Here is a 69,954-nt window from a genome sequence, read left to right as displayed (position 1 = left end):
TTCCTCGGTGGAGTTGTGCATGGGGTGTGTTTGGAACATTTTGTCACCAGCTGAGTCCAAAATTCAGCTGTTCACCATCTCAGCCCAGAAAGCAGGTAGAACAAGTTTTGTGGTGCCTTTCAGCTGCCTACCGGGGTAGTGTAAAAACTACCAACAGAACTCGTTTCTGGCACCTTCCTCGGTGGAGGTGTGCATGGGGTGTGTTTGGAACATTTTGTCAGCAGCCGAGTCCAAAATTCAGCTGTTCCCCATCTCAGCCCAGAAAGCAGGTAGAAAAACTTTTGTGGTGCCTTTCTCTTGCCTACTGGGGTAGTGTAAAAACTACCAACAGAACTCGTTTCTGGCACCTTCCCCGGAGGAGTTGTGCATGGGGTGTGTTTGGAACATTTTGTCAGCAGCCGAGTCCAAAATTCAGCCGTTCCTCATCTCAGCCCAGAAAGCAGGTACAACAAGTTTTGTGGTGCCTTTCAGCTGCCTACCGGGGTACTGTAAAAACTACCAACAGAACTCGTTTCTGGCACCTTCCCCGGTGGAGGTGTGCATGGGGTGTGTTTGGAACATTTTGTCACCAGCCGAGTCCAAACTTCAGCTGTTCCCCATCTCAGCCCAGAAAGCAGGTAGAACAAGTTTTGTGGTGCCTTTCAGCTGCCTACCGGGGTAGTGTAAAAACTACCAACAGAACTCGTTTCTGGCACCTTCCCCGGTGGAGGTGTGCATGGGGTGTGTTTGGAACATTTTGTCACCAGCCGAGTCCAAAATTCAGCTGTTCCCCATCTCAGCCCAGAAAGCAGGTAGAACAAGTTTTATGGTGCCTTTCAGCTGCCTACCGGGGTAGTGTAAAAACTACCAACAGAACTCATTTCTGGCACCTTCCCCGGTGGAGTTGTGCATGGGGTGTGTTTGGAACATTTTGTCAGCAGCCGAGTCCAAACTTCAGCTGATCCCCATCTCAGCCCAGAAAGCAGGTAGAACAAGTTTTGTGGTGCCTTTCAGCTGCCTACCGGGGTAGTGTAAAAACTACCAACAGAACTCGTTTCTGGCTCCTTCCCCGGTGGAGCTGTGCATGGGGTGTGTTTGGAACATTTTGTTACCAGCTGAGTCCAAAATACAGCGATTCCCCATCTCAGCCCAGAAAGCAGGTAGAACAAGTTTAGTGGTGCCTTTCAGCTGCCTACCGGGGTACTGTAAAAACTACCAACAGAACTCGTTTCTGGCACCTTCCTCGGTGGAGTTGTGCATGGGGTGTGTTTGGAACATTTTGTCACCAGCCGAGTCCAAACTTCAGCCGTTCCCCATGTCAGCCCAGAAAGCAGGTAGAAAAACTTTTGTGGAGCCTTTCAGCTGCCTACTGGGGTACTGTAAAAACTACCAACAGATCTCGTTTCTGGCACCTTTGCCAGTGGAGGTGTGCATGGGGTGTGTTTGGAACATTTTGTCACCAGCCGAGTCCAAAATTCAGCGATTTCCCATCTCAGCCCAGAAAGCAGGTAGAACAAGTTTTCTGGTGCCTTTCAGCTGCCTACCGGGGTAGTGTAAAAACTACCAACAGAACTCGTTTCTGGCACCTTCCCCGGTGGAGTTGTGCATGGGGTGTGTTTGGAACATTTTGTCACCAGCCGAGTCCAAAATTCAGCGATTCCCCATCTCAGCCCAGAAAGCAGGTAGAACAAGTTTAGTGGTGCCTTTCAGCTGCCTACCGGGGTAGTGTAAGAACTACCAACAGAACTCGTTTCTGGCACCTTCCCCGGTGGAGTTGTGCATGGGGTGTGTTTGGAACATTTTGTCACCAGCCGAGTCCAAAACTCAGCTGTTCCCCATCTCAGCCCAGAAAGCTGGTAGAAAAACTTTTGTGGTGCCTTTCTCTTGCCTACCGGGGTAGTGTAAAAACTACCAACAGAACTCGTTTCTGGCTCCTTCCCCGGAGGAGTTGTGCATGGGGTGTGTTTGGAACATTTTGTCACCAGCCGAGTCCAAAATTCAGCCATTCCTCATCTCAGCCCAGAAAGCAGGTACAACAAGTTTTGTGGTGCCTTTCAGCTGCCTACCGGGGTACTGTAAAAACTACCAACAGAACTCGTTTCTGGCACCTTCCCCGGTGGAGTTGTGCATGGGGTGTGTTTGGAACATTTTGTCAGCAGCCGAGTCCAAAATTCAGCCGTTCCCCATGTCAGCCCAGAAAGCAGGTACAACAAGTTTTGCGGTGCCTTTCAGCTGCCTACCGGGGTACTGTAAAAACTACCAACAGAACTCGTTTCTGGCACCTTCCCCGGTGGAGTTGTGCATGGGGTGTGTTTGGAACATTTTGTCACCAGCCGAGTCCAAAATTCAGCGATTCTCCATCTCAGCCCAGAAAGCAGGTAGAACAAGTTTTGTGGTGCCTTTCTCTTGCCTACCGGGGTAGTGTAAAAACTACCAACAGAACTCGTTTCTGGCACTTTTGCCAGTGAAGGTGTGCATGGGGTGTGTTTGGAACATTTTGTCACCAGCCGAGTCCAAAACTCAGCTCTTCCCCATCTCAGCCCAGAAAGCAGGTAGAAAAACTTTTGTGGTGCCTTTCAGCTGCCTACCGGGGTAGTGTAAAAACTACCAACAGAACTCGTTTCTGGCACCTTCCCCGGTGGAGTTGGCATGGGGTGTGTTTGGAACATTTTGTTACCAGCCGAGTCCAAAATTCAGCTGTTCCTCATCTCAGCCCAGAAAGCAGGTAGAACAAGTTTTCTGGTGCCTTTCTCTTGCCTACCGGGGTAGTGTAAAAACTACCAACAGAACTCGTTTCTGGCACCTTCCCCGGTGGAGTTGTGCATGGGGTGTGTTTGGAACATTTTGTCAGCAGCCGAGTCCAAAATTCAGCCGTTCCCCATGTCAGCCCAGAAAGCAGGTACAACAAGTTTTGCGGTGCCTTTCAGCTGCCTACTGGGGTACTGTAAAAACTACCAACAGAACTCGTTTCTGGCACCTTCCCCGGTGGAGTTGTGCATGGGGTGTGTTTGGAACATTTTGTCACCAGCCGAGTCCAAAATTCAGCGATTCTCCATCTCAGCCCAGAAAGCAGGTAGAACAAGTTTTGTGGTGCCTTTCTCTTGCCTACCGGGGTAGTGTAAAAACTACCAACAGAACTCGTTTCTGGCACTTTTGCCAGTGAAGGTGTGCATGGGGTGTGTTTGGAACATTTTGTCACCAGCCGAGTCCAAAACTCAGCTGTTCCCCATCTCAGCCCAGAAAGCAGGTAGAAAAACTTTTGTGGTGCCTTTCAGCTGCCTACCGGGGTAGTGTAAAAACTACCAACAGAACTCGTTTCTGGCACCTTCCCCGGTGGAGTTGGCATGGGGTGTGTTTGGAACATTTTGTTACCAGCCGAGTCCAAAATTCAGCTGTTCCTCATCTCAGCCCAGAAAGCAGGTAGAACAAGTTTTCTGGTGCCTTTCTCTTGCCTACCGGGGTAGTGTAAAAACTACCAACAGAACTCGTTTCTGGCACCTTCCCCGGTGGAGGTGTGCATGGGGTGTGTTTGGAACATTTTGTCAGCAGCCGAGTCCAAAACTCAGCTGTTCCCCATCTCAGCCCAGAAAGCAGGTAGAAAAACTTTTGTGGTGCCTTTCAGCTGCCTACCGGGGTAGTGTAAAAACTACCAACAGAACTCGTTTCTGGCACCTTCCCCAGTGGAGGTGTGCATGGGGTGTGTTTGGAACATTTTGTTACCAGCCGAGTCCAAAATACAGCCGTTCCCCATCTCAGCCCAGAAAGCAGGTAGAACAAGTTTTGTGGTGCCTTTCAGCTGCCTACTGGGGTAGTGTAAAAACTACCAACAGAACTCGTTTCTGGTACCTTCCCTAGTGGAGTTGTGCATGGGGTGTGTTTGGAACATTTTGTCACCAGCCGTGTCCAAAATTCAGCCGTTCCCCATCTCAGCCCAGAAAGCAGGTACAACAAGTTTTGCAGTGCCTTTCAGCTGCCTACCGGGGTAGTGTATAAACTACCAACAGAACTCGTTTCTGGCACCTTCCCCGGTGGAGTTGTGCATGGGGTGTGTTTGGAACATTTTGTCAGCAGCCGAGTCCAAAATTCAGCTGATCCCCATCTCAGCCCAGAAAGCAGGTAGAAAAACTTTTGTGGTGCCTTTCAGCTGCCTACCGGGGTACTGTAAAAACTACCAACAGAACTCGTTTCTGGCACCTTCCCCGGTGGAGTTGTGCATGGGGTGTGTTTGGAACATTTTGTCAGCAGCCGAGTCCAAAATTCAGCCGTTCCCCATGTCAGCCCAGAAAGCAGGTACAACAAGTTTTGCGGTGCCTTTCAGCTGCCTACCGGGGTACTGTAAAAACTACGAACAGAACTCGTTTCTGGCACCTTCCCCGGTGGAGTTGTGCATGGGGTGTGTTTCGAATATTTTGTCACCAGCCGAGTCCAAAATTCAGCGATTCTCCTTCTCAGCCCAGAAAGCAGGTAGAACAAGTTTTCTGGTGCCTTTCAGCTGCCTACCGGGGTAGTGTAAAAACTACCAACAGAACTCGTTTCTGGCACCTTCCCCGGTGGAGGTGTGCATGGGGTGTGTTTGGAACATTTTTTCACCAGCCGAGTCCAAAATTCAGCTGTTCCCCATCTCAGCCCAGAAAGCAGGTAGAAAAACCTTTGTGGTACCTTTCAGCTGCCTACCGGGGTAGTGTAAAAACTACCAACAGAACTCGTTTCTGGCACCTTCCCCGGTGGAGGTGTGCATGGGGTGTGTTTGGAACATTTTTTCACCAGCCGAGTCCAAAATTCAGCCGTTCCCCATCTCAGCCCAGAAAGCAGGTACAACAAGTTTTGTGGTGCCTTTCAGCTGCCTACCGGGGTAGTGTAAAAACTACCAACAGAACTCGTTTCTGGCACCTTCCCCGGTGGAGTTGTGCATGGGGTGTGTTTGGAACATTTTGTCACCAACCGAGTCCAAAATTCAGCTGTTCCCCATCTCAGCCCAGAAAGCAGGTAGAAAAACTTTTGTGGTGCCTTTCAGCTGCCTACCGGGGTAGTGTAAAAACTACCAACAGAACTCGTTTCTGGCACCTTCCCCGGTGGAGTTGTGCATGGGGTGTGTTTGGAACATTTTGTCAGCAGCCGAGTCCAAAATTCAGCCGTTCCCCATGTCAGCCCAGAAAGCAGGTACAACAAGTTTTGTGGTGCCTTTCAGCTGCCTACCGGGGTACTGTAAAAACTACCAACAGAACTCGTTTCTGGCACCTTCGCCGGTGGAGTTGTGCATGGGGTGTGTTTGGAATATTTTGTCACCAGCCGAGTCCAAAATTCAGCGATTCTCCTTCTCAGCCCAGAAAGCAGGTAGAACAAGTTTTGTGGTGCCTTTCAGCTGCCTACCGGGGTAGTGTAAAAACTACCAACAGAACTCGTTTCTGGCACCTTCCCCGGTGGAGGTGTGCATGGGGTGTGTTTGGAACATTTTTTCACCAGCCGAGTCCAAAATTCAGCTGTTCCCCATCTCAGCCCAGAAAGCAGGTAGAAAAACTTTTGTGGTACCTTTCAGCTGCCTACTGGGGTAGTGTAAAAACTACCAACAGAACTCGTTTCTGGCACCTTCCCCGGTGGAGGTGTGCATGGGGTGTGTTTGGAACATTTTTTCACCAGCCGAGTCCAAAATTCAGCCGTTCCCCATCTCAGCCCAGAAAGCAGGTACAACAAGTTTTGTGGTGCCTTTCAGCTGCCTACCGGGGTAGTGTAAAAACTACCAACAGAACTCGTTTCTGGCACCTTCCTCGGTGGAGTTGTGCATGGGGTGTGTTTGGAACATTTTGTCACCAACCGAGTCCAAAATTCAGCGGTTCCCCATCTCAGCCCAGAAAGCAGGTAGAAAAACTTTTGTGGTGCCTTTCAGCTGCCTACCGGGGTAGTGTAAAAACTACCAACAGAACTCGTTTCTGGCACCTTCCCCGGAGGAGTTGTGCATGGGGTGTGTTTGGAACATTTTGTCACCAGCCGAGGCCAAAATTCAGCCGTTCCCCATGTCAGCCCAGAAAGCAGGTAGAACAAGTTTTGTGGTGCCTTTCAGCTGCCTACCGGGGTAGTGTAAAAACTACCAACAGAACTCATTTCTGGCACCTTTGCCGGTGGAGCTGTGCATGGGGTGTGTTTGGAACATTTTGTCAGCAGCCGAGTCCAAAATTCAGCTATTCCCCATCTCAGCCCAGAAAGCAGGTAGAACAAGTTTTGTGGTGCCTTTCAGCTGCCTACCGGGGTAGTGTAAAAACTACCAACAGAACTCGTTTCTGGCACCTTCCCCGGTGGAGCTGTGCATGGGGTGTGTTTGGAACATTTTGTTACCAGCCGAGTCCAAAATTCAGCCGTTCCCCATCTCAGCCCAGAAAGCAGGTACAACAAGTTTTGCGGTGCCTTTCAGCTGCCTACCGGGGTAGTGTAAAAACTACCAACAGAACTCGTTTCTGGCACCTTCCCCGGTGGAGTTGTGCATGGGGTGTGTTTGGAACATTTTGTCACCAGCCGAGTCCAAAATTCAGCTATTCCCCATCTCAGCCCAGAAAGCAGGTAGAACAAGTTTTGTGGTGCCTTTCAGCTGCCTACCGGGGTAGTGTAAAAACTACCAACAGAACTCGTTTCTGGCACCTTCCCCGGTGGAGCTGTGCATGGGGTGTGTTTGGAACATTTTGTCAGCAGCCGAGTCCAAAATTCAGCCGTTCCCCATGTCAGCCCAGAAAGCAGGTACAACAAGTTTTGCGGTGCCTTTCAGCTGCCTACCGGGGTACTGTAAAAACCACCAACAGAACTCGTTTCTGGCACCTTCCCCGGTGGAGTTGTGCATGGGGTGTGTTTGGAATATTTTGTCACCAGCCGAGTCCAAAATTCAGCGATTCTCCTTCTCAGCCCAGAAAGCAGGTACAACAAGTTTTGTGGTGCCTTTCAGCTGCCTACCGGGGTAGTGTAAAAACTACCAACAGAACTCGTTTCTGGCACCTTCCCCGGTGGAGGTGTGCATGGGGTGTGTTTGGAAAATTTTTTCACCAGCCGAGTCCAAAATTCAGCTGTTCCCCATCTCAGCCCAGAAAGCAGGTAGAAAAACTTTTGTGGTACCTTTCAGCTGCCTACCGGGGTAGTGTAAAAACTACCAACAGAACTCGTTTCTGGCACCTTCCTCGGTGGAGTTGTGCATGGGGTGTGTTTGGAACATTTTGTCACCAGCTGAGTCCAAAATTCAGCCGTTCCCCATCTCAGCCCAGAAAGCAGGTAGAACAAGTTTTGTGGTGCCTTTCAGCTGCCTACCGGGGTAGTGTAAAAACTACCAACAGAACTCGTTTCTGGCACCTTCCTCGGTGGAGTTGTGCATGGGGTGTGTTTGGAACATTTTGTCACCAACCGAGTCCAAAATTCAGCTGTTCCCCATCTCAGCCCAGAAAGCAGGTAGAAAAACTTTTGTGGTGCCTTTCAGCTGCCTACCGGGGTAGTGTAAAAACTACCAACAGAACTCGTTTCTGGCACCTTCCCCGGTGGAGCTGTGCATGGGGTGTGTTTGGAACATTTTGTTACCAGCCGAGTCCAAAATACAGCCGTTCCCCATCTCAGCCCAGAAAGCAGGTAGAACAAGTTTTGTGGTGCCTTTCAGCTGCCTACCGGGGTAGTGTAAAAACTACCAACAGAACTCGTTTCTGGCACCTTCCCCGGTGGAGTTGTGCATGGGGTGTGTTTGGAACATTTTGTCACCAGCCGAGTCCAAAATTCAGCCGTTCCTCATCTCAGCCCAGAAAGCAGGTAGAACAAGTTTAGTGGTGCCTTTCAGCTGCCTACCGGGGTAGTGTAAAAACTACCAACAGAACTCGTTTCTGGCACCTTCCTCGGTGGAGTTGTGCATGGGGTGTGTTTGGAACATTTTGTCACCAGCCGAGTCCAAAACTCAGCTGTTCCCCATCTCAGCCCAGAAAGCAGGTAGAAAAACTTTTGTGGTACCTTTCAGCTGCCTACCGGGGTAGTGTAAAAACTACCAACAGAACTCGTTTCTGGCACCTTCCCCGGTGGAGTTGTGCATGGGGTGTGTTTGGAACATTTTTTCACCAGCCGAGTCCAAAATACAGCCGTTCCCCATATCAGCCCAGAAAGCAGGTAGAACAAGTTTTCTTGTGCCTTTCTCTTGCCTACCGGGGTAGTGTAAAAACTACCAACAGAACTCGTTTCTGGCACCTTCCCCGGTGGAGGTGTGCATGGGGTGTGTTTGGAACATTTTGTCAGCAGCCGAGTCCAAAATTCAGCTGTTCCCCATCTCAGCCCAGAAAGCAGGTAGAAAAACTTTTGTGGTGCCTTTCAGCTGCCTACCGGGGTAGTGTAAAAACTACCAACAGAACTCGTTTCTGGCACCTTCCCCGGAGGAGTTGTGCATGGGGTGTGTTTGGAACATTTTGTCAGCAGCCGCGTCCAAAATTCAGCCGTTCCTCATCTCAGCCCAGAAAGCAGGTACAACAAGTTTTGTGGTGCCTTTCAGCTGCCTACCGGGGTACTGTAAAAACTACCAACAGAACTCGTTTCTGGCACCTTCCCCGGTGGAGTTGTGCATGGGGTGTGTTTGGAACATTTTGTCACCAGCCGAGGCCAAAATTCATCCGTTCCCCATGTCAGCCCAGAAAGCAGGTAGAACAAGTTTTGTGGTGCCTTTCAGCTGCCTACCGGGGTAGTGTAAAAACTACCAACAGAACTCATTTCTGGCACCTTTGCCGGTGGAGCTGTGCATGGGGTGTGTTTGGAACATTTTGTCACCAGCCGAGTCCAAAATTCAGCTGTTCCCCATCTCAGCCCAGAAAGCAGGTAGAAAAACTTTTGTGGTGCCTTTCAGCTGCCTACCGGGGTAGTGTAAAAACTACCAACAGAACTCGTTTCTGGCACCTTCCCCGGTGGAGGTGTGCATGGGGTCTTTTTGGAACATTTTGTTACCAGCCGAGTCCAAAATACAGCCGTTCCCCATCTCAGCCCAGAAAGCAGGTAGAAAAACTTTTGTGGTGCCTTTCAGCTGCCTACCGGGGTACTGTAAAAACTACCAACAGAACTCGTTTCTGGCACCTTCCCCGGTGGAGGTGTGCATGGGGTGTGTTTGGAACATTTTGTCAGCAGCCGAGTCCAAAATTCAGCCGTTCCCCATGTCAGCCCAGAAAGCAGGTACAACAAGTTTTGCGGTGCCTTTCAGCTGCCTACCGGGGTACTGTAAAAACTACCAACAGAACTCGTTTCTGGCACTTTTGCCAGTGAAGGTGTGCATGGGGTGTGTTTGGAACATTTTGTCACCAGCCGAGTCCAAAATTCAGCGATTCGCCATCTCAGCCCAGAAAGCAGGTAGAACAAGTTTTCTGGTGCCTTTCAGCTGCCTACCGGGGTAGTGTAAAAACTACCAACAGAACTCGTTTCTGGCACCTTCCCCGGTGGAGTTGGCATGGGGTGTGTTTGGAACATTTTGTTACCAGCCGAGTCCAAAATTCAGCCGTTCCTCATCTCAGTCCAGAAAGCAGGTAGAACAAGTTTTGTGGTGCCTTTCAGCTGCCTACCGGGGTAGTGTAAAAACTACCAACAGAACTCGTTTCTGGCACCTTCCTCGGTGGAGTTGTGCATGGGGTGTGTTTGGAACATTTTGTCAGCAGCCGAGTCCAAAACTCAGCTGTTCCCCATCTCAGCCCAGAAAGCAGGTAGAAAAACTTTTGTGGTGCCTTTCAGCTGCCTACCGGGGTAGTGTAAAAACTACCAACAGAACTCGTTTCTGGCACCTTCCCCGGTGGAGGTGTGCATGGGGTGTGTTTGGAATTTTTCACCAGCCGAGTCCAAAATTCAGCCGTTCCCCATCTCAGCCCAGAAAGCAGGTAGAACAAGTTTAGTGGTGCCTTTCAGCTGCCTACCGGGGTAGTGTAAAAAACTACCAACAGAACTCGTTTCTGGCACCTTCCCCGGTGGAGTTGTGCATGGGGTGTGTTTGGAACATTTTGTCAGCAGCCGAGTCCAAAATTCAGCTGTTCCCCATCTCAGCCCAGAAAGCAGGTAGAACAAGTTTTCTGGTGCCTTTCAGCTGCCTACCGGGGTAGTGTAAAAACTACCAACAGAACTCGTTTCTGGCACCTTCCCCGGTGGAGCTGTGCATGGGGTGTGTTTGGAACATTTTGTTACCAGCCGAGTCCAAAATACAGCCGTTCCCCATCTCAGCCCAGAAAGCAGGTAGAAAAACTTTTGTGGTGCCTTTCAGCTGCCTACCGGGGTACTGTAAAAACTACCAACAGAACTCGTTTCTGGCACCTTCCCCGGTGGAGTTGTGCATGGGGTGTGTTTGGAACATTTTGTCAGCAGCCGAGTCCAAAATTCAGCCGTTCCCCATCTCAGCCCAGAAAGCAGGTACAACAAGTTTTGCGGTGCCTTTCAGCTGCCTACCGGGGTACTGTAAAAACTACCAACAGAACTCGTTTCTGGCACCTTCCCCGGTGGAGTTGTGCATGGGGTGTGTTTGGAACATTTTGTCAGCAGCCGAGTCCAAAATTCAGCCGTTCCCCATCTCAGCCCAGAAAGCAGGTAGAAAAACTTTTGTGGTGCCTTTCAGCTGCCTACCGGGGTAGTGTAAAAACTACCAACAGAACTCGTTTCTGGCACCTTCCCCGGTGGAGTTGTGCATGGGGTGTGTTTGGAACATTTTTTCACCAGCCGAGTCCAAAATTCAGCCGTTCCCCATCTCAGCCCAGAAAGCAGGTAGAACAAGTTTTGTGGTGCCTTTCAGCTGCCTACCGGGGTAGTGTAAAAACTACCAACAGAACTCGTTTCTGGCACCTTCCCCGGTGGAGTTGTGCATGGGGTGTGTTTGGAACATTTTGTCACCAGCCGAGTCCAAAATTCAGCTGTTCCCCATCTCAGCCCAGATAGCAGGTAGAAAAACTTTTGTGGTACCTTTCAGCTGCCTACCGGGGTAGTGTAAAAACTACCAACAGAACTCGTTTCTGGCACCTTCCCCGGTGGAGCTGTGCATGGGGTGTGTTTGGAACATTTTGTTACCAGCCGAGTCCAAAATACAGCCGTTCCCCATCTCAGCCCAGAAAGCAGGTAGAACAAGTTTTCTGGTGCCTTTCAGCTGCCTACCGGGGTAGTGTAAAAACTACCAAGAGAACTCGTTTCTGGCACCTTCCCCGGTGGAGTTGTGCATGGGGTGTGTTTGGAACATTTTGTCACCAGCCGAGTCCAAAATTCAGCCGTTCCCCATGTCAGCCCAGAAAGCAGGTACAACAAGTTTTGCGGTGCCTTTCAGCTGCCTACCGGGGTACTGTAAAAACTACCAACAGAACTCGTTTCTGGCACCTTCCCCGGTGGAGTTGTGCATGGGGTGTGTTTGGAACATTTTGTCAGCAGCCGAGTCCAAAATTCAGCTGTTCCCCATCTCAGCCCAGAAAGCAGGTAGAAAAACTTTTGTGGTGCCTTTCAGCTGCCTACCGGGGTAGTGTAAAAACTACCAACAGAACTCGTTTCTGGCACCTTTGCCGGTGGAGCTGTGCATGGGGTGTGTTTGGAACATTTTGTCACCAGCCGAGTCCAAAATTCAGCTGTTCCCCATCTCAGCCCAGAAAGCAGGTAGAACAAGTTTTCTGGTGCCTTTCAGCTGCCTACCGGGGTAGTGTAAAAACTACCAACAGAACTCGTTTCTGGCACCTTCCCCGGTGGAGCTGTGCATGGGGTGTGTTTGGAACATTTTGTTACCAGCCGAGTCCAAAATACAGCCGTTCCCCATCTCAGCCCAGAAAGCAGGTAGAAAAACTTTTGTGGTGCCTTTCAGCTGCCTACCGGGGTACTGTAAAAACTACCAACAGAACTCGTTTCTGGCACCTTCCCCGGTGGAGTTGTGCATGGGGTGTGTTTGGAACATTTTGTCAGCAGCCGAGTCCAAAATTCAGCCGTTCCCCATCTCAGCCCAGAAAGCAGGTACAACAAGTTTTGCGGTGCCTTTCAGCTGCCTACCGGGGTACTGTAAAAACTACCAACAGAACTCGTTTCTGGCACCTTCCCCGGTGGAGTTGTGCATGGGGTGTGTTTGGAACATTTTGTCAGCAGCCGAGTCCAAAATTCAGCTGTTCCCCATCTCAGCCCAGAAAGCAGGTAGAAAAACTTTTGTGGTGCCTTTCAGCTGCCTACTGGGGTACTGTAAAAACTACCAACAGAACTCGTTTCTGGCACCTTCCCCGGTGGAGTTGTGCATGGGGTGTGTTTGGAACATTTTGTCACCAGCCGAGTCCAAAATTCAGCGATTCGCCATCTCAGCCCAGAAAGCAGTAGAACAAGTTTTCTGGTGCCTTTCAGCTGCCTACCGGGGTAGTGTAAAAACTACCAACAGAACTCGTTTCTGCCACCTTCCCCGGTGGAGTTGTGCATGGGGTGTGTTTGGAACATTTTGTTACCAGCCGAGTCCAAAATTCAGCCGTTCCTCATCTCAGCCCAGAAAGCAGGTAGAACAAGTTTTGTGGTGCCTTTCAGCTGCCTACCGGGGTAGTGTAAAAACTACCAACAGAACTCGTTTCTGGCACCTTCCTCGGTGGAGTTGTGCATGGGGTGTGTTTGGAACATTTTGTCAGCAGCCGAGTCCAAAACTCAGCTGTTCCCCATCTCAGCCCAGAAAGCAGGTAGAAAAACTTTTGTGGTGCCTTTCAGCTGCCTACCGGGGTAGTGTAAAAACTACCAACAGAACTCGTTTCTGGCACCTTCCCCGGTGGAGTTGTGCATGGGGTGTGTTTGGAACATTTTTTCACCAGCCGAGTCCAAAATTCAGCCGTTCCCCATCTCAGCCCAGAAAGCAGGTAGAACAAGTTTTGTGGTGCCTTTCAGCTGCCTACCGGGGTAGTGTAAAAACTACCAACAGAACTCGTTTCTGGCACCTTCCTCGGTGGAGTTGTGCATGGGGTGTGTTTGGAACATTTTGTCACCAGCCGAGTCCAAAATTCAGCTGTTCCCCATCTCAGCCCAGATAGCAGGTAGAAAAACTTTTGTGGTACCTTTCAGCTGCCTACCGGGGTAGTGTAAAAACTACCAACAGAACTCGTTTCTGGCACCTTCCCCGGTGGAGCTGTGCATGGGGTGTGTTTGGAACATTTTGTTACCAGCCGAGTCCAAAATACAGCCGTTCCCCATCTCAGCCCAGAAAGCAGGTAGAACAAGTTTTCTGGTGCCTTTCAGCTGCCTACCGGGGTAGTGTAAAAACTACCAAGAGAACTCGTTTCTGGCACCTTCCCCGGTGGAGTTGTGCATGGGGTGTGTTTGGAACATTTTGTCACCAGCCGAGTCCAAAATTCAGCCGTTCCCCATGTCAGCCCAGAAAGCAGGTACAACAAGTTTTGCGGTGCCTTTCAGCTGCCTACCGGGGTACTGTAAAAACTACCAACAGAACTCGTTTCTGGCACCTTCCCCGGTGGAGTTGTGCATGGGGTGTGTTTGGAACATTTTGTCAGCAGCCGAGTCCAAAATTCAGCTGTTCCCCATCTCAGCCCAGAAAGCAGGTAGAAAAACTTTTGTGGTGCCTTTCAGCTGCCTACCGGGGTAGTGTAAAAACTACCAACAGAACTCGTTTCTGGCACCTTCCCCGGAGGAGTTGTGCATGGGGTGTGTTTGGAACATTTTGTCACCAGCCGAGGCCAAAATTCAGCCGTTCCCCATGTCAGCCCAGAAAGCAGGTACAACAAGTTTTGTGGTGCCTTTCAGCTGCCTACCGGGGTAGTGTAAAAACTACCAACAGAACTCATTTCTGGCACCTTTGCCGGTGGAGCTGTGCATGGGGTGTGTTTGGAACATTTTGTCAGCAGCCGAGTCCAAAATTCAGCTATTCCCCATCTCAGCCCAGAAAGCAGGTAGAACAAGTTTTGTGGTGCCTTTCAGCTGCCTACCGGGGTAGTGTAAAAACTACCAACAGAACTCGTTTCTGGCACCTTCCCCGGTGGAGCTGTGCATGGGGTGTGTTTGGAACATTTTGTTACCAGCCGAGTCCAAAATTCAGCCGTTCCCCATCTCAGCCCAGAAAGCAGGTACAACAAGTTTTGCGGTGCCTTTCAGCTGCCTACCGGGGTAGTGTAAAAACTACCAACAGAACTCGTTTCTGGCACCTTCCCCGGTGGAGTTGTGCATGGGGTGTGTTTGGAACATTTTGTCAGCAGCCGAGTCCAAAATTCAGCTGATCCCCATCTCAGCCCAGAAAGCAGGTAGAAAAACTTTTGTGGTGCCTTTCAGCTGCCTACTGGGGTACTGTAAAAACTACCAACAGAACTCGTTTCTGGCACCTTCCCCGGTGGAGTTGTGCATGGGGTGTGTTGGAACATTTTGTCACCAGCCGAGTCCAAAACTCAGCCGTTCCCCATCTCAGCCCAGAAAGCAGGTAGAACAAGTTTTGTGGTGCCTTTCAGCTGCCTACCGGGGTAGTGTAAAAACTACCAACAGAACTCGTTTCTGGCACCTTCCCCGGTGGAGTTGTGCATGGGGTGTGTTTGGAACATTTTGTCAGCAGCCGAGTCCAAAATTCAGCCGTTCCCCATCTCAGCCCAGAAAGCAGGTACAACAAGTTTTGTGGTGCCTTTCAGCTGCCTACCGGGGTAGTGTAAAAACTACCAACAGAACTCGTTTCTGGCACCTTCCTCGGTGGAGTTGTGCATGGGGTGTGTTTGGAACATTTTGTCACCAACCGAGTCCAAAATTCAGCTGTTCCCCATCTCAGCCCAGAAAGCAGGTAGAAAAACTTTTGTGGTGCCTTTCAGCTGCCTACCGCGGTAGTGTAAAAACTACCAACAGAACTCGTTTCTGGCACCTTCCCCGAGGAGTTGTGCATGGGGTGTGTTTGGAACATTTTGTCAGCAGCCGAGTCCAAAATTCAGCCGTTCCCCATCTCAGCCCAGAAAGCAGGTACAACAAATTTTGCGGTGCCTTTCAGCTGCCTACCGGGGTACTGTAAAAACTACCAACAGAACTCGTTTCTGGCACCTTCCCCGGTGGAGTTGTGCATGGGGTGTGTTTGGAATATTTTGTCACCAGCCGAGTCCAAAATTCAGCGATTCTCCTTCTCAGCCCAGAAAGCAGGTAGAACAAGTTTTCCGGTGCCTTTCAGCTGCCTACCGGGGTAGTGTAAAAACTACCAACAGAACTCGTTTCTGGCACTTTTGCCAGTGAAGGTGTGCATGGGGTGTGTTTGGAACATTTTGTCAGCAGCCGAGTCCAAAACTCAGCTGTTCCCCATCTCAGCCCAGAAAGCAGGTAGAAAAACTTTTGTGGTGCCTTTCAGCTGCCTACCGGGGTAGTGTAAAAACTACCAACAGAACTCGTTTCTGGCACCTTCCCCGGTGGAGTTGTGCATGGGGTGTGTTTGGAACATTTTTTCACCAGCCGAGTCCAAAATTCAGCCGTTCCCCATCTCAGCCCAGAAAGCAGGTAGAACAAGTTTTGTGGTGCCTTTCAGCTGCCTACCGGGGTAGTGTAAAAACTACCAACAGAACTCGTTTCTGGCACCTTCCTCGGTGGAGTTGTGCATGGGGTGTGTTTGGAACATTTTGTCACCAGCCGAGTCCAAAATTCAGCTGTTCCCCATCTCAGCCCAGATAGCAGGTAGAAAAACTTTTGTGGTACCTTTCAGCTGCCTACCGGGGTAGTGTAAAAACTACCAACAGAACTCGTTTCTGGCACCTTCCCCGGTGGAGCTGTGCATGGGGTGTGTTTGGAACATTTTGTCAGCAGCCGAGTCCAAAATACAGCCGTTCCCCATCTCAGCCCAGAAAGCAGGTAGAACAAGTTTTCTGGTGCCTTTCAGCTGCCTACCGGGGTAGTGTAAAAACTACCAAGAGAACTCGTTTCTGGCACCTTCCCCGGTGGAGTTGTGCATGGGGTGTGTTTGGAACATTTTGTCACCAGCCGAGTCCAAAATTCAGCCGTTCCCCATGTCAGCCCAGAAAGCAGGTACAACAAGTTTTGCGGTGCCTTTCAGCTGCCTACCGGGGTACTGTAAAAACTACCAACAGAACTCGTTTCTGGCACCTTCCCCGGTGGAGTTGTGCATGGGGTGTGTTTGGAACATTTTGTCAGCAGCCGAGTCCAAAATTCAGCTGTTCCCCATCTCAGCCCAGAAAGCAGGTAGAAAAACTTTTGTGGTGCCTTTCAGCTGCCTACCGGGGTAGTGTAAAAACTACCAACAGAACTCGTTTCTGGCACCTTCCCCGGAGGAGTTGTGCATGGGGTGTGTTTGGAACATTTTGTTACCAGCCGAGTCCAAAATTCAGCCGTTCCCCATCTCAGCCCAGAAAGCAGGTACAACAAGTTTTGCGGTGCCTTTCAGCTGCCTACCGGGGTAGTGTAAAAACTACCAACAGAACTCGTTTCTGGCACCTTCCCCGTGGAGTTGTGCATGGGGTGTGTTTGGAACATTTTGTCAGCAGCCGAGTCCAAAATTCAGCTGATCCCCATCTCAGCCCAGAAAGCAGGTAGAAAAACTTTTGTGGTGCCTTTCAGCTGCCTACTGGGGTACTGTAAAAACTACCAACAGAACTCGTTTCTGGCACCTTCCCCGGTGGAGTTGTGCATGGGGTGTGTTTGGAACATTTTGTCACCAGCCGAGTCCAAAACTCAGCCGTTCCCCATCTCAGCCCAGAAAGCAGGTAGAACAAGTTTTGTGGTGCCTTTCAGCTGCCTACCGGGGTAGTGTAAAAACTACCAACAGAACTCGTTTCTGGCACCTTCCCCGGTGGAGGTGTGCATGGGGTGTGTTTGGAAAATTTTTTCACCAGCCGAGTCCAAAATTCAGCTGTTCCCCATCTCAGCCCAGAAAGCAGGTAGAAAAACTTTTGTGGTACCTTTCAGCTGCCTACCGGGGTACTGTAAAAACTACCAACAGAACTCGTTTCTGGCACCTTCCCCGGTGGAGGTGTGCATGGGGGTGTGTTTGGAACATTTTTTCACCAGCCGAGTCCAAAATTCAGCCGTTCCCCCATCTCAGCCCAGAAAGCAGGTAGAAAAACTTTTGTGGTGCCTTTCAGCTGCCTACCGGGGTAGTGTAAAAACTACCAACAGAACTCGTTTCTGGCACCTTCCTCGGTGGAGTTGTGCATGGGGTGTGTTTGGAACATTTTGTCACCAACCGAGTCCAAAATTCAGCTGTTCCCCATCTCAGCCCAGAAAGCAGGTAGAAAAACTTTTGTGGTGCCTTTCAGCTGCCTACCGGGGTAGTGTAAAAACTACCAACAGAACTCGTTTCTGGCACCTTCCTCGGTGGAGTTGTGCATGGGGTGTGTTTGGAACATTTTGTCAGCAGCCGAGTCCAAAACTCAGCTGTTCCCCATCTCAGCCCAGAAAGCAGGTAGAAAAACTTTTGTGGTGCCTTTCAGCTGCCTACCGGGGTACTGTAAAAACTACCAACAGAACTCGTTTCTGGCACCTTCCCCGGTGGAGGTGTGCATGGGGTGTGTTTGGAACATTTTTTCACCAGCCGAGTCCAAAATTCAGCCGTTCCCCATCTCAGCCCAGAAAGCAGGTAGAACAAGTTTTGTGGTGCCTTTCAGCTGCCTACCGGGGTAGTGTAAAAACTACCAACAGAACTCATTTCTGGCACCTATTGGCCGGTGGAGCTGTGCATGGGGTGTGTTTGGAACATTTTGTCACCAGCCGAGTCCAAAATTCAGCTGTTCCCCATCTCAGCCCAGAAAGCAGGTAGAACAAGTTTTCTGGTGCCTTTCAGCTGCCTACCGGGGTAGTGTAAAAACTACCAACAGAACTCGTTTCTGGCACCTTCCCCGGTGGAGCTGTGCATGGGGTGTGTTTGGAACATTTTGTTACCAGCCGAGTCCGAAATACAGCCGTTCCCCATCTCAGCCCAGAAAGCAGGTAGAAAAACTTTTGTGGTGCCTTTCAGCTGCCTACCGGGGTACTGTAAAAACTACCAACAGAACTCGTTTCTGGCACCTTCCCCGGTGGAGTTGTGCATGGGGTGTGTTTGGAACATTTTGTCAGCAGCCGAGTCCAAAATTCAGCCGTTCCCCATCTCAGCCCAGAAAGCAGGTACAACAAGTTTTGCGGTGCCTTTCAGCTGCCTACCGGGGTACTGTAAAAACTACCAACAGAACTCGTTTCTGGCACCTTCCCCGGTGGAGTTGTGCATGGGGTGTGTTTGGAACATTTTGTCACCAGCCGAGTCCAAAATTCAGCCGTTCCCCATCTCAGCCCAGAAAGCAGGTAGAAAAACTTTTGTGGTGCCTTTCAGCTGCCTACTGGGGTACTGTAAAAACTACCAACAGAACTCGTTTCTGGCACCTTCCCCGGTGGAGTTGTGCATGGGGTGTGTTTGGAACATTTTGTCACCAGCCGAGTCCAAAATTCAGCGATTCCCCATCTCAGCCCAGAAAGCAGGTAGAACAAGTTTTCTGGTGCCTTTCAGCTGCCTACCGGTGTAGTGTAAAAACTACCAAGAGAACTCGTTTCTGGCACCTTCCCCGGTGGAGTTGTGCATGGGGTGTGTTTGGAACATTTTGTTACCAGCCGAGTCCAAAATTCAGCCGTTCCTCATCTCAGCCCAGAAAGCAGGTAGAACAAGTTTTCTGGTGCCTTTCAGCTGCCTACCGGGGTAGTGTAAAAACTACCAACAGAACTCGTTTCTGGCACCTTCCTCGGTGGAGTTGTGCATGGGGTGTGTTTGGAACATTTTGTCAGCAGCCGAGTCCAAAACTCAGCTGTTCCCCATCTCAGCCCAGAAAGCAGGTAGAAAAACTTTTGTGGTGCCTTTCAGCTGCCTACCGGGGTAGTGTAAAAACTACCAACAGAACTCGTTTCTGGCACCCTTCCCCGGTGGAGTTGTGCATGGGGTGTGTTTGGAACATTTTTTCACCAGCCGAGGCCAAAATTCAGCCGTTCCCCATCTCAGCCCAGAAAGCAGGTAGAACAAGTTTTGTGGTGCCTTTCAGCTGCCTACCGGGGTAGTGTAAAAACTACCAACAGAACTCGTTTCTGGCACCTTCCTCGGTGGAGTTGTGCATGGGGTGTGTTTGGAACATTTTGTCACCAGCCGAGTCCAAAATTCAGCTGTTCCCCATCTCAGCCCAGATAGCAGGTAGAAAAACTTTTGTGGTACCTTTCAGCTGCCTACCGGGGTAGTGTAAAAACTACCAACAGAACTCGTTTCTGGCACCTTCCCCGGTGGAGCTGTGCATGGGGTGTGTTTGGAACATTTTGTTACCAGCCGAGTCCAAAATACAGCCGTTCCCCATCTCAGCCCAGAAAGCAGGTAGAACAAGTTTTCTGGTGCCTTTCAGCTGCCTACCGGGGTAGTGTAAAAACTACCAAGAGAACTCGTTTCTGGCACCTTCCCCGGTGGAGTTGTGCATGGGGTGTGTTTGGAACATTTTGTCACCAGCCGAGTCCAAAATTCAGCCGTTCCCCATGTCAGCCCAGAAAGCAGGTAGAACAAGTTTTGTGGTGCCTTTCAGCTGCCTACCGGGGTACTGTAAAAACTACCAACAGAACTCGTTTCTGGCACCTTCCCCGGTGGAGTTGTGCATGGGGTGTGTTTGGAACATTTTGTCACCAGCCGAGTCCAAAATTCAGCTGTTCCCCATCTCAGCCCAGAAAGCAGGTAGAAAAACTTTTGTGGTGCCTTTCAGCTGCCTACCGGGGTAGTGTAAAAACTACCAACAGAACTCGTTTCTGGCACCTTCCCCGGTGGAGCTGTGCATGGGGTGTGTTTGGAACATTTTGTTACCAGCCGAGTCCAAAATACAGCCGTTCCCCATCTCAGCCCAGAAAGCAGGTAGAACAAGTTTTGTGGTGCCTTTCAGCTGCCTACCGGGGTAGTGTAAAAACTACCAACAGAACTCGTTTCTGGCACCTTCCCCGGTGGAGTTGTGCATGGGGTGTGTTTGGAACATTTTTTCACCAGCCGAGTCCAAAATACAGCCGTTCCCCATCTCAGCCCAGAAAGCAGGTAGAACAAGTTTTCTTGTGCCTTTCTCCTGCCTACCGGGGTAGTGTAAAAACTACCAACAGAACTCGTTTCTGGCACCTTCCCCGGTGGGAGTGTGCATGGGGTGTGTTTGGAACATTTTGTCAGCAGCCGAGTCCAAAATTCAGCTGTTCCCCATCTCAGCCCAGAAAGCAGGTAGAAAAACTTTTGTGGTGCCTTTCAGCTGCCTACCGGGGTAGTGTAAAAACTACCAACAGAACTCGTTTCTGGCACCTTCCCCGGAGGAGTTGTGCATGGGGTGTGTTTGGAACATTTTGTCACCAGCCGAGGCCAAAATTCAGCCGTTCCCCATGTCAGCCCAGAAAGCAGGTACAACAAGTTTTGTGGTGCCTTTCAGCTGCCTACCGGGGTAGTGTAAAAACTACCAACAGAACTCATTTCTGGCACCTTTGCCGGTGGAGCTGTGCATGGGGTGTGTTTGGAACATTTTGTCAGCAGCCGAGTCCAAAATTCAGCTATTCCCCATCTCAGCCCAGAAAGCAGGTAGAACAAGTTTTGTGGTGCCTTTCAGCTGCCTACCGGGGTAGTGTAAAAACTACCAACAGAACTCGTTTCTGGCACCTTCCCCGGTGGAGCTGTGCATGGGGTGTGTTTGGAACATTTTGTCACCAGCCGAGTCCAAAATTCAGCCGTTCCCCATCTCAGCCCAGAAAGCAGGTACAACAAGTTTTGCGGTGCCTTTCAGCTGCCTACCGGGGTAGTGTAAAAACTACCAACAGAACTCGTTTCTGGCACCTTCCCCGGTGGAGTTGTGCATGGGGTGTGTTTGGAACATTTTGTCAGCAGCCGAGTCCAAAATTCAGCTGATCCCCATCTCAGCCCAGAAAGCAGGTAGAAAAACTTTTGTGGTGCCTTTCAGCTGCCTACTGGGGTACTGTAAAAACTACCAACAGAACTCGTTTCTGGCACCTTCCCCGGTGGAGTTGTGCATGGGGTGTGTTTGGAACATTTTGTCACCAGCCGAGTCCAAAACTCAGCCGTTCCCCATCTCAGCCCAGAAAGCAGGTAGAACAAGTTTTGTGGTGCCTTTCAGCTGCCTACCGGGGTAGTGTAAAAACTACCAACAGAACTCGTTTCTGGCACCTTCCCCGGTGGAGGTGTGCATGGGGTGTGTTTGGAACATTTTTTCACCAGCCGAGTCCAAAATTCAGCCGTTCCACATCTCAGCCCAGAAAGCAGGTACAACAAGTTTTGTGGTGCCTTTCAGCTGCCTACCGGGGTAGTGTAAAAACTACCAACAGAACTCGTTTCTGGCACCTTCCTCGGTGGAGTTGTGCATGGGGTGTGTTTGGAACATTTTGTCACCAACCGAGTCCAAAATTCAGCTGTTCCCCATCTCAGCCCAGAAAGCAGGTAGAAAAACTTTTGTGGTGCCTTTCAGCTGCCTACCGCGGTAGTGTAAAAACTACCAAGAGAACTCGTTTCTGGCACCTTCCCCGGTGGAGTTGTGCATGGGGTGTGTTTGGAACATTTTGTCAGCAGCCGAGTCCAAAATTCAGCCGTTCCCCATGTCAGCCCAGAAAGCAGGTACAACAAGTTTTGCGGTGCCTTTCAGCTGCCTACCGGGGTACTGTAAAAACTACCAACAGAACTCGTTTCTGGCACCTTCCCCGGTGGAGTTGTGCATGGGGTGTGTTTGGAATATTTTGTCACCAGCCGAGTCCAAAATTCAGCGATTCTCCTTCTCAGCCCAGAAAGCAGGTAGAACAAGTTTTCTGGTGCCTTTCAGCTGCCTACCGGGGTAGTGTAAAAACTACCAACAGAACTCGTTTCTGGCACCTTCCCCGGTGGAGGTGTGCATGGGGTGTGTTTGGAAAATTTTTTCACCAGCCGAGTCCAAAATTCAGCTGTTCCCCATCTCAGCCCAGAAAGCAGGTAGAAAAACTTTTGTGGTACCTTTCAGCTGCCTACCGGGGTAGTGTAAAAACTACCAACAGAACTCGTTTCTGGCACCTTCCCCGGTGGAGGTGTGCATGGGGTGTGTTTGGAACATTTTTTCACCAGCCGAGTCCAAAATTCAGCCGTTCCCCATCTCATCCCAGAAAGCAGGTAGAAAAACTTTTGTGGTGCCTTTCAGCTGCCTACCGGGGTAGTGTAAAAACTACCAACAGAACTCGTTTCTGGCACCTTCCCCGGTGGAGCTGTGCATGGGGTGTGTTTGGAACATTCTGTCACCAGCCGAGTCCAAAATTCAGCCGTTCCTCATCTCAGCCCAGAAAGCAGGTAGAACAAGTTTAGTGGTGCCTTTCAGCTGCCTACCGGGGTAGTGTAAAAACTACCAACAGAACTCGTTTCTGGCACCTTCCCCGGTGGAGTTGTGCATGGGGTGTGTTTGGAACATTTTGTCACCAGCCGAGTCCAAAACTCAGCTGTTCCCCATCTCAGCCCAGAAAGCAGGTAGAAAAACTTTTGTGGTACCTTTCAGCTGCCTACCGGGGTAGTGTAAAAACTACCAACAGAACTCGTTTCTGGCACCTTCCCCGGTGGAGTTGTGCATGGGGTGTGTTTGGAACATTTTGTCACCAGCCGAGGCCAAAATTCAGCCGTTCCCCATGTCAGCCCAGAAAGCAGGTACAACAAGTTTTGTGGTGCCTTTCAGCTGCCTACCGGGGTAGTGTAAAAACTACCAACAGAACTCATTTCTGGCACCTTCCCCGGTGGAGGTGTGCATGGGGTGTGTTTGGAACATTTTGTCAGCAGCCGAGTCCAAAATTCAGCTGTTCCCCATCTCAGCCCAGAAAGCAGGTAGAAAAACTTTTGTAGTGCCTTTCAGCTGCCTACCGGGGTAGTGTAAAAACTACCAACAGAACTCGTTTCTGGCACCTTCCCCGGAGGAGTTGTGCATGGGGTGTGTTTGGAACATTTTGTCAGCAGCCGCGTCCAAAATTCAGCCGTTCCTCATCTCAGCCCAGAAAGCAGGTACAACAAGTTTTGTGGTGCCTTTCAGCTGCCTACCGGGGTAGTGTAAAAACTACCAACAGAACTCGTTTCTGGCACCTTCCCCGGTGGAGTTGTGCATGGGGTGTGTTTGGAACATTTTTTCACCAGCCGAGTCCAAAATTCAGCTGTTCCCCATCTCAGCCCAGAAAGCAGGTAGAACAAGTTTTGTGGTGCCTTTCAGCTGCCTACTGGGTAGTGTAAAAACTACCAACAGAACTCGTTCCTGGCACCTTCCTCGGTGGAGTTGTGCATGGGGTGTGTTTGGAACATTTTGTCACCAGCCGAGTCCAAAATTCAGCCGTTCCCCATCTCAGCCCAGAAAGCAGGTAGAAAAACTTTTGTGGTGCCTTTCAGCTGCCTACCGGGGTACTGTAAAAACTACCAACAGAACTCGTTTCTGGCACCTTCCCCGGTGGAGCTGTGCATGGGGTGTGTTTGGAACATTTTGTTACCAGCCGAGTCCAAAATACAGCCGTTCCCCATCTCAGCCCAGAAAGCAGGTAGAACAAGTTTTGTGGTGCCTTTCAGCTGCCTACTGGGGTAGTGTAAAAACTACCAACAGAACTCGTTTCTGGTACCTTCCCTAGTGGAGTTGTGCATGGGGTGTGTTTGGAACATTTTGTCACCAGCCGTGTCCAAAATTCAGCCGTTCCCCATCTCAGCCCAGAAAGCAGGTAGAACAAGTTTTGCAGTGCCTTTCAGCTGCCTACCGGGGTAGTGTAAAAACTACCAACAGAACTCGTTTCTGGCACCTTCCCCGGTGGAGTTGTGCATGGGGTGTGTTTGGAACATTTTGTCACCAGCCGAGTCCAAAACTCAGCTGTTCCCCATCTCAGCCCAGAAAGCAGGTAGAAAAACTTTTGTGGTACCTTTCAGCTGCCTACCGGGGTAGTGTAAAAACTACCAACAGAACTCGTTTCTGGCACCTTCCCCGGTGGAGTTGTGCATGGGGTGTGTTTGGAACATTTTGTCAGCAGCCGAGTCCAAAATTCAGCCGTTCCCCATGTCAGCCCAGAAAGCAGGTACAACAAGTTTTGCGGTGCCTTTCAGCTGCCTACCGGGGTACTGTAAAAACTACGAACAGAACTCGTTTCTGGCACCTTCCCCGGTGGAGTTGTGCATGGGGTGTGTTTCGAATATTTTGTCACCAGCCGAGTCCAAAATTCAGCGATTCTCCTTCTCAGCCCAGAAAGCAGGTAGAACAAGTTTTCTGGTGCCTTTCAGCTGCCTACCGGGGTAGTGTAAAAACTACCAACAGAACTCGTTTCTGGCACCTTCCCCGGTGGAGGTGTGCATGGGGTGTGTTTGGAACATTTTTTCACCAGCCGAGTCCAAAATTCAGCTGTTCCCCATCTCAGCCCAGAAAGCAGGTAGAAAAACTTTTGTGGTACCTTTCAGCTGCCTACCGGGGTAGTGTAAAAACTACCAACAGAACTCGTTTCTGGCACCTTCCCCGGTGGAGGTGTGCATGGGGTGTGTTTGGAACATTTTTTCACCAGCCGAGTCCAAAATTCAGCCGTTCCCCATCTCAGCCCAGAAAGCAGGTACAACAAGTTTTGTGGTGCCTTTCAGCTGCCTACCGGGGTAGTGTAAAAACTACCAACAGAACTCGTTTCTGGCACCTTCCTCGGTGGAGTTGTGCATGGGGTGTGTTTGGAACATTTTGTCACCAACCGAGTCCAAAATTCAGCTGTTCCCCATCTCAGCCCAGAAAGCAGGTAGAAAAACTTTTGTGGTGCCTTTCAGCTGCCTACCGGGGTAGTGTAAAAACTACCAACAGAACTCGTTTCTGGCACCTTCCCCGGTGGAGTTGTGCATGGGGTGTGTTTGGAACATTTTGTCAGCAGCCGAGTCCAAAATTCAGCCGTTCCCCATGTCAGCCCAGAAAGCAGGTACAACAAGTTTTGCGGTGCCTTTCAGCTGCCTACCGGGGTACTGTAAAAACTACCAACAGAACTCGTTTCTGGCACCTTCCCCGGTGGAGTTGTGCATGGGGTGTGTTTGGAATATTTTGTCACCAGCCGAGTCCAAAATTCAGCGATTCTCCTTCTCAGCCCAGAAAGCAGGTAGAACAAGTTTTGTGGTGCCTTTCAGCTGCCTACCGGGGTAGTGTAAAAACTACCAACAGAACTCATTTCTGGCACCTTCCCCGGTGGAGGTGTGCATGGGGTGTGTTTGGAACATTTTTTCACCAGCCGAGTCCAAAATTCAGCTGTTCCCCATCTCAGCCCAGAAAGCAGGTAGAAAAACTTTTGTGGTACCTTTCAGCTGCCTACTGGGGTAGTGTAAAAACTACCAACAGAACTCGTTTCTGGCACCTTCCCCGGTGGAGCTGTGCATGGGGTGTGTTTGGAACATTTTTTCACCAGCCGAGTCCAAAATTCAGCCGTTCCCCATCTCAGCCCAGAAAGCAGGTACAACAAGTTTTGTGGTGCCTTTCAGCTGCCTACCGGGGTAGTGTAAAAACTACCAACAGAACTCGTTTCTGGCACCTTCCTCGGTGGAGTTGTGCATGGGGTGTGTTTGGAACATTTTGTCACCAACCGAGTCCAAAATTCAGCGGTTCCCCATCTCAGCCCAGAAAGCAGGTAGAAAAACTTTTGTGGTGCCTTTCAGCTGCCTACCGGGGTAGTGTAAAAACTACCAACAGAACTCGTTTCTGGCACCTTCCCCGGAGGAGTTGTGCATGGGGTGTGTTTGGAACATTTTGTCAGCAGCCGCGTCCAAAATTCAGCCGTTCCTCATCTCAGCCCAGAAAGCAGGTACAACAAGTTTTGTGGTGCCTTTCAGCTGCCTACCGGGGTACTGTAAAAACTACCAACAGAACTCGTTTCTGGCACCTTCCCCGGTGGAGTTGTGCATGGGGTGTGTTTGGAACATTTTGTCACCAGCCGAGGCCAAAATTCATCCGTTCCCCATGTCAGCCCAGAAAGCAGGTAGAACAAGTTTTGTGGTGCCTTTCAGCTGCCTACCGGGGTAGTGTAAAAACTACCAACAGAACTCATTTCTGGCACCTTTGCCGGTGGAGCTGTGCATGGGGTGTGTTTGGAACATTTTGTCACCAGCCGAGTCCAAAATTCAGCTGTTCCCCATCTCAGCCCAGAAAGCAGGTAGAAAAACTTTTGTGGTGCCTTTCAGCTGCCTACCGGGGTAGTGTAAAAACTACCAACAGAACTCGTTTCTGGCACCTTCCCCGGTGGAGGTGTGCATGGGGTCTTTTTGGAACATTTTGTTACCAGCCGAGTCCAAAATACAGCCGTTCCCCATCTCAGCCCAGAAAGCAGGTAGAAAAACTTTTGTGGTGCCTTTCAGCTGCCTACCGGGGTACTGTAAAAACTACCAACAGAACTCGTTTCTGGCACCTTCCCCGGTGGAGTTGTGCATGGGGTGTGTTTGGAACATTTTGTCACCAGCCGAGGCCAAAATTCAGCCGTTCCCCATGTCAGCCCAGAAAGCAGGTACAACAAGTTTTGCGGTGCCTTTCAGCTGCCTACCGGGGTACTGTAAAAACTACCAACAGAACTCGTTTCTGGCACTTTTGCCAGTGAAGGTGTGCATGGGGTGTGTTTGGAACATTTTGTCACCAGCCGAGTCCAAAATTCAGCGATTCGCCATCTCAGCCCAGAAAGCAGGTAGAACAAGTTTTCTGGTGCCTTTCAGCTGCCTACCGGGGTAGTGTAAAAACTACCAACAGAACTCGTTTCTGGCACCTTCCCCGGTGGAGTTGGCATGGGGTGTGTTTGGAACATTTTGTTACCAGCCGAGTCCAAAATTCAGCCGTTCCTCATCTCAGCCCAGAAAGCAGGTAGAACAAGTTTTGTGGTGCCTTTCAGCTGCCTACCGGGGTAGTGTAAAAACTACCAACAGAACTCGTTTCTGGCACCTTCCTCGGTGGAGTTGTGCATGGGGTGTGTTTGGAACATTTTGTCAGCAGCCGAGTCCAAAACTCAGCTGTTCCCCATCTCAGCCCAGAAAGCAGGTAGAAAAACTTTTGTGGTGCCTTTCAGCTGCCTACCGGGGTAGTGTAAAAACTACCAACAGAACTCGTTTCTGGCACCTTCCCCAGTGGAGGTGTGCATGGGGTGTGTTTGGAACATTTTTTCACCAGCCGAGTCCAAAATTCAGCCGTTCCCCATCTCAGCCCAGAAAGCAGGTAGAACAAGTTTAGTGGTGCCTTTCAGCTGCCTACCGGGGTAGTGTAAAAACTACCAACAGAACTCATTTCTGGCACCTTTGCCGGTGGAGCTGTGCATGGGGTGTGTTTGGAACATTTTGTCAGCAGCCGAGTCCAAAATTCAGCTGTTCCCCATCTCAGCCCAGAAAGCAGGTAGAACAAGTTTTCTGGTGCCTTTCAGCTGCCTACCGGGGTAGTGTAAAAACTACCAACAGAACTCGTTTCTGGCACCTTCCCCGGTGGAGCTGTGCATGGGGTGTGTTTGGAACATTTTGTTACCAGCCGAGTCCAAAATACAGCCGTTCCCCATCTCAGCCCAGAAAGCAGGTAGAAAAACTTTTGTGGTGCCTTTCAGCTGCCTACCGGGGTACTGTAAAAACTACCAACAGAACTCGTTTCTGGCACCTTCCCCGGTGGAGCTGTGCATGGGGTGTGTTTGGAACATTTTTTCACCAGCCGAGTCCAAAATTCAGCCGTTCCCCATCTCAGCCCAGAAAGCAGGTACAACAAGTTTTGTGGTGCCTTTCAGCTGCCTACCGGGGTAGTGTAAAAACTACCAACAGAACTCGTTTCTGGCACCTTCCTCGGTGGAGTTGTGCATGGGGTGTGTTTGGAACATTTTGTCACCAACCGAGTCCAAAATTCAGCTGTTCCCCATCTCAGCCCAGAAAGCAGGTAGAAAAACTTTTGTGGTGCCTTTCAGCTGCCTACCGGGGTAGTGTAAAAACTACCAACAGAACTCGTTTCTGGCACCTTCCCCGGTGGAGTTGTGCATGGGGTGTGTTTGGAATATTTTGTCACCAGCCGAGTCCAAAATTCAGCGATTCTCCTTCTCAGCCCAGAAAGCAGGTAGAACAAGTTTTGTGGTGCCTTTCAGCTGCCTACCGGGGTAGTGTAAAAACTACCAACAGAACTCATTTCTGGCACCTTCCCCGGTGGAGGTGTGCATGGGGTGTGTTTGGAACATTTTTTCACCAGCCGAGTCCAAAATTCAGCTGTTCCCCATCTCAGCCCAGAAAGCAGGTAGAAAAACTTTTGTGGTACCTTTCAGCTGCCTACTGGGGTAGTGTAAAAACTACCAACAGAACTCGTTTCTGGCACCTTTGCCGGTGGAGCTGTGCATGGGGTGTGTTTGGAACATTTTTTCACCAGCCGAGTCCAAAATTCAGCCGTTCCCCATCTCAGCCCAGAAAGCAGGTACAACAAGTTTTGTGGTGCCTTTCAGCTGCCTACCGGGGTAGTGTAAAAACTACCAACAGAACTCGTTTCTGGCACCTTCCTCGGTGGAGTTGTGCATGGGGTGTGTTTGGAACATTTTGTCACCAACCGAGTCCAAAATTCAGCGGTTCCCCATCTCAGCCCAGAAAGCAGGTAGAAAAACTTTTGTGGTGCCTTTCAGCTGCCTACCGGGGTAGTGTAAAAACTACCAACAGAACTCGTTTCTGGCACCTTCCCCGGAGGAGTTGTGCATGGGGTGTGTTTGGAACATTTTGTCAGCAGCCGCGTCCAAAATTCAGCCGTTCCTCATCTCAGCCCAGAAAGCAGGTACAACAAGTTTTGTGGTGCCTTTCAGCTGCCTACCGGGGTACTGTAAAAACTACCAACAGAACTCGTTTCTGGCACCTTCCCCGGTGGAGGTGTGCATGGGGTGTGTTTGGAACATTTTTTCACCAGCCGAGTCCAAAATTCAGCTGTTCCCCATCTCAGCCCAGAAAGCAGGTAGAAAAACTTTTGTGGTGCCTTTCAGCTGCCTACCGGGGTAGTGTAAAAACTACCAACAGAACTCGTTTCTGGCACCTTCCCCGGTGGAGTTGTGCATGGGGTGTGTTTGGAACATTTTTTCACCAGCCGAGTCCAAAATTCAGCCGTTCCCCATCTCAGCCCAGAAAGCAGGTACAACAAGTTTTGTGGTGCCTTTCAGCTGCCTACCGGGGTAGTGTAAAAACTACCAACAGAACTCGTTTCTGGCACCTTCCTCGGTGGAGTTGTGCATGGGGTGTGTTTGGAACATTTTGTCACCAACCGAGTCCAAAATTCAGCGGTTCCCCATCTCAGCCCAGAAAGCAGGTAGAAAAACTTTTGTGGTGCCTTTCAGCTGCCTACCGGGGTAGTGTAAAAACTACCAACAGAACTCGTTTCTGGCACCTTCCCCGGAGGAGTTGTGCATGGGGTGTGTTTGGAACATTTTGTCAGCAGCCGCGTCCAAAATTCAGCCGTTCCTCATCTCAGCCCAGAAAGCAGGTACAACAAGTTTTGTGGTGCCTTTCAGCTGCCTACCGGGGTACTGTAAAAACTACCAACAGAACTCGTTTCTGGCACCTTCCCCGGTGGAGTTGTGCATGGGGTGTGTTTGGAACATTTTGTCACCAGCCGAGGCCAAAATTCATCCGTTCCCCATGTCAGCCCAGAAAGCAGGTAGAACAAGTTTTGTGGTGCCTTTCAGCTGCCTACCGGGGTAGTGTAAAAACTACCAACAGAACTCATTTCTGGCACCTTTGCCGGTGGAGCTGTGCATGGGGTGTGTTTGGAACATTTTGTCACCAGCCGAGTCCAAAATTCAGCTGTTCCCCATCTCAGCCCAGAAAGCAGGTAGAAAAACTTTTGTGGTGCCTTTCAGCTGCCTACCGGGGTAGTGTAAAAACTACCAACAGAACTCGTTTCTGGCACCTTCCCCGGTGGAGGTGTGCATGGGGTCTTTTTGGAACATTTTGTTACCAGCCGAGTCCAAAATACAGCCGTTCCCCATCTCAGCCCAGAAAGCAGGTAGAAAAACTTTTGTGGTGCCTTTCAGCTGCCTACCGGGGTACTGTAAAAACTACCAACAGAACTCGTTTCTGGCACCTTCCCCGGTGGAGTTGTGCATGGGGTGTGTTTGGAACATTTTGTCAGCAGCCGAGTCCAAAATTCAGCCGTTCCCCATGTCAGCCCAGAAAGCAGGTACAACAAGTTTTGCGGTGCCTTTCAGCTGCCTACCGGGGTAGTGTAAAAACTACCAACAGAACTCGTTTCTGGCACCTTCCTCGGTGGAGTTGTGCATGGGGTGTGTTTGGAACATTTTGTCACCAACCGAGTCCAAAATTCAGCTGTTCCCCATCTCAGCCCAGAAAGCAGGTAGAAAAACTTTTGTGGTGCCTTTCAGCTGCCTACCGGGGTACTGTAAAAACTACCAACAGAACTCGTTTCTGGCACCTTCCCCGGTGGAGTTGTGCATGGGGTGTGTTTGGAATATTTTGTCACCAGCCGAGTCCAAAATTCAGCGATTCTCCTTCTCAGCCCAGAAAGCAGGTAGAACAAGTTTTGTGGTGCCTTTCAGCTGCCTACCGGGGTAGTGTAAAAACTACCAACAGAACTCATTTCTGGCACCTTCCCCGGTGGAGGTGTGCATGGGGTGTGTTTGGAACATTTTTTCACCAGCCGAGTCCAAAATTCAGCTGTTCCCCATCTCAGCCCAGAAAGCAGGTAGAAAAACTTTTGTGGTACCTTTCAGCTGCCTACTGGGGTAGTGTAAAAACTACCAACAGAACTCGTTTCTGGCACCTTTGCCGGTGGAGCTGTGCATGGGGTGTGTTTGGAACATTTTTTCACCAGCCGAGTCCAAAATTCAGCCGTTCCCCATCTCAGCCCAGAAAGCAGGTACAACAAGTTTTGTGGTGCCTTTCAGCTGCCTACCGGGGTAGTGTAAAAACTACCAACAGAACTCGTTTCTGGCACCTTCCTCGGTGGAGTTGTGCATGGGGTGTGTTTGGAACATTTTGTCACCAACCGAGTCCAAAATTCAGCGGTTCCCCATCTCAGCCCAGAAAGCAGGTAGAAAAACTTTTGTGGTGCCTTTCAGCTGCCTACCGGGGTAGTGTAAAAACTACCAACAGAACTCGTTTCTGGCACCTTCCCCGGAGGAGTTGTGCATGGGGTGTGTTTGGAACATTTTGTCAGCAGCCGCGTCCAAAATTCAGCCGTTCCTCATCTCAGCCCAGAAAGCAGGTACAACAAGTTTTGTGGTGCCTTTCAGCTGCCTACCGGGGTACTGTAAAAACTACCAACAGAACTCGTTTCTGGCACCTTCCCCGGTGGAGCTGTGCATGGGGTGTGTTTGGAACATTTTTTCACCAGCCGAGTCCAAAATTCAGCCGTTCCCCATCTCAGCCCAGAAAGCAGGTACAACAAGTTTTGTGGTGCCTTTCAGCTGCCTACCGGGGTAGTGTAAAAACTACCAACAGAACTCGTTTCTGGCACCTTCCTCGGTGGAGTTGTGCATGGGGTGTGTTTGGAACATTTTGTCACCAACCGAGTCCAAAATTCAGCTGTTCCCCATCTCAGCCCAGAAAGCAGGTAGAAAAACTTTTGTGGTGCCTTTCAGCTGCCTACCGGGGTAGTGTAAAAACTACCAACAGAACTCGTTTCTGGCACCTTCCCCGGTGGAGTTGTGCATGGGGTGTGTTTGGAATATTTTGTCACCAGCCGAGTCCAAAATTCAGCGATTCTCCTTCTCAGCCCAGAAAGCAGGTAGAACAAGTTTTGTGGTGCCTTTCAGCTGCCTACCGGGGTAGTGTAAAAACTACCAACAGAACTCATTTCTGGCACCTTCCCCGGTGGAGGTGTGCATGGGGTGTGTTTGGAACATTTTTTCACCAGCCGAGTCCAAAATTCAGCTGTTCCCCATCTCAGCCCAGAAAGCAGGTAGAAAAACTTTTGTGGTACCTTTCAGCTGCCTACTGGGGTAGTGTAAAAACTACCAACAGAACTCGTTTCTGGCACCTTTGCCGGTGGAGCTGTGCATGGGGTGTGTTTGGAACATTTTTTCACCAGCCGAGTCCAAAATTCAGCCGTTCCCCATCTCAGCCCAGAAAGCAGGTACAACAAGTTTTGTGGTGCCTTTCAGCTGCCTACCGGGGTAGTGTAAAAACTACCAACAGAACTCGTTTCTGGCACCTTCCTCGGTGGAGTTGTGCATGGGGTGTGTTTGGAACATTTTGTCACCAACCGAGTCCAAAATTCAGCGGTTCCCCATCTCAGCCCAGAAAGCAGGTAGAAAAACTTTTGTGGTGCCTTTCAGCTGCCTACCGGGGTAGTGTAAAAACTACCAACAGAACTCGTTTCTGGCACCTTCCCCGGAGGAGTTGTGCATGGGGTGTGTTTGGAACATTTTGTCAGCAGCCGCGTCCAAAATTCAGCCGTTCCTCATCTCAGCCCAGAAAGCAGGTACAACAAGTTTTGTGGTGCCTTTCAGCTGCCTACCGGGGTACTGTAAAAACTACCAACAGAACTCGTTTCTGGCACCTTCCCCGGTGGAGGTGTGCATGGGGTGTGTTTGGAACATTTTTTCACCAGCCGAGTCCAAAATTCAGCTGTTCCCCATCTCAGCCCAGAAAGCAGGTAGAAAAACTTTTGTGGTGCCTTTCAGCTGCCTACCGGGGTAGTGTAAAAACTACCAACAGAACTCGTTTCTGGCACCTTCCCCGGTGGAGTTGTGCATGGGGTGTGTTTGGAACATTTTTTCACCAGCCGAGTCCAAAATTCAGCCGTTCCCCATGTCAGCCCAGAAAGCAGGTACAACAAGTTTTGTGGTGCCTTTCAGCTGCCTACCGGGGTAGTGTAAAAACTACCAACAGAACTCGTTTCTGGCACCTTCCTCGGTGGAGTTGTGCATGGGGTGTGTTTGGAACATTTTGTCACCAACCGAGTCCAAAATTCAGCTGTTCCCCATCTCAGCCCAGAAAGCAGGTAGAAAAACTTTTGTGGTGCCTTTCAGCTGCCTACCGGGGTACTGTAAAAACTACCAACAGAACTCGTTTCTGGCACCTTCCCCGGTGGAGTTGTGCATGGGGTGTGTTTGGAATATTTTGTCACCAGCCGAGTCCAAAATTCAGCGATTCTCCTTCTCAGCCCAGAAAGCAGGTAGAACAAGTTTTGTGGTGCCTTTCAGCTGCCTACCGGGGTAGTGTAAAAACTACCAACAGAACTCATTTCTGGCACCTTCCCCGGTGGAGGTGTGCATGGGGTGTGTTTGGAACATTTTTTCACCAGCCGAGTCCAAAATTCAGCTGTTCCCCATCTCAGCCCAGAAAGCAGGTAGAAAAACTTTTGTGGTACCTTTCAGCTGCCTACTGGGGTAGTGTAAAAACTACCAACAGAACTCGTTTCTGGCACCTTTGCCGGTGGAGCTGTGCATGGGGTGTGTTTGGAACATTTTTTCACCAGCCGAGTCCAAAATTCAGCCGTTCCCCATCTCAGCCCAGAAAGCAGGTACAACAAGTTTTGTGGTGCCTTTCAGCTGCCTACCGGGGTAGTGTAAAAACTACCAACAGAACTCGTTTCTGGCACCTTCCTCGGTGGAGTTGTGCATGGGGTGTGTTTGGAACATTTTGTCACCAACCGAGTCCAAAATTCAGCGGTTCCCCATCTCAGCCCAGAAAGCAGGTAGAAAAACTTTTGTGGTGCCTTTCAGCTGCCTACCGGGGTAGTGTAAAAACTACCAACAGAACTCGTTTCTGGCACCTTCCCCGGAGGAGTTGTGCATGGGGTGTGTTTGGAACATTTTGTCAGCAGCCGCGTCCAAAATTCAGCCGTTCCTCATCTCAGCCCAGAAAGCAGGTACAACAAGTTTTGTGGTGCCTTTCAGCTGCCTACCGGGGTACTGTAAAAACTACCAACAGAACTCGTTTCTGGCACCTTCCCCGGTGGAGCTGTGCATGGGGTGTGTTTGGAACATTTTTTCACCAGCCGAGTCCAAAATTCAGCCGTTCCCCATCTCAGCCCAGAAAGCAGGTACAACAAGTTTTGTGGTGCCTTTCAGCTGCCTACCGGGGTAGTGTAAAAACTACCAACAGAACTCGTTTCTGGCACCTTCCTCGGTGGAGTTGTGCATGGGGTGTGTTTGGAACATTTTGTCACCAACCGAGTCCAAAATTCAGCTGTTCCCCATCTCAGCCCAGAAAGCAGGTAGAAAAACTTTTGTGGTGCCTTTCAGCTGCCTACCGGGGTAGTGTAAAAACTACCAACAGAACTCGTTTCTGGCACCTTCCCCGGTGGAGTTGTGCATGGGGTGTGTTTGGAATATTTTGTCACCAGCCGAGTCCAAAATTCAGCGATTCTCCTTCTCAGCCCAGAAAGCAGGTAGAACAAGTTTTGTGGTGCCTTTCAGCTGCCTACCGGGGTAGTGTAAAAACTACCAACAGAACTCATTTCTGGCACCTTCCCCGGTGGAGGTGTGCATGGGGTGTGTTTGGAACATTTTTTCACCAGCCGAGTCCAAAATTCAGCTGTTCCCCATCTCAGCCCAGAAAGCAGGTAGAAAAACTTTTGTGGTACCTTTCAGCTGCCTACTGGGGTAGTGTAAAAACTACCAACAGAACTCGTTTCTGGCACCTTTGCCGGTGGAGCTGTGCATGGGGTGTGTTTGGAACATTTTTTCACCAGCCGAGTCCAAAATTCAGCCGTTCCCCATCTCAGCCCAGAAAGCAGGTACAACAAGTTTTGTGGTGCCTTTCAGCTGCCTACCGGGGTAGTGTAAAAACTACCAACAGAACTCGTTTCTGGCACCTTCCTCGGTGGAGTTGTGCATGGGGTGTGTTTGGAACATTTTGTCACCAACCGAGTCCAAAATTCAGCGGTTCCCCATCTCAGCCCAGAAAGCAGGTAGAAAAACTTTTGTGGTGCCTTTCAGCTGCCTACCGGGGTAGTGTAAAAACTACCAACAGAACTCGTTTCTGGCACCTTCCCCGGAGGAGTTGTGCATGGGGTGTGTTTGGAACATTTTGTCAGCAGCCGCGTCCAAAATTCAGCCGTTCCTCATCTCAGCCCAGAAAGCAGGTACAACAAGTTTTGTGGTGCCTTTCAGCTGCCTACCGGGGTACTGTAAAAACTACCAACAGAACTCGTTTCTGGCACCTTCCCCGGTGGAGGTGTGCATGGGGTGTGTTTGGAACATTTTTTCACCAGCCGAGTCCAAAATTCAGCTGTTCCCCATCTCAGCCCAGAAAGCAGGTAGAAAAACTTTTGTGGTGCCTTTCAGCTGCCTACCGGGGTAGTGTAAAAACTACCAACAGAACTCGTTTCTGGCACCTTCCCCGGTGGAGTTGTGCATGGGGTGTGTTTGGAACATTTTTTCACCAGCCGAGTCCAAAATTCAGCCGTTCCCCATCTCAGCCCAGAAAGCAGGTACAACAAGTTTTGTGGTGCCTTTCAGCTGCCTACCGGGGTAGTGTAAAAACTACCAACAGAACTCGTTTCTGGCACCTTCCTCGGTGGAGTTGTGCATGGGGTGTGTTTGGAACATTTTGTCACCAACCGAGTCCAAAATTCAGCGGTTCCCCATCTCAGCCCAGAAAGCAGGTAGAAAAACTTTTGTGGTGCCTTTCAGCTGCCTACCGGGGTAGTGTAAAAACTACCAACAGAACTCGTTTCTGGCACCTTCCCCGGAGGAGTTGTGCATGGGGTGTGTTTGGAACATTTTGTCAGCAGCCGCGTCCAAAATTCAGCCGTTCCTCATCTCAGCCCAGAAAGCAGGTACAACAAGTTTTGTGGTGCCTTTCAGCTGCCTACCGGGGTACTGTAAAAACTACCAACAGAACTCGTTTCTGGCACCTTCCCCGGTGGAGTTGTGCATGGGGTGTGTTTGGAACATTTTGTCACCAGCCGAGGCCAAAATTCATCCGTTCCCCATGTCAGCCCAGAAAGCAGGTAGAACAAGTTTTGTGGTGCCTTTCAGCTGCCTACCGGGGTAGTGTAAAAACTACCAACAGAACTCATTTCTGGCACCTTTGCCGGTGGAGCTGTGCATGGGGTGTGTTTGGAACATTTTGTCACCAGCCGAGTCCAAAATTCAGCTGTTCCCCATCTCAGCCCAGAAAGCAGGTAGAAAAACTTTTGTGGTGCCTTTCAGCTGCCTACCGGGGTAGTGTAAAAACTACCAACAGAACTCGTTTCTGGCACCTTCCCCGGTGGAGGTGTGCATGGGGTCTTTTTGGAACATTTTGTTACCAGCCGAGTCCAAAATACAGCCGTTCCCCATCTCAGCCCAGAAAGCAGGTAGAAAAACTTTTGTGGTGCCTTTCAGCTGCCTACCGGGGTACTGTAAAAACTACCAACAGAACTCGTTTCTGGCACCTTCCCCGGTGGAGTTGTGCATGGGGTGTGTTTGGAACATTTTGTCAGCAGCCGAGTCCAAAATTCAGCCGTTCCCCATGTCAGCCCAGAAAGCAGGTACAACAAGTTTTGCGGTGCCTTTCAGCTGCCTACCGGGGTAGTGTAAAAACTACCAACAGAACTCGTTTCTGGCACCTTCCTCGGTGGAGTTGTGCATGGGGTGTGTTTGGAACATTTTGTCACCAACCGAGTCCAAAATTCAGCTGTTCCCCATCTCAGCCCAGAAAGCAGGTAGAAAAACTTTTGTGGTGCCTTTCAGCTGCCTACCGGGGTACTGTAAAAACTACCAACAGAACTCGTTTCTGGCACCTTCCCCGGTGGAGTTGTGCATGGGGTGTGTTTGGAATATTTTGTCACCAGCCGAGTCCAAAATTCAGCGATTCTCCTTCTCAGCCCAGAAAGCAGGTAGAACAAGTTTTGTGGTGCCTTTCAGCTGCCTACCGGGGTAGTGTAAAAACTACCAACAGAACTCATTTCTGGCACCTTCCCCGGTGGAGGTGTGCATGGGGTGTGTTTGGAACATTTTTTCACCAGCCGAGTCCAAAATTCAGCTGTTCCCCATCTCAGCCCAGAAAGCAGGTAGAAAAACTTTTGTGGTACCTTTCAGCTGCCTACTGGGGTAGTGTAAAAACTACCAACAGAACTCGTTTCTGGCACCTTTGCCGGTGGAGCTGTGCATGGGGTGTGTTTGGAACATTTTTTCACCAGCCGAGTCCAAAATTCAGCCGTTCCCCATCTCAGCCCAGAAAGCAGGTACAACAAGTTTTGTGGTGCCTTTCAGCTGCCTACCGGGGTAGTGTAAAAACTACCAACAGAACTCGTTTCTGGCACCTTCCTCGGTGGAGTTGTGCATGGGGTGTGTTTGGAACATTTTGTCACCAACCGAGTCCAAAATTCAGCGGTTCCCCATCTCAGCCCAGAAAGCAGGTAGAAAAACTTTTGTGGTGCCTTTCAGCTGCCTACCGGGGTAGTGTAAAAACTACCAACAGAACTCGTTTCTGGCACCTTCCCCGGAGGAGTTGTGCATGGGGTGTGTTTGGAACATTTTGTCAGCAGCCGCGTCCAAAATTCAGCCGTTCCTCATCTCAGCCCAGAAAGCAGGTACAACAAGTTTTGTGGTGCCTTTCAGCTGCCTACCGGGGTACTGTAAAAACTACCAACAGAACTCGTTTCTGGCACCTTCCCCGGTGGAGTTGTGCATGGGGTGTGTTTGGAACATTTTGTCACCAGCCGAGGCCAAAATTCATCCGTTCCCCATGTCAGCCCAGAAAGCAGGTAGAACAAGTTTTGTGGTGCCTTTCAGCTGCCTACCGGGGTAGTGTAAAAACTACCAACAGAACTCATTTCTGGCACCTTTGCCGGTGGAGCTGTGCATGGGGTGTGTTTGGAACATTTTGTCACCAGCCGAGTCCAAAATTCAGCTGTTCCCCATCTCAGCCCAGAAAGCAGGTAGAAAAACTTTTGTGGTGCCTTTCAGCTGCCTACCGGGGTAGTGTAAAAACTACCAACAGAACTCGTTTCTGGCACCTTCCCCGGTGGAGGTGTGCATGGGGTCTTTTTGGAACATTTTGTTACCAGCCGAGTCCAAAATACAGCCGTTCCCCATCTCAGCCCAGAAAGCAGGTAGAAAAACTTTTGTGGTGCCTTTCAGCTGCCTACCGGGGTACTGTAAAAACTACCAACAGAACTCGTTTCTGGCACCTTCCCCGGTGGAGTTGTGCATGGGGTGTGTTTGGAACATTTTGTCAGCAGCCGAGTCCAAAATTCAGCCGTTCCCCATGTCAGCCCAGAAAGCAGGTACAACAAGTTTTGCGGTGCCTTTCAGCTGCCTACCGGGGTACTGTAAAAACTACCAACAGAACTCGTTTCTGGCACTTTTGCCAGTGAAGGTGTGCATGGGGTGTGTTTGGAACATTTTGTCACCAGCCGAGTCCAAAATTCAGCGATTCGCCATCTCAGCCCAGAAAGCAGGTAGAACAAGTTTTCTGGTGCCTTTCAGCTGCCTACCGGGGTAGTGTAAAAACTACCAACAGAACTCGTTTCTGGCACCTTCCCCGGTGGAGTTGGCATGGGGTGTGTTTGGAACATTTTGTTACCAGCCGAGTCCAAAATTCAGCCGTTCCTCATCTCAGCCCAGAAAGCAGGTAGAACAAGTTTTGTGGTGCCTTTCAGCTGCCTACCGGGGTAGTGTAAAAACTACCAACAGAACTCGTTTCTGGCACCTTCCTCGGTGGAGTTGTGCATGGGGTGTGTTTGGAACATTTTGTCAGCAGCCGAGTCCAAAACTCAGCTGTTCCCCATCTCAGCCCAGAAAGCAGGTAGAAAAACTTTTGTGGTGCCTTTCAGCTGCCTACCGGGGTAGTGTAAAAACTACCAACAGAACTCGTTTCTGGCACCTTCCCCGGTGGAGGTGTGCATGGGGTGTGTTTGGAACATTTTTTCACCAGCCGAGTCCAAAATTCAGCCGTTCCCCATCTCAGCCCAGAAAGCAGGTAGAACAAGTTTAGTGGTGCCTTTCAGCTGCCTACCGGGGTAGTGTAAAAACTACCAACAGAACTCATTTCTGGCACCTTTGCCGGTGGAGCTGTGCATGGGGTGTGTTTGGAACATTTTGTCACCAGCCGAGTCCAAAATTCAGCTGTTCCCCATCTCAGCCCAGAAAGCAGGTAGAACAAGTTTTCTGGTGCCTTTCAGCTGCCTACCGGGGTAGTGTAAAAACTACCAACAGAACTCGTTTCTGGCACCTTCCCCGGTGGAGCTGTGCATGGGGTGTGTTTGGAACATTTTGTTACCAGCCGAGTCCAAAATACAGCCGTTCCCCATCTCAGCCCAGAAAGCAGGTAGAAAAACTTTTGTGGTGCCTTTCAGCTGCCTACCGGGGTACTGTAAAAACTACCAACAGAACTCGTTTCTGGCACCTTCCCCGGTGGAGTTGTGCATGGGGTGTGTTTGGAACATTTTGTCAGCAGCCGAGTCCAAAATTCAGCCGTTCCCCATCTCAGCCCAGAAAGCAGGTACAACAAGTTTTCTGGTGCCTTTCAGCTGCCTACCGGGGTAGTGTAAAAACTACCAAGAGAACTCGTTTCTGGCACCTTCCCCGGTGGAGTTGTGCATGGGGTGTGTTTGGAACATTTTGTCACCAGCCGAGTCCAAAATTCAGCCGTTCCCCATCTCAGCCCAGAAAGCAGGTACAACAAGTTTTGCGGTGCCTTTCAGCTGCCTACCGGGGTACTGTAAAAACTACCAACAGAACTCGTTTCTGGCACCTTCCCCGGTGGAGTTGTGCATGGGGTGTGTTTGGAACATTTTGTCAGCAGCCGAGTCCAAAATTCAGCTGTTCCCCATCTCAGCCCAGAAAGCAGGTAGAAAAACTTTTGTGGTGCCTTTCAGCTGCCTACCGGGGTAGTGTAAAAACTACCAACAGAACTCGTTTCTGGCACCTTCCCCGGAGGAGTTGTGCATGGGGTGTGTTTGGAACATTTTGTCACCAGCCGAGGCCAAAATTCAGCCGTTCCCCATCTCAGCCCAGAAAGCAGGTACAACAAGTTTTGTGGTGCCTTTCAGCTGCCTACCGGGGTAGTGTAAAAACTACCAACAGAACTCATTTCTGGCACCTTTGCCGGTGGAGCTGTGCATGGGGTGTGTTTGGAACATTTTGTCAGCAGCCGAGTCCAAAATTCAGCTATTCCCCATCTCAGCCCAGAAAGCAGGTAGAACAAGTTTTGTGGTGCCTTTCAGCTGCCTACCGGGGTAGTGTAAAAACTACCAACAGAACTCGTTTCTGGCACCTTCCCCGGTGGAGCTGTGCATGGGGTGTGTTTGGAACATTTTGTCACCAGCCGAGTCCAAAATTCAGCCGTTCCCCATCTCAGCCCAGAAAGCAGGTACAACAAGTTTTGCGGTGCCTTTCAGCTGCCTACCGGGGTAGTGTAAAAACTACCAACAGAACTCGTTTCTGGCACCTTCCCCGGTGGAGGTGTGCATGGGGTGTGTTTGGAACATTTTTTCACCAGCCGAGTCCAAAATTCAGCCGTTCCCCATCTCAGCCCAGAAAGCAGGTAGAAAAACTTTTGTGGTGCCTTTCAGCTACCTACCGGGGTAGTGTAAAAACTACCAACAGAACTCGTTTCTGGCACCTTCCCCGGTGGAGTTGTGCATGGGGTGTGTTTGGAACATTTTGTCACCAGCCGAGTCCAAAACTCAGCTGTTCCCCATCTCAGCCCAGAAAGCAGGTAGAAAAACTTTTGTGGTGCCTTTCAGCTGCCTACCGGGGTAGTGTAAAAACTACCAACAGAACTCGTTTCTGGCACCTTCCCCGGTGGAGGTGTGCATGGGGTGTGTTTGGAACATTTTTTCACCAGCCGAGTCCAAAATTCAGCCGTTCCCCATCTCAGCCCAGAAAGCAGGTAGAACAAGTTTAGTGGTGCCTTTCAGCTGCCTACCGGGGTAGTGTAAAAACTACCAACAGAACTCATTTCTGGCACCTTTGCCGGTGGAGCTGTGCATGGGGTGTGTTTGGAACATTTTGTCACCAGCCGAGTCCAAAATTCAGCTGTTCCCCATCTCAGCCCAGAAAGCAGGTAGAACAAGTTTTCTGGTGCCTTTCAGCTGCCTACCGGGGTAGTGTAAAAACTACCAACAGAACTCGTTTCTGGCACCTTCCCCGGTGGAGCTGTGCATGGGGTGTGTTTGGAACATTTTGTTACCAGCCGAGTCCAAAATACAGCCGTTCCCCATCTCAGCCCAGAAAGCAGGTAGAAAAACTTTTGTGGTGCCTTTCAGCTGCCTACCGGGGTACTGTAAAAACTACCAACAGAACTCGTTTCTGGCACCTTCCCCGGTGGAGTTGTGCATGGGGTGTGTTTGGAACATTTTGTCAGCAGCCGAGTCCAAAATTCAGCCGTTCCCCATCTCAGCCCAGAAAGCAGGTACAACAAGTTTTGCGGTGCCTTTCAGCTGCCTACCGGGGTACTGTAAAAACTACCAACAGAACTCGTTTCTGGCACCTTCCCCGGTGGAGTTGTGCATGGGGTGTGTTTGGAACATTTTGTCAGCAGCCGAGTCCAAAATTCAGCCGTTCCCCATCTCAGCCCAGAAAGCAGGTAGAAAAACTTTTGTGGTGCCTTTCAGCTGCCTACTGGGGTACTGTAAAAACTACCAACAGAACTCGTTTCTGGCACCTTCCCCGGTGGAGTTGTGCATGGGGTGTGTTTGGAACATTTTGTCACCAGCCGAGTCCAAAATTCAGCGATTCGCCATCTCAGCCCAGAAAGCAGGTAGAACAAGTTTTCTGGTGCCTTTCAGCTGCCTACCGGGGTAGTGTAAAAACTACCAACAGAACTCGTTTCTGCCACCTTCCCCGGTGGAGTTGTGCATGGGGTGTGTTTGGAACATTTTTTTACCAGCCGAGTCCAAAATTCAGCCGTTCCTCATCTCAGCCCAGAAAGCAGGTATGAACAAGTTTTGTGGTGCCTTTCAGCTGCCTACCGGGGTAGTGTAAAAACTACCAACAGAACTCGTTTCTGGCACCTTCCTCGGTGGAGTTGTGCATGGGGTGTGTTTGGAACATTTTGTCAGCAGCCGAGTCCAAAACTCAGCTGTTCCCCATCTCAGCCCAGAAAGCAGGTAGAAAAACTTTTGTGGTGCCTTTCAGCTGCCTACCGGGGTAGTGTAAAAACTACCAACAGAACTCGTTTCTGGCACCTTCCCCGGTGGAGTTGTGCATGGGGTGTGTTTGGAACATTTTTTCACCAGCCGAGTCCAAAATTCAGCCGTTCCCCATCTCAGCCCAGAAAGCAGGTAGAACAAGTTTTGTGGTGCCTTTCAGCTGCCTACCGGGGTAGTGTAAAAACTACCAACAGAACTCATTTCTGGCACCTTTGCCGGTGGAGCTGTGCATGGGGTGTGTTTGGAACATTTTGTCACCAGCCGAGTCCAAAATTCAGCTGTTCCCCATCTCAGCCCAGAAAGCAGGTAGAACAAGTTTTCTGGTGCCTTTCAGCTGCCTACCGGGGTAGTGTAAAAACTACCAACAGAACTCGTTTCTGGCACCTTCCCCGGTGGAGCTGTGCATGGGGTGTGTTTGGAACATTTTGTTACCAGCCGAGTCCAAAACTCAGCCGTTCCCCATCTCAGCCCAGAAAGCAGGTAGAAAAACTTTTGTGGTGCCTTTCAGCTGCCTACCGGGGTACTGTAAAAACTACCCACAGAACTCGTTTCTGGCACCTTCCCCGGTGGAGTTGTGCATGGGGTGTGTTTGGAACATTTTGTCAGCAGCCGAGTCCAAAATTCAGCCGTTCCCCATCTCAGCCCAGAAAGCAGGTACAACAAGTTTTGCGGTGCCTTTCAGCTGCCTACCGGGGTACTGTAAAAACTACCAACAGAACTCGTTTCTGGCACCTTCCCCGGTGGAGTTGTGCATGGGGTGTGTTTGGAACATTTTGTCAGCAGCCGAGTCCAAAATTCAGCCGTTCCCCATCTCAGCCCAGAAAGCAGGTAGAAAAACTTTTGTGGTGCCTTTCAGCTGCCTACTGGGGTACTGTAAAAACTACCAACAGAACTCGTTTCTGGCACCTTCCCCGGTGGAGTTGTGCATGGGGTGTGTTTGGAACATTTTGTCACCAGCCGAGTCCAAAATTCAGCGATTCGCCATCTCAGCCCAGAAAGCAGGTAGAACAAGTTTTCTGGTGCCTTTCAGCTGCCTACCGGGGTAGTGTAAAAACTACCAACAGAACTCGTTTCTGCCACCTTCCCCGGTGGAGTTGTGCATGGGGTGTGTTTGGAACATTTTGTTACCAGCCGAGTCCAAAATTCAGCCGTTCCTCATCTCAGCCCAGAAAGCAGGTAGAACAAGTTTTGTGGTGCCTTTCAGCTGCCTACCGGGGTAGTGTAAAAACTACCAACAGAACTCGTTTCTGGCACCTTCCTCGGTGGAGTTGTGCATGGGGTGTGTTTGGAACATTTTGTCAGCAGCCGAGTCCAAAACTCAGCTGTTCCCCATCTCAGCCCAGAAAGCAGGTAGAAAAACTTTTGTGGTGCCTTTCAGCTGCCTACCGGGGTAGTGTAAAAACTACCAACAGAACTCGTTTCTGGCACCTTCCCCGGTGGAGTTGTGCATGGGGTGTGTTTGGAACATTTTTTCACCAGCCGAGTCCAAAATTCAGCCGTTCCCCATCTCAGCCCAGAAAGCAGGTAGAACAAGTTTTGTGGTGCCTTTCAGCTGCCTACCGGGGTAGTGTAAAAACTACCAACAGAACTCGTTTCTGGCACCTTCCTCGGTGGAGTTGTGCATGGGGTGTGTTTGGAACATTTTGTCACCAGCCGAGTCCAAAATTCAGCTGTTCCCCATCTCAGCCCAGATAGCAGGTAGAAAAACTTTTGTGGTACCTTTCAGCTGCCTACCGGGGTAGTGTAAAAACTACCAACAGAACTCGTTTCTGGCACCTTCCCCGGTGGAGCTGTGCATGGGGTGTGTTTGGAACATTTTGTTACCAGCCGAGTCCAAAATACAGCCGTTCCCCATCTCAGCCCAGAAAGCAGGTAGAACAAGTTTTCTGGTGCCTTTCAGCTGCCTACCGGGGTAGTGTAAAAACTACCAAGAGAACTCGTTTCTGGCACCTTCCCCGGTGGAGTTGTGCATGGGGTGTGTTTGGAACATTTTGTCACCAGCCGAGTCCAAAATTCAGCCGTTCCCCATCTCAGCCCAGAAAGCAGGTACAACAAGTTTTGCGGTGCCTTTCAGCTGCCTACCGGGGTACTGTAAAAACTACCAACAGAACTCGTTTCTGGCACCTTCCCCGGTGGAGTTGTGCATGGGGTGTGTTTGGAACATTTTGTCAGCAGCCGAGTCCAAAATTCAGCTGTTCCCCATCTCAGCCCAGAAAGCAGGTAGAAAAACTTTTGTGGTGCCTTTCAGCTGCCTACCGGGGTAGTGTAAAAACTACCAACAGAACTCGTTTCTGGCACCTTCCCCGGAGGAGTTGTGCATGGGGTGTGTTTGGAACATTTTGTCACCAGCCGAGGCCAAAATTCAGCCGTTCCCCATCTCAGCCCAGAAAGCAGGTACAACAAGTTTTGTGGTGCCTTTCAGCTGCCTACCGGGGTAGTGTAAAAACTACCAACAGAACTCATTTCTGGCACCTTTGCCGGTGGAGCTGTGCATGGGGTGTGTTTGGAACATTTTGTCAGCAGCCGAGTCCAAAATTCAGCTATTCCCCATCTCAGCCCAGAAAGCAGGTAGAACAAGTTTTGTGGTGCCTTTCAGCTGCCTACCGGGGTAGTGTAAAAACTACCAACAGAACTCGTTTCTGGCACCTTCCCCGGTGGAGCTGTGCATGGGGTGTGTTTGGAACATTTTGTTACCAGCCGAGTCCAAAATTCAGCCGTTCCCCATCTCAGCCCAGAAAGCAGGTACAACAAGTTTTGCGGTGCCTTTCAGCTGCCTACCGGGGTAGTGTAAAAACTACCAACAGAACTCGTTTCTGGCACCTTCCCCGGTGGAGTTGTGCATGGGGTGTGTTTGGAACATTTTGTCAGCAGCCGAGTCCAAAATTCAGCTGATCCCCATCTCAGCCCAGAAAGCAGGTAGAAAAACTTTTGTGGTGCCTTTCAGCTGCCTACTGGGGTACTGTAAAAACTACCAACAGAACTCGTTTCTGGCACCTTCCCCGGTGGAGTTGTGCATGGGGTGTGTTTGGAACATTTTGTCACCAGCCGAGTCCAAAACTCAGCCGTTCCCCATCTCAGCCCAGAAAGCAGGTAGAACAAGTTTTGTGGTGCCTTTCAGCTGCCTACCGGGGTAGTGTAAAAACTACCAACAGAACTCGTTTCTGGCACCTTCCCCGGTGGAGTTGTGCATGGGGTGTGTTTGGAACATTTTGTCAGCAGCCGAGTCCAAAATTCAGCCGTTCCCCATCTCAGCCCAGAAAGCAGGTACAACAAGTTTTGTGGTGCCTTTCAGCTGCCTACCGGGGTAGTGTAAAAACTACCAACAGAACTCGTTTCTGGCACCTTCCTCGGTGGAGTTGTGCATGGGGTGTGTTTGGAACATTTTGTCACCAACCGAGTCCAAAATTCAGCTGTTCCCCATCTCAGCCCAGAAAGCAGGTAGAAAAACTTTTGTGGTGCCTTTCAGCTGCCTACCGCGGTAGTGTAAAAACTACCAACAGAACTCGTTTCTGGCACCTTCCCCGGTGGAGTTGTGCATGGGGTGTGTTTGGAACATTTTGTCAGCAGCCGAGTCCAAAATTCAGCCGTTCCCCATGTCAGCCCAGAAAGCAGGTACAACAAGTTTTGCGGTGCCTTTCAGCTGCCTACCGGGGTACTGTAAAAACTACCAACAGAACTCGTTTCTGGCACCTTCCCCGGTGGAGTTGTGCATGGGGTGTGTTTGGAATATTTTGTCACCAGCCGAGTCCAAAATTCAGCGATTCTCCTTCTCAGCCCAGAAAGCAGGTAGAACAAGTTTTGTGGTGCCTTTCAGCTGCCTACCGGGGTAGTGTAAAAACTACCAACAGAACTCGTTTCTGGCACTTTTGCCAGTGAAGGTGTGCATGGGGTGTGTTTGGAACATTTTGTCAGCAGCCGAGTCCAAAACTCAGCTGTTCCCCATCTCAGCCCAGAAAGCAGGTAGAAAAACTTTTGTGGTGCCTTTCAGCTGCCTACCGGGGTAGTGTAAAAACTACCAACAGAACTCGTTTCTGGCACCTTCCCCGGTGGAGTTGTGCATGGGGTGTGTTTGGAACATTTTTTCACCAGCCGAGTCCAAAATTCAGCCGTTCCCCATCTCAGCCCAGAAAGCAGGTAGAACAAGTTTTGTGGTGCCTTTCAGCTGCCTACCGGGGTAGTGTAAAAACTACCAACAGAACTCGTTTCTGGCACCTTCCTCGGTGGAGTTGTGCATGGGGTGTGTTTGGAACATTTTGTCACCAGCCGAGTCCAAAATTCAGCTGTTCCCCATCTCAGCCCAGATAGCAGGTAGAAAAACTTTTGTGGTACCTTTCAGCTGCCTACCGGGGTAGTGTAAAAACTACCAACAGAACTCGTTTCTGGCACCTTTGCCAGTGGAGCTGTGCATGGGGTGTGTTTGGAACATTTTGTTACCAGCCGAGTCCAAAATACAGCCGTTCCCCATCTCAGCCCAGAAAGCAGGTAGAACAAGTTTTCTGGTGCCTTTCAGCTGCCTACCGGGGTAGTGTAAAAACTACCAAGAGAACTCGTTTCTGGCACCTTCCCCGGTGGAGTTGTGCATGGGGTGTGTTTGGAACATTTTGTCACCGGCCGACTCCAAAATTCAGCCGTTCCCCATGTCAGCCCAGAAAGCAGGTACAACAAGTTTTGCGGTGCCTTTCAGCTGCCTACCGGGGTACTGTAAAAACTACCAACAGAACTCGTTTCTGGCACCTTCCCCGGTGGAGTTGTGCATGGGGTGTGTTTGGAACATTTTGTCAGCAGCCGAGTCCAAAATTCAGCTGTTCCCCATCTCAGCCCAGAAAGCAGGTAGAAAAACTTTTGTGGTGCCTTTCAGCTGCCTACCGGGGTAGTGTAAAAACTACCAACAGAACTCGTTTCTGGCACCTTCCCCGGAGGAGTTGTGCATGGGGTGTGTTTGGAACATTTTGTCACCAGCCGAGTCCAAAATTCAGCCGTTCCCCATGTCAGCCCAGAAAGCAGGTACAACAAGTTTTGCGGTGCCTTTCAGCTGCCTACCGGGGTAGTGTAAAAACTACCAACAGAACTCATTTCTGGCACCTTTGCCGGTGGAGCTGTGCATGGGGTGTGTTTGGAACATTTTGTCAGCAGCCGAGTCCAAAATTCAGCTATTCCCCATCTCAGCCCAGAAAGCAGGTAGAACAAGTTTTGTGGTGCCTTTCAGCTGCCTACCGGGGTAGTGTAAAAACTACCAACAGAACTCGTTTCTGGCACCTTCCCCGGTGGAGCTGTGCATGGGGTGTGTTTGGAACATTTTGTTACCAGCCGAGTCCAAAATTCAGCCGTTCCCCATCTCAGCCCAGAAAGCAGGTACAACAAGTTTTGCGGTGCCTTTCAGCTGCCTACCGGGGTAGTGTAAAAACTACCAACAGAACTCGTTTCTGGCACCTTCCCCGGTGGAGTTGTGCATGGGGTGTGTTTGGAACATTTTGTCAGCAGCCGAGTCCAAAATTCAGCTGATCCCCATCTCAGCCCAGAAAGCAGGTAGAAAAACTTTTGTGGTGCCTTTCAGCTGCCTACTGGGGTACTGTAAAAACTACCAACAGAACTCGTTTCTGGCACCTTCCCCGGTGGAGTTGTGCATGGGGTGTGTTTGGAACATTTTGTCACCAGCCGAGTCCAAAACTCAGCCGTTCCCCATCTCAGCCCAGAAAGCAGGTAGAACAAGTTTTGTGGTGCCTTTCAGCTGCCTACCGGGGTACTGTAAAAACTACCAACAGAACTCGTTTCTGGCACCTTCCCCGGTGGAGCTGTGCATGGGGTGTGTTTGGAACATTTTGTCAGCAGCCGAGTCCAAAATTCAGCCGTTCCCCATGTCAGCCCAGAAAGCAGGTACAACAAGTTTTGCGGTGCCTTTCAGCTGCCTACCGGGGTACTGTAAAAACTACCAACAGAACTCGTTTCTGGCACCTTCCCCGGTGGAGTTGTGCATGGGGTGTGTTTGGAACATTTTGTCAGCAGCCGAGTCCAAAATTCAGCTGTTCCCCATCTCAGCCCAGAAAGCAGGTAGAAAAACTTTTGTGGTGCCTTTCAGCTGCCTACCGGGGTAGTGTAAAAACTACCAACAGAACTCGTTTCTGGCACCTTCCCCGGAGGAGTTGTGCATGGGGTGTGTTTGGAACATTTTGTTACCAGCCGAGTCCAAAATTCAGCCGTTCCCCATCTCAGCCCAGAAAGCAGGTACAACAAGTTTTGCGGTGCCTTTCAGCTGCCTACCGGGGTAGTGTAAAAACTACCAACAGAACTCGTTTCTGGCACCTTCATCGGTGGAGTTGTGCATGGGGTGTGTTTGGAACATTTTGTCAGCAGCCGAGTCCAAAATTCAGCTGATCCCCATCTCAGCCCAGAAAGCAGGTAGAAAAACTTTTGTGGTGCCTTTCAGCTGCCTACTGGGGTACTGTAAAAACTACCAACAGAACTCGTTTCTGGCACCTTCCCCGGTGGAGTTGTGCATGGGGTGTGTTTGGAACATTTTGTCACCAGCCGAGTCCAAAACTCAGCCGTTCCCCATCTCAGCCCAGAAAGCAGGTAGAACAAGTTTTGTGGTGCCTTTCAGCTGCCTACCGGGGTAGTGTAAAAACTACCAACAGAACTCGTTTCTGGCACCTTCCCCGGTGGAGGTGTGCATGGGGTGTGTTTGGAACATTTTGTCAGCAGCCGAGTCCAAAATTCAGCCGTTCCCCATCTCAGCCCAGAAAGCAGGTACAACAAGTTTTGTGGTGCCTTTCAGCTGCCTACCGGGGTAGTGTAAAAACTACCAACAGAACTCGTTTCTGGCACCTTCCTCGGTGGAGTTGTGCATGGGGTGTGTTTGGAACATTTTGTCACCAACCGAGTCCAAAATTCAGCTGTTCCCCATCTCAGCCCAGAAAGCAGGTAGAAAAACTTTTGTGGTGCCTTTCAGCTGCCTACCGCGGTAGTGTAAAAACTACCAACAGAACTCGTTTCTGGCACCTTCCCCGGTGGAGTTGTGCATGGGGTGTGTTTGGAACATTTTGTCAGCAGCCGAGTCCAAAATTCAGCCGTTCCCCATGTCAGCCCAGAAAGCAGGTACAACAAGTTTTGCGGTGCCTTTCAGCTGCCTACCGGGGTACTGTAAAAACTACCAACAGAACTCGTTTCTGGCACCTTCCCCGGTGGAGTTGTGCATGGGGTGTGTTTGGAATATTTTGTCACCAGCCGAGTCCAAAATTCAGCGATTCTCCTTCTCAGCCCAGAAAGCAGGTAGAACAAGTTTTCTGGTGCCTTTCAGCTGCCTACCGGGGTAGTGTAAAAACTACCAACAGAACTCGTTTCTGGCACCTTCCCCGGTGGAGGTGTGCATGGGGTGTGTTTGGAAAATTTTTTCACCAGCCGAGTCCAAAATTCAGCTGTTCCCCATCTCAGCCCAGAAAGCAGGTAGAAAAACTTTTGTGGTACCTTTCAGCTGCCTACCGGGGTAGTGTAAAAACTACCAACAGAACTCGTTTCTGGCACCTTCCCCGGTGGAGGTGTGCATGGGGTGTGTTTGGAACATTTTTTCACCAGCCGAGTCCAAAATTCAGCCGTTCCCCATCTCAGCCCAGAAAGCAGGTAGAAAAACTTTTGTGGTGCCTTTCAGCTGCCTACCGGGGTAGTGTAAAAACTACCAACAGAACTCGTTTCTGGCACCTTCCTCGGTGGAGTTGTGCATGGGGTGTGTTTGGAACATTTTGTCACCAACCGAGTCCAAAATTCAGCTGTTCCCCATCTCAGCCCAGAAAGCAGGTAGAAAAACTTTTGTGGTGCCTTTCAGCTGCCTACCGGGGTAGTGTAAAAACTACCAACAGAACTCGTTTCTGGCACCTTCCTCGGTGGAGTTGTGCATGGGGTGTGTTTGGAACATTTTGTCAGCAGCCGAGTCCAAAACTCAGCTGTTCCCCATCTCAGCCCAGAAAGCAGGTAGAAAAACTTTTGTGGTGCCTTTCAGCTGCCTACCGGGGTACTGTAAAAACTACCAACAGAACTCGTTTCTGGCACCTTCCCCGGTGGAGGTGTGCATGGGGTGTGTTTGGAACATTTTTCACCAGCCGAGTCCAAAATTCAGCCGTTCCCCATCTCAGCCCAGAAAGCAGGTAGAACAAGTTTTGTGGTGCCTTTCAGCTGCCTACCGGGGTAGTGTAAAAACTACCAACAGAACTCATTTCTGGCACCTTTGCCGGTGGAGCTGTGCATGGGGTGTGTTTGGAACATTTTGTCACCAGCCGAGTCCAAAATTCAGCTGTTCCCCATCTCAGCCCAGAAAGCAGGTAGAACAAGTTTTCTGGTGCCTTTCAGCTGCCTACCGGGGTAGTGTAAAAACTACCAACAGAACTCGTTTCTGGCACCTTCCCCGGTGGAGCTGTGCATGGGGTGTGTTTGGAACATTTTGTTACCAGCCGAGTCCGAAATACAGCCGTTCCCCATCTCAGCCCAGAAAGCAGGTAGAAAAACTTTTGTGGTGCCTTTCAGCTGCCTACCGGGGTACTGTAAAAACTACCAACAGAACTCGTTTCTGGCACCTTCCCCGGTGGAGTTGTGCATGGGGTGTGTTTGGAACATTTTGTCACCAGCCGAGTCCAAAATTCAGCCGTTCCCCATCTCAGCCCAGAAAGCAGGTAGAAAAACTTTTGTGGTGCCTTTCAGCTGCCTACTGGGGTACTGTAAAAACTACCAACAGAACTCGTTTCTGGCACCTTCCCCGGTGGAGTTGTGCATGGGGTGTGTTTGGAACATTTTGTCACCAGCCGAGTCCAAAATTCAGCGATTCCCCATCTCAGCCCAGAAAGCAGGTAGAACAAGTTTTCTGGTGCCTTTCAGCTGCCTACCGGTGTAGTGTAAAAACTACCAAGAGAACTCGTTTCTGGCACCTTCCCCGGTGGAGTTGTGCATGGGGTGTGTTTGGAACATTTTGTTACCAGCCGAGTCCAAAATTCAGCCGTTCCTCATCTCAGCCCAGAAAGCAGGTAGAACAAGTTTTCTGGTGCCTTTCAGCTGCCTACCGGGGTAGTGTAAAAACTACCAACAGAACTCGTTTCTGGCACCTTCCTCGGTGGAGTTGTGCATGGGGTGTGTTTGGAACATTTTGTCAGCAGCCGAGTCCAAAACTCAGCTGTTCCCCATCTCAGCCCAGAAAGCAGGTAGAAAAACTTTTGTGGTGCCTTTCAGCTGCCTACCGGGGTAGTGTAAAAACTACCAACAGAACTCGTTTCTGGCACCTTCCCCGGTGGAGTTGTGCATGGGGTGTGTTTGGAACATTTTTTCACCAGCCGAGGCCAAAATTCAGCCGTTCCCCATCTCAGCCCAGAAAGCAGGTAGAACAAGTTTTGTGGTGCCTTTCAGCTGCCTACCGGGGGTAGTGTAAAAACTACCAACAGAACTCGTTTCTGGCACCTTCCTCGGTGGAGTTGTGCATGGGGTGTGTTTGGAACATTTTGTCACCAGCCGAGTCCAAAATTCAGCTGTTCCCCATCTCAGCCCAGATAGCAGGTAGAAAAACTTTTGTGGTACCTTTCAGCTGCCTACCGGGGTAGTGTAAAAACTACCAACAGAACTCGTTTCTGGCACCTTCCCCGGTGGAGCTGTGCATGGGGTGTGTTTGGAACATTTTGTTACCAGCCGAGTCCAAAATACAGCCGTTCCCCATCTCAGCCCAGAAAGCAGGTAGAACAAGTTTTCTGGTGCCTTTCAGCTGCCTACCGGGGTAGTGTAAAAACTACCAAGAGAACTCGTTTCTGGCACCTTCCCCGGTGGAGTTGTGCATGGGGTGTGTTTGGAACATTTTGTCACCAGCCGAGTCCAAAATTCAGCCGTTCCCCATGTCAGCCCAGAAAGCAGGTAGAACAAGTTTTGTGGTGCCTTTCAGCTGCCTACCGGGGTACTGTAAAAACTACCAACAGAACTCGTTTCTGGCACCTTCCCCGGTGGAGTTGTGCATGGGGTGTGTTTGGAACATTTTGTCACCAGCCGAGTCCAAAATTCAGCTGTTCCCCATCTCAGCCCAGAAAGCAGGTAGAAAAACTTTTGTGGTGCCTTTCAGCTGCCTACCGGGGTAGTGTAAAAACTACCAACAGAACTCGTTTCTGGCACCTTCCCCGGTGGAGCTGTGCATGGGGTGTGTTTGGAACATTTTGTTACCAGCCGAGTCCAAAATACAGCCGTTCCCCATCTCAGCCCAGAAAGCAGGTAGAACAAGTTTTGTGGTGCCTTTCAGCTGCCTACCGGGGTAGTGTAAAAACTACCAACAGAACTCGTTTCTGGCACCTTCCCCGGTGGAGTTGTGCATGGGGTGTGTTTGGAACATTTTTTCACCAGCCGAGTCCAAAATACAGCCGTTCCCCATCTCAGCCCAGAAAGCAGGTAGAACAAGTTTTCTTGTGCCTTTCTCCTGCCTACCGGGGTAGTGTAAAAACTACCAACAGAACTCGTTTCTGGCACCTTCCCCGGTGGGAGTGTGCATGGGGTGTGTTTGGAACATTTTGTCAGCAGCCGAGTCCAAAATTCAGCTGTTCCCCATCTCAGCCCAGAAAGCAGGTAGAAAAACTTTTGTGGTGCCTTTCAGCTGCCTACCGGGGTAGTGTAAAAACTACCAACAGAACTCGTTTCTGGCACCTTCCCCGGAGGAGTTGTGCATGGGGTGTGTTTGGAACATTTTGTCACCAGCCGAGGCCAAAATTCAGCCGTTCCCCATGTCAGCCCAGAAAGCAGGTACAACAAGTTTTGTGGTGCCTTTCAGCTGCCTACCGGGGTAGTGTAAAAACTACCAACAGAACTCGTTTCTGGCACCTTCCCCGGTGGAGTTGTGCATGGGGTGTGTTTGGAACATTTTTTCACCAGCCGAGTCCAAAATTCAGCCGTTCCCCATCTCAGCCCAGAAAGCAGGTAGAACAAGTTTTGTGGTGCCTTTCAGCTGCCTACCGGGGTAGTGTAAAAACTACCAACAGAACTCGTTTCTGGCACCTTCCCCGGTGGAGCTGTGCATGGGGTGTGTTTGGAACATTTTGTCACCAGCTGAGTCCAAAATTCAGCCGTTCCCCATCTCAGCCCAGAAAGCAGGTACAACAAGTTTTGCAGTGCCTTTCAGCTGCCTACCGGGGTAGTGTAAAAACTACCAACAGAACTCGTTTCTGGCACCTTCCCCGGTGGAGTTGTGCATGGGGTGTGTTTGGAACATTTTGTCACCAGCCGAGTCCAAAATTCAGCTGATCCCCATCTCAGCCCAGAAAGCAGGTAGAAAAACTTTTGTGGTGCCTTTCAGCTGCCTACTGGGGTACTGTAAAAACTACCAACAGAACTCGTTTCTGGCACCTTCCCCGGTGGAGTTGTGCATGGGGTGTGTTTGGAACATTTTGTCACCAGCCGAGTCCAAAACTCAGCCGTTCCCCATCTCAGCCCAGAAAGCAGGTAGAACAAGTTTTGTGGTGCCTTTCAGCTGCCTACCGGGGTAGTGTAAAAACTACCAACAGAACTCGTTTCTGGCACCTTCCCCGGTGGAGTTGTGCATGGGGTGTGTTTGGAACATTTTTTCACCAGCCGAGTCCAAAATTCAGCCGTTCCACATCTCAGCCCAGAAAGCAGGTACAACAAGTTTTGTGGTGCCTTTCAGCTGCCTACCGGGGTAGTGTAAAAACTACCAACAGAACTCGTTTCTGGCACCTTCCTCGGTGGAGTTGTGCATGGGGTGTGTTTGGAACATTTTGTCACCAACCGAGTCCAAAATTCAGCTGTTCCCCATCTCAGCCCAGAAAGCAGGTAGAAAAACTTTTGTGGTGCCTTTCAGCTGCCTACCGCGGTAGTGTAAAAACTACCAAGAGAACTCGTTTCTGGCACCTTCCCCGGTGGAGTTGTGCATGGGGTGTGTTTGGAACATTTTGTCAGCAGCCGAGTCCAAAATTCAGCCGTTCCCCATGTCAGCCCAGAAAGCAGGTACAACAAGTTTTGCGGTGCCTTTCAGCTGCCTACCGGGGTACTGTAAAAACTACGAACAGAACTCGTTTCTGGCACCTTCCCCGGTGGAGTTGTGCATGGGGTGTGTTTCGAATATTTTGTCACCAGCCGAGTCCAAAATTCAGCGATTCTCCTTCTCAGCCCAGAAAGCAGGTAGAACAAGTTTTCTGGTGCCTTTCAGCTGCCTACCGGGGTAGTGTAAAAACTACCAACAGAACTCGTTTCGGGCACCTTTGCCGGTGGAGTTGTGCATGGGGTGTGTTTGGAACATTTTTTCACCAGCCGAGTCCAAAATTCAGCTGTTCCCCATCTCAGCCCAGAAAGCAGGTAGAAAAACTTTTGTGGTACCTTTCAGCTGCCTACCGGGGTAGTGTAAAAACTACCAACAGAACTCGTTTCTGGCACCTTCCCCGGTGGAGGTGTGCATGGGGTGTGTTTGGAACATTTTTTCACCAGCCGAGTCCAAAATTCAGCCGTTCCCCATCTCAGCCCAGAAAGCAGGTACAACAAGTTTTGTGGTGCCTTTCAGCTGCCTACCGGGGTAGTGTAAAAACTACCAACAGAACTCGTTTCTGGCACCTTCCTCGGTGGAGTTGTGCATGGGGTGTGTTTGGAACATTTTGTCACCAACCGAGTCCAAAATTCAGCTGTTCCCCATCTCAGCCCAGAAAGCAGGTAGAAAAACTTTTGTGGTGCCTTTCAGCTGCCTACCGGGGTAGTGTAAAAACTACCAACAGAACTCGTTTCTGGCACCTTCCCCGGTGGAGTTGTGCATGGGGTGTGTTTGGAACATTTTGTCAGCAGCCGAGTCCAAAATTCAGCCGTTCCCCATGTCAGCCCAGAAAGCAGGTACAACAAGTTTTGCGGTGCCTTTCAGCTGCCTACCGGGGTACTGTAAAAACTACCAACAGAACTCGTTTCTGGCACCTTCCCCGGTGGAGTTGTGCATGGGGTGTGTTTGGAATATTTTGTCACCAGCCGAGTCCAAAATTCAGCGATTCTCCTTCTCAGCCCAGAAAGCAGGTAGAACAAGTTTTGTGGTGCCTTTCAGCTGCCTACCGGGGTAGTGTAAAAACTACCAACAGAACTCATTTCTGGCACCTTCCCCGGTGGAGGTGTGCATGGGGTGTGTTTGGAACATTTTTTCACCAGCCGAGTCCAAAATTCAGCTGTTCCCCATCTCAGCCCAGAAAGCAGGTAGAAAAACTTTTGTGGTACCTTTCAGCTGCCTACTGGGGTAGTGTAAAAACTACCAACAGAACTCGTTTCTGGCACCTTCCCCGGTGGAGCTGTGCATGGGGTGTGTTTGGAACATTTTTTCACCAGCCGAGTCCAAAATTCAGCCGTTCCCCATCTCAGCCCAGAAAGCAGGTACAACAAGTTTTGTGGTGCCTTTCAGCTGCCTACCGGGGTAGTGTAAAAACTACCAACAGAACTCGTTTCTGGCACCTTCCTCGGTGGAGTTGTGCATGGGGTGTGTTTGGAACATTTTGTCACCAACCGAGTCCAAAATTCAGCGGTTCCCCATCTCAGCCCAGAAAGCAGGTAGAAAAACTTTTGTGGTGCCTTTCAGCTGCCTACCGGGGTAGTGTAAAAACTACCAACAGAACTCGTTTCTGGCACCTTCCCCGGAGGAGTTGTGCATGGGGTGTGTTTGGAACATTTTGTCAGCAGCCGCGTCCAAAATTCAGCCGTTCCTCATCTCAGCCCAGAAAGCAGGTACAACAAGTTTTGTGGTGCCTTTCAGCTGCCTACCGGGGTACTGTAAAAACTACCAACAGAACTCGTTTCTGGCACCTTCCCCGGTGGAGTTGTGCATGGGGTGTGTTTGGAACATTTTGTCACCAGCCGAGGCCAAAATTCATCCGTTCCCCATGTCAGCCCAGAAAGCAGGTAGAACAAGTTTTGTGGTGCCTTTCAGCTGCCTACCGGGGTAGTGTAAAAACTACCAACAGAACTCATTTCTGGCACCTTTGCCGGTGGAGCTGTGCATGGGGTGTGTTTGGAACATTTTGTCACCAGCCGAGTCCAAAATTCAGCTGTTCCCCATCTCAGCCCAGAAAGCAGGTAGAAAAACTTTTGTGGTGCCTTTCAGCTGCCTACCGGGGTAGTGTAAAAACTACCAACAGAACTCGTTTCTGGCACCTTCCCCGGTGGAGGTGTGCATGGGGTCTTTTTGGAACATTTTGTTACCAGCCGAGTCCAAAATACAGCCGTTCCCCATCTCAGCCCAGAAAGCAGGTAGAAAAACTTTTGTGGTGCCTTTCAGCTGCCTACCGGGGTACTGTAAAAACTACCAACAGAACTCGTTTCTGGCACCTTCCCCGGTGGAGTTGTGCATGGGGTGTGTTTGGAACATTTTGTCAGCAGCCGAGTCCAAAATTCAGCCGTTCCCCATGTCAGCCCAGAAAGCAGGTACGACAAGTTTTGCGGTGCCTTTCAGCTGCCTACCGGGGTACTGTAAAAACTACCAACAGAACTCGTTTCTGGCACTTTTGCCAGTGAAGGTGTGCATGGGGTGTGTTTGGAACATTTTGTCACCAGCCGAGTCCAAAATTCAGCGATTCGCCATCTCAGCCCAGAAAGCAGGTAGAACAAGTTTTCTGGTGCCTTTCAGCTGCCTACCGGGGTAGTGTAAAAACTACCAACAGAACTCGTTTCTGGCACCTTCCCCGGTGGAGTTGGCATGGGGTGTGTTTGGAACATTTTGTTACCAGCCGAGTCCAAAATTCAGCCGTTCCTCATCTCAGCCCAGAAAGCAGGTAGAACAAGTTTTGTGGTGCCTTTCAGCTGCCTACCGGGGTAGTGTAAAAACTACCAACAGAACTCGTTTCTGGCACCTTCCTCGGTGGAGTTGTGCATGGGGTGTGTTTGGAACATTTTGTCAGCAGCCGAGTCCAAAACTCAGCTGTTCCCCATCTCAGCCCAGAAAGCAGGTAGAAAAACTTTTGTGGTGCCTTTCAGCTGCCTACCGGGGTAGTGTAAAAACTACCAACAGAACTCGTTTCTGGCACCTTCCCCGGAGGAGGTGTGCATGGGGTGTGTTTGGAACATTTTTTCACCAGCCGAGTCCAAAATTCAGCCGTTCCCCATCTCAGCCCAGAAAGCAGGTAGAACAAGTTTAGTGGTGCCTTTCAGCTGCCTACCGGGGTAGTGTAAAAACTACCAACAGAACTCATTTCTGGCACCTTTGCCGGTGGAGCTGTGCATGGGGTGTGTTTGGAACATTTTGTCAGCAGCCGAGTCCAAAATTCAGCTGTTCCCCATCTCAGCCCAGAAAGCAGGTAGAACAAGTTTTCTGGTGCCTTTCAGCTGCCTACCGGGGTAGTGTAAAAACTACCAACAGAACTCGTTTCTGGCACCTTCCCCGGTGGAGCTGTGCATGGGGTGTGTTTGGAACATTTTGTTACCAGCCGAGTCCAAAATACAGCCGTTCCCCATCTCAGCCCAGAAAGCAGGTAGAAAAACTTTTGTGGTGCCTTTCAGCTGCCTACCGGGGTACTGTAAAAACTACCAACAGAACTCGTTTCTGGCACCTTCCCCGGTGGAGCTGTGCATGGGGTGTGTTTGGAACATTTTTTCACCAGCCGAGTCCAAAATTCAGCCGTTCCCCATCTCAGCCCAGAAAGCAGGTACAACAAGTTTTGTGGTGCCTTTCAGCTGCCTACCGGGGTAGTGTAAAAACTACCAACAGAACTCGTTTCTGGCACCTTCCCCGGTGGAGTTGTGCATGGGGTGTGTTTGGAATATTTTGTCACCAGCCGAGTCCAAAATTCAGCGATTCTCCTTCTCAGCCCAGAAAGCAGGTAGAACAAGTTTTGTGGTGCCTTTCAGCTGCCTACCGGGGTAGTGTAAAAACTACCAACAGAACTCATTTCTGGCACCTTCCCCGGTGGAGGTGTGCATGGGGTGTGTTTGGAACATTTTTTCACCAGCCGAGTCCAAAATTCAGCTGTTCCCCATCTCAGCCCAGAAAGCAGGTAGAAAAACTTTTGTGGTACCTTTCAGCTGCCTACTGGGGTAGTGTAAAAACTACCAACAGAACTCGTTTCTGGCACCTTTGCCGGTGGAGCTGTGCATGGGGTGTGTTTGGAACATTTTTTCACCAGCCGAGTCCAAAATTCAGCCGTTCCCCATCTCAGCCCAGAAAGCAGGTACAACAAGTTTTGTGGTGCCTTTCAGCTGCCTACCGGGGTAGTGTAAAAACTACCAACAGAACTCGTTTCTGGCACCTTCCTCGGTGGAGTTGTGCATGGGGTGTGTTTGGAACATTTTGTCACCAACCGAGTCCAAAATTCAGCGGTTCCCCATCTCAGCCCAGAAAGCAGGTAGAAAAACTTTTGTGGTGCCTTTCAGCTGCCTACCGGGGTAGTGTAAAAACTACCAACAGAACTCGTTTCTGGCACCTTCCCCGGAGGAGTTGTGCATGGGGTGTGTTTGGAACATTTTGTCAGCAGCCGCGTCCAAAATTCAGCCGTTCCTCATCTCAGCCCAGAAAGCAGGTACAACAAGTTTTGTGGTGCCTTTCAGCTGCCTACCGGGGGTACTGTAAAAACTACCAACAGAACTCGTTTCTGGCACCTTCCCCGGTGGAGGTGTGCATGGGGTGTGTTTGGAACATTTTTTCACCAGCCGAGTCCAAAATTCAGCTGTTCCCCATCTCAGCCCAGAAAGCAGGTAGAAAAACTTTTGTGGTGCCTTTCAGCTGCCTACCGGGGTAGTGTAAAAACTACCAACAGAACTCGTTTCTGGCACCTTCCCCGGTGGAGTTGTGCATGGGGTGTGTTTGGAACATTTTTTCACCAGCCGAGTCCAAAATTCAGCCGTTCCCCATCTCAGCCCAGAAAGCAGGTACAACAAGTTTTGTGGTGCCTTTCAGCTGCCTACCGGGGTAGTGTAAAAACTACCAACAGAACTCGTTTCTGGCACCTTCCTCGGTGGAGTTGTGCATGGGGTGTGTTTGGAACATTTTGTCACCAACCGAGTCCAAAATTCAGCGGTTCCCCATCTCAGCCCAGAAAGCAGGTAGAAAAACTTTTGTGGTGCCTTTCAGCTGCCTACCGGGGTAGTGTAAAAACTACCAACAGAACTCGTTTCTGGCACCTTCCCCGGAGGAGTTGTGCATGGGGTGTGTTTGGAACATTTTGTCAGCAGCCGCGTCCAAAATTCAGCCGTTCCTCATCTCAGCCCAGAAAGCAGGTACAACAAGTTTTGTGGTGCCTTTCAGCTGCCTACCGGGGTACTGTAAAAACTACCAACAGAACTCGTTTCTGGCACCTTCCCCGGTGGAGTTGTGCATGGGGTGTGTTTGGAACATTTTGTCACCAGCCGAGGCCAAAATTCATCCGTTCCCCATGTCAGCCCAGAAAGCAGGTAGAACAAGTTTTGTGGTGCCTTTCAGCTGCCTACCGGGGTAGTGTAAAAACTACCAACAGAACTCATTTCTGGCACCTTTGCCGGTGGAGCTGTGCATGGGGTGTGTTTGGAACATTTTGTCACCAGCCGAGTCCAAAATTCAGCTGTTCCCCATCTCAGCCCAGAAAGCAGGTAGAAAAACTTTTGTGGTGCCTTTCAGCTGCCTACCGGGGTAGTGTAAAAACTACCAACAGAACTCGTTTCTGGCACCTTCCCCGGTGGAGGTGTGCATGGGGTCTTTTTGGAACATTTTGTTACCAGCCGAGTCCAAAATACAGCCGTTCCCCATCTCAGCCCAGAAAGCAGGTAGAAAAAATTTTGTGGTGCCTTTCAGCTGCCTACCGGGGTACTGTAAAAACTACCAACAGAACTCGTTTCTGGCACCCTCCCCGGTGGAGTTGTGCATGGGGTGTGTTTGGAACATTTTGTCAGCAGCCGAGTCCAAAATTCAGCCGTTCCCCATGTCAGCCCAGAAAGCAGGTACAACAAGTTTTGCGGTGCCTTTCAGCTGCCTACCGGGGTAGTGTAAAAACTACCAACAGAACTCGTTTCTGGCACCTTCCTCGGTGGAGTTGTGCATGGGGTGTGTTTGGAACATTTTGTCACCAACCGAGTCCAAAATTCAGCTGTTCCCCATCTCAGCCCAGAAAGCAGGTAGAAAAACTTTTGTGGTGCCTTTCAGCTGCCTACCGGGGTAGTGTAAAAACTACCAACAGAACTCGTTTCTGGCACCTTCCCCGGTGGAGTTGTGCATGGGGTGTGTTTGGAATATTTTGTCACCAGCCGAGTCCAAAATTCAGCGATTCTCCTTCTCAGCCCAGAAAGCAGGTAGAAAAACTTTTGTGGTGCCTTTCAGCTGCCTACCGGGGTAGTGTAAAAACTACCAACAGAACTCATTTCTGGCACCTTCCCCGGTGGAGGTGTGCATGGGGTGTGTTTGGAACATTTTTTCACCAGCCGAGTCCAAAATTCAGCTGTTCCCCATCTCAGCCCAGAAAGCAGGTAGAAAAACTTTTGTGGTACCTTTCAGCTGCCTACTGGGGTAGTGTAAAAACTACCAACAGAACTCGTTTCTGGCACCTTTGCCGGTGGAGCTGTGCATGGGGTGTGTTTGGAACATTTTTTCACCAGCCGAGTCCAAAATTCAGCCGTTCCCCATCTCAGCCCAGAAAGCAGGTACAACAAGTTTTGTGGTGCCTTTCAGCTGCCTACCGGGGTAGTGTAAAAACTACCAACAGAACTCGTTTCTGGCACCTTCCCCGGAGGAGTTGTGCATGGGGTGTGTTTGGAACATTTTGTCAGCAGCCGCGTCCAAAATTCAGCCGTTCCTCATCTCAGCCCAGAAAGCAGGTACAACAAGTTTTGTGGTGCCTTTCAGCTGCCTACCGGGGTACTGTAAAAACTACCAACAGAACTCGTTTCTGGCACCTTCCCCGGTGGAGTTGTGCATGGGGTGTGTTTGGAACATTTTGTCACCAGCCGAGGCCAAAATTCATCCGTTCCCCATGTCAGCCCAGAAAGCAGGTAGAACAAGTTTTGTGGTGCCTTTCAGCTGCCTACCGGGGTAGTGTAAAAACTACCAACAGAACTCATTTCTGGCACCTTTGCCGGTGGAGCTGTGCATGGGGTGTGTTTGGAACATTTTGTCACCAGCCGAGTCCAAAATTCAGCTGTTCCCCATCTCAGCCCAGAAAGCAGGTAGAAAAACTTTTGTGGTGCCTTTCAGCTGCCTACCGGGGTAGTGTAAAAACTACCAACAGAACTCGTTTCTGGCACCTTCCCCGGTGGAGGTGTGCATGGGGTCTTTTTGGAACATTTTGTTACCAGCCGAGTCCAAAATACAGCCGTTCCCCATCTCAGCCCAGAAAGCAGGTAGAAAAACTTTTGTGGTGCCTTTCAGCTGCCTACCGGGGTACTGTAAAAACTACCAACAGAACTCGTTTCTGGCACCCTCCCCGGTGGAGTTGTGCATGGGGTGTGTTTGGAACATTTTGTCAGCAGCCGAGTCCAAAATTCAGCCGTTCCCCATGTCAGCCCAGAAAGCAGGTACAACAAGTTTTGCGGTGCCTTTCAGCTGCCTACCGGGGTAGTGTAAAAACTACCAACAGAACTCGTTTCTGGCACCTTCCTCGGTGGAGTTGTGCATGGGGTGTGTTTGGAACATTTTGTCACCAACCGAGTCCAAAATTCAGCTGTTCCCCATCTCAGCCCAGAAAGCAGGTAGAAAAACTTTTGTGGTGCCTTTCAGCTGCCTACCGGGGTAGTGTAAAAACTACCAACAGAACTCGTTTCTGGCACCTTCCCCGGTGGAGTTGTGCATGGGGTGTGTTTGGAATATTTTGTCACCAGCCGAGTCCAAAATTCAGCGATTCTCCTTCTCAGCCCAGAAAGCAGGTAGAAAAACTTTTGTGGTGCCTTTCAGCTGCCTACCGGGGTAGTGTAAAAACTACCAACAGAACTCATTTCTGGCACCTTCCCCGGTGGAGGTGTGCATGGGGTGTGTTTGGAACATTTTTTCACCAGCCGAGTCCAAAATTCAGCTGTTCCCCATCTCAGCCCAGAAAGCAGGTAGAAAAACTTTTGTGGTACCTTTCAGCTGCCTACTGGGGTAGTGTAAAAACTACCAACAGAACTCGTTTCTGGCACCTTTGCCGGTGGAGCTGTGCATGGGGTGTGTTTGGAACATTTTTTCACCAGCCGAGTCCAAAATTCAGCCGTTCCCCATCTCAGCCCAGAAAGCAGGTACAACAAGTTTTGTGGTGCCTTTCAGCTGCCTACCGGGGTAGTGTAAAAACTACCAACAGAACTCGTTTCTGGCACCTTCCTCGGTGGAGTTGTGCATGGGGTGTGTTTGGAACATTTTGTCACCAACCGAGTCCAAAATTCAGCGGTTCCCCATCTCAGCCCAGAAAGCAGGTAGAAAAACTTTTGTGGTGCCTTTCAGCTGCCTACCGGGGTAGTGTAAAAACTACCAACAGAACTCGTTTCTGGCACCTTCCCCGGAGGAGTTGTGCATGGGGTGTGTTTGGAACATTTTGTCAGCAGCCGCGTCCAAAATTCAGCCGTTCCTCATCTCAGCCCAGAAAGCAGGTACAACAAGTTTTGTGGTGCCTTTCAGCTGCCTACCGGGGTACTGTAAAAACTACCAACAGAACTCGTTTCTGGCACCTTCCCCGGTGGAGTTGTGCATGGGGTGTGTTTGGAACATTTTGTCACCAGCCGAGGCCAAAATTCATCCGTTCCCCATGTCAGCCCAGAAAGCAGGTAGAACAAGTTTTGTGGTGCCTTTCAGCTGCCTACCGGGGTAGTGTAAAAACTACCAACAGAACTCATTTCTGGCACCTTTGCCGGTGGAGCTGTGCATGGGGTGTGTTTGGAACATTTTGTCACCAGCCGAGTCCAAAATTCAGCTGTTCCCCATCTCAGCCCAGAAAGCAGGTAGAAAAACTTTTGTGGTGCCTTTCAGCTGCCTACCGGGGTAGTGTAAAAACTACCAACAGAACTCGTTTCTGGCACCTTCCCCGGTGGAGGTGTGCATGGGGTCTTTTTGGAACATTTTGTTACCAGCCGAGTCCAAAATACAGCCGTTCCCCATCTCAGCCCAGAAAGCAGGTAGAAAAACTTTTGTGGTGCCTTTCAGCTGCCTACCGGGGTACTGTAAAAACTACCAACAGAACTCGTTTCTGGCACCTTCCCCGGTGGAGTTGTGCATGGGGTGTGTTTGGAACATTTTGTCAGCAGCCGAGTCCAAAATTCAGCCGTTCCCCATGTCAGCCCAGAAAGCAGGTACAACAAGTTTTGCGGTGCCTTTCAGCTGCCTACCGGGGTACTGTAAAAACTACCAACAGAACTCGTTTCTGGCACTTTTGCCAGTGAAGGTGTGCATGGGGTGTGTTTGGAACATTTTGTCACCAGCCGAGTCCAAAATTCAGCGATTCGCCATCTCAGCCCAGAAAGCAGGTAGAACAAGTTTTCTGGTGCCTTTCAGCTGCCTACCGGGGTAGTGTAAAAACTACCAACAGAACTCGTTTCTGGCACCTTCCCCGGTGGAGTTGGCATGGGGTGTGTTTGGAACATTTTGTTACCAGCCGAGTCCAAAATTCAGCCGTTCCTCATCTCAGCCCAGAAAGCAGGTAGAACAAGTTTTGTGGTGCCTTTCAGCTGCCTACCGGGGTAGTGTAAAAACTACCAACAGAACTCGTTTCTGGCACCTTCCTCGGTGGAGTTGTGCATGGGGTGTGTTTGGAACATTTTGTCAGCAGCCGAGTCCAAAACTCAGCTGTTCCCCATCTCAGCCCAGAAAGCAGGTAGAAAAACTTTTGTGGTGCCTTTCAGCTGCCTACCGGGGTAGTGTAAAAACTACCAACAGAACTCGTTTCTGGCACCTTCCCCGGTGGAGGTGTGCATGGGGTGTGTTTGGAACATTTTTTCACCAGCCGAGTCCAAAATTCAGCCGTTCCCCATCTCAGCCCAGAAAGCAGGTAGAACAAGTTTAGTGGTGCCTTTCAGCTGCCTACCGGGGTAGTGTAAAAACTACCAACAGAACTCATTTCTGGCACCTTTGCCGGTGGAGCTGTGCATGGGGTGTGTTTGGAACATTTTGTCACCAGCCGAGTCCAAAATTCAGCTGTTCCCCATCTCAGCCCAGAAAGCAGGTAGAACAAGTTTTCTGGTGCCTTTCAGCTGCCTACCGGGGTAGTGTAAAAACTACCAACAGAACTCGTTTCTGGCACCTTCCCCGGTGGAGCTGTGCATGGGGTGTGTTTGGAACATTTTGTTACCAGCCGAGTCCAAAATACAGCCGTTCCCCATCTCAGCCCAGAAAGCAGGTAGAAAAACTTTTGTGGTGCCTTTCAGCTGCCTACCGGGGTACTGTAAAAACTACCAACAGAACTCGTTTCTGGCACCTTCCCCGGTGGAGTTGTGCATGGGGTGTGTTTGGAACATTTTGTCAGCAGCCGAGTCCAAAATTCAGCCGTTCCCCATCTCAGCCCAGAAAGCAGGTACAACAAGTTTTCTGGTGCCTTTCAGCTGCCTACCGGGGTAGTGTAAAAACTACCAAGAGAACTCGTTTCTGGCACCTTCCCCGGTGGAGTTGTGCATGGGGTGTGTTTGGAACATTTTGTCACCAGCCGAGTCCAAAATTCAGCCGTTCCCCATCTCAGCCCAGAAAGCAGGTACAACAAGTTTTGCGGTGCCTTTCAGCTGCCTACCGGGGTACTGTAAAAACTACCAACAGAACTCGTTTCTGGCACCTTCCCCGGTGGAGTTGTGCATGGGGTGTGTTTGGAACATTTTGTCAGCAGCCGAGTCCAAAATTCAGCTGTTCCCCATCTCAGCCCAGAAAGCAGGTAGAAAAACTTTTGTGGTGCCTTTCAGCTGCCTACCGGGGTAGTGTAAAAACTACCAACAGAACTCGTTTCTGGCACCTTCCCCGGAGGAGTTGTGCATGGGGTGTGTTTGGAACATTTTGTCACCAGCCGAGGCCAAAATTCAGCCGTTCCCCATCTCAGCCCAGAAAGCAGGTACAACAAGTTTTGTGGTGCCTTTCAGCTGCCTACCGGGGTAGTGTAAAAACTACCAACAGAACTCATTTCTGGCACCTTTGCCGGTGGAGCTGTGCATGGGGTGTGTTTGGAACATTTTGTCAGCAGCCGAGTCCAAAATTCAGCTATTCCCCATCTCAGCCCAGAAAGCAGGTAGAACAAGTTTTGTGGTGCCTTTCAGCTGCCTACCGGGGTAGTGTAAAAACTACCAACAGAACTCGTTTCTGGCACCTTCCCCGGTGGAGCTGTGCATGGGGTGTGTTTGGAACATTTTGTCACCAGCCGAGTCCAAAATTCAGCCGTTCCCCATCTCAGCCCAGAAAGCAGGTACAACAAGTTTTGCGGTGCCTTTCAGCTGCCTACCGGGGTAGTGTAAAAACTACCAACAGAACTCGTTTCTGGCACCTTCCCCGGTGGAGGTGTGCATGGGGTGTGTTTGGAACATTTTTTCACCAGCCGAGTCCAAAATTCAGCCGTTCCCCATCTCAGCCCAGAAAGCAGGTAGAACAAGTTTAGTGGTGCCTTTCAGCTGCCTACCGGGGTAGTGTAAAAACTACCAACAGAACTCGTTTCTGGCACCTTCCTCGGTGGAGTTGTGCATGGGGTGTGTTTGGAACATTTTGTCAGCAGCCGAGTCCAAAACTCAGCTGTTCCCCATCTCAGCCCAGAAAGCAGGTAGAAAAACTTTTGTGGTGCCTTTCAGCTGCCTACCGGGGTAGTGTAAAAACTACCAACAGAACTCGTTTCTGGCACCTTCCCCGGTGGAGGTGTGCATGGGGTGTGTTTGGAACATTTTTTCACCAGCCGAGTCCAAAATTCAGCCGTTCCCCATCTCAGCCCAGAAAGCAGGTAGAACAAGTTTAGTGGTGCCTTTCAGCTGCCTACCGGGGTAGTGTAAAAACTACCAACAGAACTCATTTCTGGCACCTTTGCCGGTGGAGCTGTGCATGGGGTGTGTTTGGAACATTTTGTCACCAGCCGAGTCCAAAATTCAGCTGTTCCCCATCTCAGCCCAGAAAGCAGGTAGAACAAGTTTTCTGGTGCCTTTCAGCTGCCTACCGGGGTAGTGTAAAAACTACCAACAGAACTCGTTTCTGGCACCTTCCCCGGTGGAGCTGTGCATGGGGTGTGTTTGGAACATTTTGTTACCAGCCGAGTCCAAAATACAGCCGTTCCCCATCTCAGCCCAGAAAGCAGGTAGAAAAACTTTTGTGGTGCCTTTCAGCTGCCTACCGGGGTAGTGTAAAAACTACCAACAGAACTCGTTTCTGGCACCTTCCCCGGTGGAGTTGTGCATGGGGTGTGTTTGGAACATTTTGTCAGCAGCCGAGTCCAAAATTCAGCCGTTCCCCATCTCAGCCCAGAAAGCAGGTACAACAAGTTTTGCGGTGCCTTTCAGCTGCCTACCGGGGTACTGTAAAAACTACCAACAGAACTCGTTTCTGGCACCTTCCCCGGTGGAGTTGTGCATGGGGTGTGTTTGGAACATTTTGTCAGCAGCCGAGTCCAAAATTCAGCCGTTCCCCATCTCAGCCCAGAAAGCAGGTAGAAAAACTTTTGTGGTGCCTTTCAGCTGCCTACTGGGGTACTGTAAAAACTACCAACAGAACTCGTTTCTGGCACCTTCCCCGGTGGAGTTGTGCATGGGGTGTGTTTGGAACATTTTGTCACCAGCCGAGTCCAAAATTCAGCGATTCGCCATCTCAGCCCAGAAAGCAGGTAGAACAAGTTTTCTGGTGCCTTTCAGCTGCCTACCGGGGTAGTGTAAAAACTACCAACAGAACTCGTTTCTGCCACCTTCCCCGGTGGAGTTGTGCATGGGGTGTGTTTGGAACATTTTGTTACCAGCCGAGTCCAAAATTCAGCCGTTCCTCATCTCAGCCCAGAAAGCAGGTAGAACAAGTTTTGTGGTGCCTTTCAGCTGCCTACCGGGGTAGTGTAAAAACTACCAACAGAACTCGTTTCTGGCACCTTCCTCGGTGGAGTTGTGCATGGGGTGTGTTTGGAACATTTTGTCAGCAGCCGAGTCCAAAACTCAGCTGTTCCCCATCTCAGCCCAGAAAGCAGGTAGAAAAACTTTTGTGGTGCCTTTCAGCTGCCTACCGGGGTAGTGTAAAAACTACCAACAGAACTCGTTTCTGGCACCTTCCCCGGTGGAGTTGTGCATGGGGTGTGTTTGGAACATTTTTTCACCAGCCGAGTCCAAAATTCAGCCGTTCCCCATCTCAGCCCAGAAAGCAGGTAGAACAAGTTTTGTGGTGCCTTTCAGCTGCCTACCGGGGTAGTGTAAAAACTACCAACAGAACTCGTTTCTGGCACCTTCCTCGGTGGAGTTGTGCATGGGGTGTGTTTGGAACATTTTGTCACCAGCCGAGTCCAAAATTCAGCTGTTCCCCATCTCAGCCCAGATAGCAGGTAGAAAAACTTTTGTGGTACCTTTCAGCTGCCTACCGGGGTAGTGTAAAAACTACCAACAGAACTCGTTTCTGGCACCTTCCCCGGTGGAGCTGTGCATGGGGTGTGTTTGGAACATTTTGTTACCAGCCGAGTCCAAAATACAGCCGTTCCCCATCTCAGCCCAGAAAGCAGGTAGAACAAGTTTTCTGGTGCCTTTCAGCTGCCTACCGGGGTAGTGTAAAAACTACCAAGAGAACTCGTTTCTGGCACCTTCCCCGGTGGAGTTGTGCATGGGGTGTGTTTGGAACATTTTGTCAGCAGCCGAGTCCAAAATTCAGCCGTTCCCCATCTCAGCCCAGAAAGCAGGTAGAAAAACTTTTGTGGTGCCTTTCAGCTGCCTACCGGGGTAGTGTAAAAACTACCAACAGAACTCGTTTCTGGCACCTTCCCCGGAGGAGTTGTGCATGGGGTGTGTTTGGAACATTTTGTCACCAGCCGAGGCCAAAATTCAGCCGTTCCCCATCTCAGCCCAGAAAGCAGGTACAACAAGTTTTGTGGTGCCTTTCAGCTGCCTACCGGGGTAGTGTAAAAACTACCAACAGAACTCATTTCTGGCACCTTTGCCGGTGGAGCTGTGCATGGGGTGTGTTTGGAACATTTTGTCAGCAGCCGAGTCCAAAATTCAGCTATTCCCCATCTCAGCCCAGAAAGCAGGTAGAACAAGTTTTGTGGTGCCTTTCAGCTGCCTACCGGGGTAGTGTAAAAACTACCAACAGAACTCGTTTCTGGCACCTTCCCCGGTGGAGCTGTGCATGGGGTGTGTTTGGAACATTTTGTTACCAGCCGAGTCCAAAATTCAGCCGTTCCCCATCTCAGCCCAGAAAGCAGGTACAACAAGTTTTGCGGTGCCTTTCAGCTGCCTACCGGGGTAGTGTAAAAACTACCAACAGAACTCGTTTCTGGCACCTTCCCCGGTGGAGTTGTGCATGGGGTGTGTTTGGAACATTTTGTCAGCAGCCGAGTCCAAAATTCAGCTGATCCCCATCTCAGCCCAGAAAGCAGGTAGAAAAACTTTTGTGGTGCCTTTCAGCTGCCTACTGGGGTACTGTAAAAACTACCAACAGAACTCGTTTCTGGCACCTTCCCCGGTGGAGTTGTGCATGGGGTGTGTTTGGAACATTTTGTCACCAGCCGAGTCCAAAACTCAGCCGTTCCCCATCTCAGCCCAGAAAGCAGGTAGAACAAGTTTTGTGGTGCCTTTCAGCTGCCTACCGGGGTAGTGTAAAAACTACCAACAGAACTCGTTTCTGGCACCTTCCCCGGTGGAGTTGTGCATGGGGTGTGTTTGGAACATTTTGTCAGCAGCCGAGTCCAAAATTCAGCCGTTCCCCATCTCAGCCCAGAAAGCAGGTACAACAAGTTTTGTGGTGCCTTTCAGCTGCCTACCGGGGTAGTGTAAAAACTACCAACAGAACTCGTTTCTGGCACCTTCCTCGGTGGAGTTGTGCATGGGGTGTGTTTGGAACATTTTGTCACCAACCGAGTCCAAAATTCAGCTGTTCCCCATCTCAGCCCAGAAAGCAGGTAGAAAAACTTTTGTGGTGCCTTTCAGCTGCCTACCGCGGTAGTGTAAAAACTACCAACAGAACTCGTTTCTGGCACCTTCCCCGGTGGAGTTGTGCATGGGGTGTGTTTGGAACATTTTGTCAGCAGCCGAGTCCAAAATTCAGCCGTTCCCCATGTCAGCCCAGAAAGCAGGTACAACAAGTTTTGCGGTGCCTTTCAGCTGCCTACCGGGGTACTGTAAAAACTACCAACAGAACTCGTTTCTGGCACCTTCCCCGGTGGAGTTGTGCATGGGGTGTGTTTGGAATATTTTGTCACCAGCCGAGTCCAAAATTCAGCGATTCTCCTTCTCAGCCCAGAAAGCAGGTAGAACAAGTTTTGTGGTGCCTTTCAGCTGCCTACCGGGGTAGTGTAAAAACTACCAACAGAACTCGTTTCTGGCACTTTTGCCAGTGAAGGTGTGCATGGGGTGTGTTTGGAACATTTTGTCAGCAGCCGAGTCCAAAACTCAGCTGTTCCCCATCTCAGCCCAGAAAGCAGGTAGAAAAACTTTTGTGGTGCCTTTCAGCTGCCTACCGGGGTAGTGTAAAAACTACCAACAGAACTCGTTTCTGGCACCTTCCCCGGTGGAGTTGTGCATGGGGTGTGTTTGGAACATTTTTTCACCAGCCGAGTCCAAAATTCAGCCGTTCCCCATCTCAGCCCAGAAAGCAGGTAGAACAAGTTTTGTGGTGCCTTTCAGCTGCCTACCGGGGTAGTGTAAAAACTACCAACAGAACTCGTTTCTGGCACCTTCCTCGGTGGAGTTGTGCATGGGGTGTGTTTGGAACATTTTGTCACCAGCCGAGTCCAAAATTCAGCTGTTCCCCATCTCAGCCCAGATAGCAGGTAGAAAAACTTTTGTGGTACCTTTCAGCTGCCTACCGGGGTAGTGTAAAAACTACCAACAGAACTCGTTTCTGGCACCTTCCCCGGTGGAGCTGTGCATGGGGTGTGTTTGGAACATTTTGTTACCAGCCGAGTCCAAAATACAGCCGTTCCCCATCTCAGCCCAGAAAGCAGGTAGAACAAGTTTTCTGGTGCCTTTCAGCTGCCTACCGGGGTAGTGTAAAAACTACCAAGAGAACTCGTTTCTGGCACCTTCCCCGGTGGAG

This window comes from Falco biarmicus, unplaced genomic scaffold (assembly GCF_023638135.1).
Source record: "Falco biarmicus isolate bFalBia1 unplaced genomic scaffold, bFalBia1.pri scaffold_27, whole genome shotgun sequence".
In the NCBI taxonomy this organism is placed as follows: domain Eukaryota; kingdom Metazoa; phylum Chordata; class Aves; order Falconiformes; family Falconidae; genus Falco; species Falco biarmicus.
This window is presented reverse-complemented; position numbering follows the sequence as displayed.